Source organism: Cetorhinus maximus, unplaced genomic scaffold (assembly GCF_964194155.1).
Source record: "Cetorhinus maximus unplaced genomic scaffold, sCetMax3.hap1.1 HAP1_SCAFFOLD_490, whole genome shotgun sequence".
Lineage (NCBI taxonomy): Eukaryota > Metazoa > Chordata > Chondrichthyes > Lamniformes > Cetorhinidae > Cetorhinus > Cetorhinus maximus.
The window spans coordinates 43,075-94,561 of record NW_027596432.1 but is presented as its reverse complement, the minus strand read 5'-3'; the positions used below and the strand labels follow the sequence as shown (position 1 = coordinate 94,561).

Below are 51,487 nucleotides of genomic sequence, written 5' to 3'. Positions count from 1 at the left end.
CATAGGTGGGGGTTGAGGAGTAGGGGGTGATGGAGGAGTGGACCAGGGTGTCCCGGAGGGAACGATCCCTACAGAATGCCGCTGGGGGGGGTGAAGGGAAGATGTGTGTGGCGGTGGCATCATGCTGGAGTTGGCAGAAATGGCGGAGGATGATCCTTTGAATGCGGAGGCTGGTGGGGTGATAAGTGAGGATAAGGGGGACCCTATCATGTTTCTGGAAGGGAGGAGAAGGCTTGAGGGCAGATGCGCAGGAGATGGGCCGGACACGGTTGAGGGCCCTGTCAACGACCGGGTGAAAAACCTCGGTTAAGGAAGAAGGAGGACATGTCAGAGGAACTGTTTTTGAAGGTAGCATCATCAGAACAGATGCGACGGAGGCGAAGGAACTGAGAGAATGGGATGGAGTCCTTACAGGAAGCAGGGTGTGAGGAGCTGTAGTCGAGGGAGCTGTGGGAGTCAGTAGGCTTGTAATGGATATTTGTGGACAGTCTATCACCAGAAATTGAGACAGAGAGGTCATGGAAGGGAAGGGAAGTGTCCAACCTCCACCCTCCATCATTTTCACATGGTCCATCCCTGACACTTCCCTTCCCTTCCTTGACCTGTCTGTCTCAATTTCTGGTGCTAGACTGTCCACCAATATCCATTACAAGCCTACCGACTCCCACAGCTACCTTGACTACAGCTCCTCACACCCCGTTTCCTGTAAGGACTCCATCCCATTCTCTCAGTTCCTTCACCTCCGTCGCATCTGTTCTGATGATGCTACCTTCAAAAACAGTTCCTCTGACATGTCCTCCTTCTTCCTTAACCAAGGTTTTCCACCCACGGTCATTGACAGGGCCCTCAACTGTGTCCGGCCCATCTCCCGCGCATCCGCCCTCACGCCTTCTCCTCCCTCCCAGAAACATGATAGGGTTCCCCTTGTCCTCACTTATCACCCCACCAGCCTCCGCATTCAAAGGATCATCCTCCGCCATTTCTGCCAACTCCAGCATGATGCCAACACCAAACACATCTTCCCTTCACCCCCCCCGGCGGCATTCGGTAGGGATCATTCCCTCCGGGTCACCCTGGTCCACTCCTCCATCACCCCCTACTCCTCAACCCCCACCTATGGCACCTTCCCATGCCCACGTAAAAGATGCAACACCTGCCCTTTCACTTCCTCTCTCCTCACCGTCCAAGGGCCCAAACACTCCTTTCAAGTGAAGCAGCATTTCACTTGCATTTCCCCTAACTTAGTCTACTGCATTCGTTGCTCCCAATGCGGTCTCCTCTACATTGGAGAGACCAAACGTAAAGTGGGCGACCGCTTTGCAGAACACCTGCGGTCTGTCCGCAAGAAAGACCCAAACCTCCCTGTCGCTTGCCATTTTAACACTCCACCCTGCTCTCTTGCCCACATGTCTGTCCTTGGCTTGCTGCATTGTTCCAGTCAAGCCCAACGCAAACTGGAGGAACAGCACCTCATCTTCCGACTAGGCACTTTACAGCCTTCTGGACTGAATATTGAATTCAACAACTTTAGATCTTGAACTCCCCCCTCCATCCCCACCCCCTTTCCGTTTCTTCCCCCTCCCTTTTGTTTTTTCCAATAATTTATATAGATTTTTCTTTTCCCACCTATTTCCATTATTTTTAAATCTATACCTTTAATGCCCTGTTAGTCTTTCCACTCCATCCCCACTACAGCTGTACCTTGAGTGTCCTGCCATCCATTCTTAATTAGCACATTCTCTTAGATAATATCAGCACCTTCAACACCTCTTTGTTCCTTTGTCTGTGACATCTTTTGATTATCTGCTCCTATCACTGCTTGCTTGTCCCTAAACCCCGCCACCACAACCCCCCCCACCCCCCCACAACTTCTCTCCCCCCACCTCCCCCACCTTAAACCAGCTTATATTTCACCCCTCTCCTAATATTACTCAGTTCTGTTGCAGGGTCATGAGGACTCGAAACGTAAAATCTTTAGGAAGTGCACATATTCTCTCAGGAAGCTTCCCACATCGTACTTTGCATCCCCCATTCACAGCTGAACAACTCGAAAGCTAAATCAAAACGTGTGTGCTTTTTAAAAAAAATGAAGCAAGAAAATAACTCGAGTCCTGAGTCTCAAATCTTTCTTCAAGGTATCTTTTCAAACAGCTGTAAGTAAAACTCAAGAAGCAAGCGAATTTTCACATTAAAAAAAACATTTTAACTTAAGACTAAAGTTTGAATCTCGTGACTCAAAAAGCAGTCCTCACACATTATAGGGGAGACAGAGGGATTTCTCGACTGTTCACTTACAGAGCAATCAAAGGGACAGAGTTTAGAACTAAAGCCACATCTCTCCTAAGTGCCATTTCTCACTAACCTCCCTAGAGGACCCCTATCTCTCTCTCTCTCTCTCTCTCTCTCTCTCCAGAACAAAATGTTTTAGTGATTTAGATCTGTTCTATTTCATAAGTTCCACCTAAACTACATGCAGGACCTGGACACCGAAGGTTTATCAGCCTTTAGTGCAGTAAACTTGAGTTCTGATCGCAACGTTTTCGTTACCCGTTACCCTGTTCTAACTGGCAAGTTTCAATGTAGCACTTACATAATTATTCCCTTATTTCCTTCCGTCTGTGTTTCCCACCAGTCCTTATGCTTGTCTGCAGTCCATGACGGATCCCAGGCTTCCTTGGTCATTTTACTAATTATCTTTTTATTTCTATTCTCTAAAAGGTCAGTGAGTGACCCTGCGGGTCCCCAGCACTCTGCGGTTTTATCTGCCATGGCTGATGTGTTTGTATTTGGACTATCACTACTCTCTTGCAGGAAGCGGACATCCTATTGCTTTGCCCTATGATCGTTCTGGTTTGCTGTGGAAAACAGGCCTCCCCCTGTTTTACCCAATGGCCATTCATCACCTCGCGCCTTGGTTTAGTCCAGGAACAACTAAGTTTACCCAAGGAGCTGACTCTGATTGACCCCAGGTGTAATTATGTTTACCCAAGGAGCCAACCCTGGTTTACCCCAGGAATACCCATGTGCTGCATGCTGCACCGTCTTTAGTTACTTCACCCACAGACTCCTCTCGTTCAGATTCTCCAATCGGCCCACCAGCTTTCCATATCGAACATTGACCTCCCTATCTAACGGGTGGTAAAATAAACATGCTCGCCCAACCATTGATGTCAACGCTTGACCTGGAGTTAGTGCCCAATGTTACAAGGATCCTGCCGACTATGCCAATTGTTCTGGAGAAAAAGTAGCCAGTCTAGAGTCTGTGAGGTTCAAGTAAGTGAGATGTTTGAGAGGTGGTCCCAAGTCAACCAAGGGAAATGTCGCAAAATTTCACCGGTTACAGCATCTTTTATGATTCTTGCTGCCAGATATTACTACTAGACTTTTTTTTAAACAGTTGCTGATAGCTACAGGATCTTGATAAACAACTACTAATGGCTACAGGATTTTGTTAAACAGCCACCAATGGCTAACCATTCTGATACATTCAATGCCTGGTGGGTTTCTTTGGCCTGACCAGTGAGACAATAGAGAAAGTACAGGTGATTATCTCACCTTTCGGCTTGGAATTCTCTGGCCTGCCTGGGACTGAATTCCCTTTGTTCCCTTCATGTTTGCACAGGCTGTGAACTGTTCCAGTATGTCAAGTATCCCATGCTGCCCCTGCATCTACTCTGAGGTTATTAATGTATATATATTTTAATACCAATCCTAACTGCCCCCACTTCACTTCCTCATGTGTTTATCAAGTTCCTTGAGTGTATTTATACTGGAATCATAGAATGGTCACAGCACAGAAGGAGGCTATTCAGCACATTGCCTCTGTGTCAGTTCTCTGCAACAGGTACTCAGCTAGTCCCGCTCCTCCAACTTTTCCCTGTAGCCCTGTAAAATCTTTTCTCATCAGATAATTATCCAGTTCCCTTTTGAATCTGCCTCCACCACAAGTTCAGGCAGTGCATCCCAGGTCCAAACCAATTGTTACAATAAGGAAGATTTTCCTCATGTCACCTCTGATTCTTTTGTTAATCGTTTTAGGATTCTCGATCTTCTGCCGATGGGATTAGTTGCTCTCCATTTGCGCTACCTAGACCCCTCAAGATTTTGAATACATCTAATAAATCTCCTCTTAATCTTCTCTTCTCCAAGGAGAATAGCCCTAACTTCACCAATCTATCCACTTAACCGAAGCCTCTCATCCTCGGGACCATTATCGTAAATCTTTTCTGCACCCTTTCTAAAACCTTCACATCCTTCCTGTTGAGGCTGAACCAGTGTGCTATGAAGATTCATAACGTACTTGCTTTTGTACTCTGTGCCCCTATTTATAAAAACCAGGATTCAGTATAATTTATTAACTGCTTTCTCAAACTGTCCTGCCATCTTCAATGATTTATGCACATATACACCCAGGTCCCCCTGCATTTCCTTTAGAATTGTACCCTTTATTTTCTGCCACCTCTCCTCATTCTCCTGACCACAATGTATCACTTCACACTGCTCTTCATTAAATTTCATCTGCCACATGTCTGCCCATTCCACCAGCCTGTCTATTTCTTCTTGCAGTCTATCACTATTCTCCTCACAGTGCACAAGACATCCAAGTCTTGCATCATCTTCAAATTTTGAAATTGTGCCCTGTGCACCCAGGTCTAGGTTATTAATATAAATCAATGAAAGCAGTGGCCCCTCTATATACCATCCCCCAGGTAAGTAGGTAAGATTTTCTGTAATTCATGGCCTGAATTTTTCACCCGTTGGTCGCGCGCAGGGGCGGGCGGGAAATGGGCCACCAACCATGATTGGCCCCCAACCGTGATTTCATACTGCCTGGCCAATTAATGGCCAGCCAACGTGAAGCACATGCTGAGAAAGGCTCAGCACTTTCGGTGGGGGCGGGAAGAGGGCGGGCACTAACGTCACTGCGGGCAGGGGCAAGCGCTTCCAGTGAGCTCCCTGAAGGCAGCTTCCCCAGGGAGCTGCAGACCTCCACAGGATAAACAAAATAACAAAAACGCTGCAAAATGTGTCCATGCAGCACAACCAAGCACCTGAAGGCATATCTCATTAAAAAAAAACAATCCCCAGATATCTCATTTTATTTTATTTCCCCATGGAGATTTCATCCCACCCTGGATCGAGGTTTCAGCAAAAATATAAAGGCCGTCTGGCCGCTTGGCCCGTCTGCCAACCATAAAAGTGGGCGAGCCACGAAAAATCACTTTCAAGTGCCTCCTTCATGTTTTTAATAGGCTTGAATTAAATAATTAAAATGTTGCATAATGAAATTCTAGCTATGCTAAAGACTAATGATTCAAAATATCACATGGTTCAAAATAAAATGCTTACTGGCACTAATAACTTTCATTTCGAAAGCACAGTTTACTGATGCTTGGGGACTCAAATGATTAATACATAGGAAAACAGGCAAACGTTCAGCAGGTCAGGCGCCAACTGCGGAGTGTGAAAAAGAGTTAATATTTCAGGCCAATGATCTTTCAACAGATCTCAAATCATAAATCAGCACTGTCTGCAAAGCCTATGGGACTCTGCATTAATGCAGCACCTTTCATGAGCCTCAAGTTCAAGTTACTTATGTCTCCTTCTGGCCCAGTTTGATCCTGTCTGCCACCACTGTCCACCTCCCAACCATGCTGCATTCTCTATTCCAAAGCAAAATGCTGCGGAAACTGGAAACCTGAAATGGAAACAGAACATGCCGCGTTCAGCAGGTCAGACAGCAACTGTGGAGTGTGAAAAAGAGTTAATATTTCAGGCCAGTGATCTTTCAACGGATCTCAAATCATAAATCTGCACTGTCTGAAAACACTGTCTGAAAACCCTGTGACTGAATTTAGGATGGGTGTACTCCTAATTCCAGCTCCCCTCCCTCTTCCCGACTGTAACCCACTGGGAAGCAGGCACCATCCCAGGGATTTCAAGCACTCAGAACTTGCTTGTGAAGGTGGGTCCAGGTTGCCCTTGAAATGAATGCTGAGAATGGTTCTCTGAATTTTTAAAATCTGCAAATAATTGGACATTTAAACAGGGCTGTTGTACGATATTTTGAGGTATACTTGTACTTGAGATTCAGCTGAAATACACCTACTATTAGAGGCAAAGTAGACAGCGGAACAGAAGAAATTAGAAGGGAGAGAGAAAAGGGTCAGAATGAATTAGCGAAGATTGAGGTCCACAGGAAAGAAGTAGCCTCAGAGAGATGTCACCTCCCAGTGGGTAAAAATAATAATTGCTAAGTAGGCATAATAAATGCTACATAAATGGTGCAAATACTCCACATTCTAAAAGAATTTACCTCCCTGGTTTAAAATTAATCTGCTGTTGAAGCCTCAATTTACTGGAGGTTCAAACATTCGTACCGATTGAGGAAGTTCTGACCATGTTTGTGAAAGTGCGCGTATGGGTTGAAACTGTCCAAGAACTGTACAGACGATTTGCTCAACATAGACACTGACACCCGAGGAGGACAATTTCTAAAGATGCCAGCTAATATTTGGAACTGTTTTTTACCTCTCAAACGTTTTGTGCGGCTGCTCCTCCACCAGCAACACCATTCCCCCCACACCCCACCCCTTCAATCGGAGGTTGAGACCACCGGAACGGAGGGAAAGGAAGGTGTTGACATCGATTCCAGTTCCCCATCTGTTGGGCCTTTGACTCGGACTCAGTTTAGTTCTGTAGATGACCTTGCTGAGCTGTGTGGGATGTGCGAGGAGACCCTGAGACACACGGCAGCGGGAAAGACGGGAAAGAACCTGAATGAGTGCAGCTCCCACGACACCCAAGAAGCTGGGCACCATCCAGGACAAAGCAGCCCGCTTGATTGGTACCACATCCACAAGCATTCACTCCCTCCACCACCGATGCACAGTAGCAGCAGTGTGTACCATCTACAGAAACTCACCAAGGCTCCTTAGACAGCACCTTCCACACCCGCAAGCATTACCATCTAGAAGGACAAGGGCAGCAGATACATGGGAACACCACCATATGGAAGTTCCCCTCCAAGGCACTCACTATCCTGACTTGGAAATATATCGTGATTCCTTCACTGTCGCTGGGTCAAAATCCTAGAGCTCCCTTCCTAACAGCAGGGTGGGTGTACCTACACCACATGGACTGCAGCAGTTCAAGAAGGCAGCTCACCACCACCTTCTCAAGGGCAATTAGGGATGGGCAATAAATGCTGGCCTTACCCAGTGATACCCACAGGCTGTAAATGAATAGCAAAAAAGACAGGCTGTGAGGCCAGCTCATGGCTCTGTAATAGGACCAGTCAGTGTGAGATATAACCATCCCAGAAAAAGGGGATTTAGGTTGTGAGAGAACCCTTTGGGTGGGGGTGCAAATTGATGTGTGCGGGGAGATGGGTGGAGAAGATTGGGAGGGGGGACGGGATTGGGACTGCGGGAGAGAGATTCGGACTTTTGGGAGAGATTGGGATTAGGCGTAGGGAGAAATTGGGACTGGGGCTGGGGAGAGATTGGGACTGTGGGTGGGAGAAATTGGGACTGGGGGTGGGGAGAGATGGGGATTGGAGGTGGGGAGAGATTGGGACTGGGGGTGGGGAGAGACTGGGACTGTGGGTGGGAGAGATTGGGACTGGGGGTGGGGAGAGATGGGGACTGGGGGTGGGGAGAGACTGGGACTGGGGCTAGGGAGAGATTGGGACTGGGGGTGGGGAGAGATTGGAACGGGGTGTGGGGAGAGATTGGGACTGGGGGTGGGGAGAGATTGGAACGGGGTGTGGGGAGAGATTGGGACTGGGGCTGGGGAGAGATTGGGACTGTAGGGGAGAGATTGGGACTGGGGGTGGGGAGAGATTGGGATTGTAGGGGAGAGATTGGCACTAGGGGTGGGGAGAGATTGGGACTGGGGGTGGGGAGAGATTGGGAGGGGGTGTGGGGAGAGATTGGGAGGGGGTGTGGGGAGAGATTGGGACTGGGGGTGGGGAGAGATTGGGACTGGGGGTGTGGAGAGATTGGGACTGGGGGTGGGGAGAGATTGGGACTGGGTGTGGGGAGAGATTAGGACTGGGGGTGTGGAGAGATTGGGACGGGGTGTGGGGAGAGATTGGGACTGTAGGGGAGAGATTGGGACTGGGGGTGGGGAGAGATTGGGACGGGGTGTGGGGAGAGATTGGGACTGTAGGGGAGAGATTGGGACTGGGGGTGGGGAGAGATTGGGACTGGGGGTGGGGAGAGATTGGGAGGGGGTGTGGGGAGAGATTGGGACTGGGGGTGGGGAGAGATTGGGACTGGGGGTGTGGAGAGATTGGGACTGGGGGTGTGGAGAGATTGGGACTGGGGGTGTGGAGATATTGGGACTGGGGCTGGGGAGAGATTGGGACTGGGGGTGGGGAGAGATTGGGACTGGGGATGGGGAGAGATGGGGACGGGGTGTGGGGAGAGATTGGGACTGGGGGTGGGGAGAGATTGGGACTGGGGATGGGGAGAGATTGGGACTGGGGGTGGGAGAGATTGGGACTGTAGGGGAGAGATTGGGACTGGGGTGTGGGGATAGATTGGGACTGTAGGGGAGAGATTGGGACTGGGGTGTGGGGAGAGATTGGGACTGGGGGTGGGGAGAGATTAGGACTGGGGGTGGGGAGAGTTTGGGATTGGGGGTGGGGAGAGATTGGGACTGTAGGGGAGAGATTGGGACTGGGGGTGGGGATAGATTGGGACTGTAGGGGAGAGATTGGGACTGGGGGTACTACGGTCCCACAGAATTCAATGGGCCTTTGAAATGCTCGCTGTATTTTACTGCTCCCCCCCGCCCAACACCACTGACCACGATGGGGCTATAAAACTCCTCCCGACGAGGGCTTTTGGAGCGCAGGCTACTGGAGAGAGAAATGCAATTGAGTGAATCTGGAGTGCGGCAGCTCCTTATAGCGACACACACACAGCAGTCGTTTTTTGAATGAAAGTGATTGGGAGAGAGGAACTGACACGTCTGCTCCGGCATGTTAATGGCCACTAACTCTTCAAATAAATTGGCCAGACATTTCCTTCCCTCCACACATCCACACTAACCAATCAGTTCTCAAAACACACAGTCACTCTGTTTCTGCTGATGGATTGTGCCAAGTTTCGGTTACACGGGCAGTTACCTGGTTCCTCTGTCTCATGTCTCATTAATGTCAGAACAGCATTTGCAAAGTTTTAATCCAAAGTTACAATTCCATGAGCTCTACACCACTCTTTCCTAAGCATTTGAAGTGACAGAAAAAGAAATGATTGGATGTTTATAAAACTATATAAATTCACAAAGACCAAGCCATGGCATGGATCGATTGATAAGAATGATGGGAGGTATAAAGGTTGGCAGGCAGAATAAAGCAACATAGTTAGGTTTTGTCCTCGCAACAGCTCCGAGATGGGTTTTAGTGGCCTTTTGTACAAATGTTAGAATGTCTCAATCATTGTACATGGGTCCTCTTAACATTCTTAGTGCAAAGTGGGTGATGTCAATTGACTTCAGTGTAAAGTTAAATCAGAGGCTATAATGGGCAGCTGCTGAGATATCACCCAGCCTCCCTGAGAGTTAAGATTATCCCCAGTGTCTGCCTAGATAACCCTTAGGGGAAAAAAACTCCCCTGCTCTTCTTCAGAATAGTGCTGTGGGATCTTTTACATCTACCTGAGAGGGAGCCTCGGCCTACTATCACATCCTGAAAGATGGCACCTTTGATAGTGCAGCACTCCCTCAGTACTGCATGGGAGTGTCAGTCAGGATTATGTGCTCAGTCCTCTGGAGGCCACAGGCTTAAATTCAAGACCACAACCAGTGTGCTAGCACAGCAGCACTCGACAATGTGTGCTCCCGGTGTCCAGGTCAACATTTATCTCCCAACTAACGCGTAAAACAAATTATCTGCTCATTATCACTGAATTGTTACAGCGTAGAAGGAGGCCATTCAGCCCATTGTGTCTGTACCAGCTCTCCGAATGAGCAATTCCCTTAGCACCATTCTCCCACTTCCCCCCACCTCCCCCCGTAACCCTGCCCATTATCCCTTTTCATATAACAGTCTTTTGAATGCTTCGATTGAACAATTGCTGTTTATGGGATCTTGCTGTGCATAAATTGGCTGCCGCGTTTCCTACATTATAACAGTGACCAAACTTCAAGAGTACCTCACTGGCTGTAAAGCACTGTGAGACCTCCCAAAGTTGTGAAAGGTGCCACATAAACACAAGGGTATTGTTTTTAATATCTTTGATGGCTTAACGTGCTGGTTGATGAGGGATTATTTCCACTGGCTGACTTTCTGGGGTTTTCTCATTGTTTCGAAGCTGCAGCAGTTTATTGATTGAAGCACTATCGATGCTGCCACGTCTCTGCTGTGACCTTCCCTTGGGATAGTTCAAAATTAGCCAGTTTGGTCTCTGTTGACTTCATGTTGAGACGAGGTGCTGTGTTTAACATGAGAGCAGTGTGATTGTGTGGGTTGTTTTCTGAGATGATAATCTAGCAGAGTGAACACCCCCCCTATACCTTGACACGAAGCGCCTGATGTTCACTGTGCTGAAATCAGTTGGAGAAATGGGGTAGTAATCCTGCTTCTAACACTGGGCTAAAGGTCAAATCAGTTCTTTTACTATTCTTTCACTGGGGTGTGGGTGTTCCTGTCAAGCATGTGTTGCCCATCCCAAATTGCCTTCACCCCCAGGCCAGTTCAGCCACATTGTTGGGGTTGGAGTCACATGTAGGCCAGACCAGACCAGGTAAGGGTGGCAGATTCCCTTACCTAAAGGCACATTAGTGAACCAGATGGGGTTTTGTTTATGACAACTGAGACCAACTTTTAAAAAAATATTCTAGATTTATTTAATTTAAATTCCACCAGCTGCTGTGGTGAGATTTGAACCCATATTCCCTCTCCCCACCCCCACCCCCACCCCCACCCACACCCACACCCACCCCCACTTCTCTCCTCCTCCCCTCCCCAGACCTTAGGATTACTAGCGCTGTGACATTACCACTGCACCACCATCTCCCCCACCAATGATCTGGCAGATAGCAAAGTAACATCGCTTCTAAACCATAAACCAAGGCACGTAATCTTTCCTCTGCCACTCCCAACGCCGACTAACAGTGCTTTCCATGACCGGACAGGATCACAGTGCTAGCCTGCTGCACAAAGATCCCCGGGCAGAATGCTGCTTGCTGAAACACAAGCACTAACTTCCAAACTTGCAGCTGTGTTGTACAGCTGAAGGATGATTCAAGCTGCGGTTTCCTTGCTGGGAAGTAGAAATTATTATTCTTGGCTGAGGGACAACTCATTCCTGCAACCCCACATGGGGTGGGGAGGGGGAAAAGTGCAGAAGTGGAAAAAGCCTGTGTTTGTATAGTGCCCTTCATGGCCTCAAGCACTTTACAGCCAATGGAATACTTTGAAATGGAGTCACTGATATAAAGGAGGAAATACAGCAGTGTTATGCGCACAGCAAGCTCCCACAGACAGCAATGTGGCAATGGCCAGGTCATCTGTTTGGGTGATACTGTTTGAGAGGTAAGTACGGGCTGGGACACTGGGGATACTCCTCTTCTTTGAAATAGTGCCTTTTACGTCCACCCAGACTGGCTGATGGGGCCTTGCTTAACGTCTCGTCCAAAAGAGAGCACCTCTGAGTGACAGTGCAGCACTCCCTCAGTGCTGCACTCGATCCTGCAGCAGTGATTCCTGTGCTCAGGTCTCTGGAGTGGAACCTGAACCCACAAACCTCCTGACTCAGAGGGCGAGAGTGTCACCAACTCAACCACGGCTCAACGAGAGGCGAGCAAAGTCTCAGGGGAGAAGAGAGTGCCAAATCGATACTAAACTCCCCGGGGTCTAATGCATCCAGTACAGTTGGTACTGAACGCGGAAGGTAATCCGATAATGAACAATACCTCCGAATGAGAAGGTTGTTCAGCCCCATTACCCCCCATCCACCACCACCCCCCCTGGAATTTACCCAAACCCACTGGGGGTGATTTTAACCGAACCACTCACTGGGAGACTGCCAGGATCATGGGCGGTGCAGGTCTACACCCCCTCTGCTGGAGTCAGTGAGGGCTTAAAGCCAGTGACATTGTGGATTTCTTGCCTGGAGTTAATGTTAAAATTACCCTGAGAGATCAGGGCGGATTAAACGACCTTGGGTTAAGTGGGGTGGTGGCAGAGTGGGAGTGTCAATGAGCTGATAATTCATGAGGCCCAGGTTAATAGGGACATGGGTTCAAATCCCACCACTACAGCAGCTGGGTAGGATTTAAATTCAATTCCTAAAATCTGGAATTATAGAATTAGTCTCAGTAATGGCTATTGTCAATGGCTGCCCAAAAAACCCCCATCTGGTTCACTTATGTCCCTTTAGGGGAAGGAAATCTGCTGTCCTTACCTGGCCTGGCCTACATGTGACTCCAAACCCACAGCATCTGCCTCTCTGAAATGGCCTTGCAAAAGCCTCTCAGTCCAAGGGCAATTAGGGATGGGCAACAAATGCTACCTGTGAAAGGATAACAAGGGTCTGATAGCCAATACCCCTTCTGTCAAATAAAACTCACTCACTTTCAACCTCTCAGCCCTAGAAACCAAGTTGGATCAGATTCTTGGGCAGAAGCCTCTGAGAGATCAGACTGTTACTTTGAGCTTTGGTACCGTCTGCGGTGGGTTAACTGGCAAGAGGCGGTCATGAAAGTGAAAGTAGTTTTTCTCTCTGTTGGAGGGGAGCGGTGGAAATGCTTAGTGCTGTTTCCAAGGCGGGAAAAAGCTCACAAAGAGAATGGCTTACAGCCGGCAGGTCCTGTGCCTGGCGGAGGAGCTGACCTGCTCCATCTGCCTCTCGCTGTTCGTGGAGCCCGTGAGGCTGGAGTGCGAGCACAACTTCTGCCGCCCCTGCATCAGCAAGTGCTGGGAGGCCGTGGGGGGCGACGTGTCCTGTCCCGAGTGCCGCCTGGTCTTCCCCAGCAGGGCGCTGAAGCAGAACCGTGTGCTGGCCAAACTGGTCGACAAGCTGCAGCGGCTGAAGCAGGAGCAGCGGCAACTGGAGCAGGAGCAGCAGCGGGAGCGGGCCAGCAGCCGGCACTGCTCGGAACACCAGGAGGGGCTCAAACTCTTCTGCCAGGAAGACCGGGAGTTGATCTGCCTCATCTGCAGAGATGAGCCCAGGCACTCAGGCCATAGCTTTCTGCCGCTGCGGCAGGCAGCCGCCACACACAAGGTGGGTTTGCCCTACACCCGGAGAGGGGGTCCCCCGCAGAACCGTACATTCGCTGGCAGAAAGGGCGTAGGGCTGGGCGGGGAACGGGGAGAGTCATGTTATCTGAATTCCCGAGGCAGGAATGTCACAGCATTCGGGTGTAACATGGATTGCACATCACTTCTGATCTGTCCGCCCCCTGCTTCAATGGGCTGGGAAATCGTGCAGAATGTGAATTAAAATCTTACAGCGTGTGAATTAAAATCCTGCAGAGTGTGAAATAAAATCCTGCAGAGCTTGAATCAAAATCCTGCAGAGCGTAAATCAAAATCCTGCAGAGCGTGAATCAAAATCCTGCAGCATGTGAATTAAAATCTTACAGCGTGTGAATTAAAATCCTGCAGAGTGTGAATTAAAATCCTGCAGTATGTCAATTAAAATCCTGCAGTGTGAAATAAAATCCTGCTGAGTGTGAATCAAAATCCTGCAGAGCGTGAATCAAAATCCTGCAGCATGTGAATTAAAATCTTACAGCGTGTGAATTAAAATCCTGCAGAGTGTGAAATAAAATCCTGCAGAGCGTGAATCAAAATCCTGCAGAGTGTGAAATAAAATCCTGCAGAGTGTAAATTAAAAACAGTTAAAGGGCCCCTCCCCCATCATCGCTCCCAGGATCAGGAACACTTAAAGGGGCCTCTCCCCCATCATCACTCCCGGCATCAGGAACAGTTAAAGGGGCCTCTCCCCATTCATCACTCCCGGGATCAGCAACAGTTAAAGGGGCCCCTACCCCAACATCACTCTCGGGATCAGCAACAGTTAAAGGGGGCCCTCCCCCACCATCACTCCCAAGGCTAGTAACAGTTAAAGGGGCCCCTCCCTCTCCATTGCACCATGAATCAGGAACAGTTAAAATTTGCCCTCAAGAACAACTGAATAAACGCCCCTTGTCCTCTGGGACTCAACAACTCACCCCAGAAGCATGCCCTGTCTGGCCTGAATTAACGCCCCATTCTGCACCTTCACCTGCTCCCTTGGGCGATGAGTGAAGCCTCCCCGATGAGTGATTGCCCACTAAAAGGTGGGCGGCGATCCTACACTATCGGGCCCCGGCTGTGATCTCCTCCTCCCCTCTCACCCGCTACCCTCACTCTCAAGCCAAAGCAGAGCCCCCGCCGTTCAGGCTGAGCATTGAGAAACGGTGGACTCGGGGACAACGGTCGATGCTGAGCTGGAGGGACACAGGACGCGGGTTGGACAGGGGTGCGAGAGGTCGGAGCACGGGGCCGCACTGCTGAATGAGTGCAGATTAAAACAGTTTGATTCACTCCCGTGACTGGGGTACTGTTGGCAAGCCCTGCATTTATGAGCCAACTCCCGCCCCCCGCCAGTGACTCTGATAAAAGCAAAATGCTGCGGATGCTGGAAATCTGAAATAAAGGCAGAAAATGCTGGAAAAACGCAGCAGGCCGGACAACAGCTGTGGACCCTGGCACTGACTCTGAGGGCAATGCCACCAAGTGGCTGCCCTGCCCCTTCGGGGGCTGTTCGGGGTCAATCCGCATTGTTGCAGGACTGGAGTCCTGGCCGGGTAAGGGCAGTGGCTCCCCTCCTCTCAGAGGCCTGAGGGACCCACGTCAAGTGTTTCAAAATGAAATCGCCACCAGCCGGGTCTCACGGAAAACCCACCTCAAATGAATCTGGGGTCGTGGCTCTCTGGCTATTGGCTGCCTGTCTCTCTCTCTCTCTCTCTCCACCCCCCCAGCCCGTGTTGGGGCGGCCTCCGCACACACTTTGGATTTTGGCCCATTGCAAGCAGTGGATTTTAACTGTACCCTTTCAACTTCCTCCAGCATGAGCTGAGTGAGATTTTGACAGTGGAAGAAGGGGAACAGAGGAAGAGGAGCCTCCTCATCGAGCAGCAACAGGAACAGATTTCCGCCCTGGAGGTACGTTTGACTCCACGGTGCCGCACTCTCGGAGGGAGTGGGGAGCTTGAAACCCTGCGGAGGGTGCATGCGTGCAACGGGCGATACTGGATCAGCCCATTGTGGAACTCTTGCCCTCCTCCCCGCCCAGCACTCTACAGACGGTTAACAATCCAAGCTAGGCCTAATTTAACCTCCTTACTTTACTCGCCATCTCGCTTCTTCTTTAGGAGCTTGGTGGATGCACTAAACTTTGGCCCTTCACCTCAATGTCTCCATTAAAAATAGGTTTGGACTGTTCCCTCTGGGTGGGGAACAGGTCACAGTCAGTGCCTGGGCAGCTCAATTTACACCTGATTTTCCTGTCCATTGATTCCCGTCTTTATTACCATTTCTAGAATAGTCTTGGCACTGATCATCACAACGATAACCCTCATTCATGCCTTTGTGACCTCCAGACTTGATCATTCCAACATACTCCTCACTTGTCTCCCACATTCTACTCTCATGAGGTAAGCGTGAGGTCATCCAAAACTCTGCTCCCTGTGTCTCCCAAGCCCTATTCACCTATCCCCCATTTTGTACTTGCTGACGTAAATTGGCTCCCGGTCAAGGAACATCTTGATTTTAAAGTTCACAACCTTGTTTTCAAGCCCATGGCCTTGCCCCCACCCAACACCCCCCCAACTCTGTAATTCTCCTCCAGCCCTACAACCCTCCAAGATATCTGCACTCCTCTAATTCTGCCCTCTATGTATTACCATCTATAATTGCTCCATCACTAGTGGCTATCCCTCAAGTTGTTTAGGCCCAAAATTCTCAAATTCCCTCCCTACACCTCTCTACCTCGCTTTCCTCCTTTAAGACACTCCTTAAAATCTACCTCTTTGACCAAGCGCTTGGTCATCTGACCTCATATCTCGTTGAGCGGCTCTCTGTCACACTTTGTTTTATCATGGTCCTGTGAAGCACCTCGAGACATTTCATGACACTAAAGGCGCTATCTAAATAAAAGTTATCGTTGATCATTAAAGGAGCAAAGTTCCTATTTCCACAGCTTTTAGCCAAAATTTGGAGACAATGCATTCAGTTTTCCGGTTACAAAATTCAGAAAGAAATTTCATTCTGAATCACATTCCCAATCATTTGTGTATTTCATTCACACAATCACAGGATCGCACAGTGCAGAAGAGGCCCTTCAGCCCATCAAGTCTGCACGGACACGTGAGAAACACCTGAGCTATCTACCTAATCCCATTTGCCAGCACTTGGCCCATAGCCTTGAATGTTATGACGTGCCAAGTACTCATCCAGGTACTTTTTAAAGGATGTGAGGCAACCCGCCTCCACCACCCTCCCAGGCAGTGCATTCCAGACCGTCACCACCCTCTGGGTAAAAAAGTTTTTCCCCACATCCCCGCTAAACCTCCTGCCCCTCACCTTGAACTTGTCCCCTCGTGACTGACCCTTCAACTAAGGAGAACAGCTGCTCCCTATCCACCCTGTCCATGCCCCTCATAATCTTGTACACCTCGATCAGGTCGCCCCCTCACTCTTCTCTGCTCCAACGAAAACAACCCAAGTCTATCCAACCTCTCTTCAGAACTTAAATGTTTCATCCCAGGCAACATTCTGGTGAATCTCCTCTACACCCCCTCCAGTACAATCATATCCTTCCTTTAATGTGGCGACCAGAACTGCACACAGTACTCCAGCTGTGGCCTCACCTGTCCCTGTCTCATTGTTTCAATTTGGTTTGAATCAGAGTTGAACGCACTTTCAGTTAAGTGCTGTAGTTTTGATTGGAGTTAGGACTGATGGAAGAATGACCCTGTTTCTTTTCGAAGGAAACCTCGGGGGCGCTTTTGCATCACGTCTCCTCGGAGTTCGCGAAAATGCACCAATTCCTCACGGACAAAGAGCATCGTTTGAACAAAGAGCTGGAGCAAGAGAAGGCGCAGTGCCTGCGATCAATGGCGGCAAACCTGAGTGCCATCAAGAAGGTCTGGTCAGCCGCAGAACAAGACCTATCCCAGCTCCGAGCAGGAATCGCTGAACAGGATGACTCCGCCTTTCTCAAGGTGATGAGGCAATTGCTGTGCCCGGGGCTCCCAATATTCCATAGCAGCGAGAAGCCACCCCGGAATTTAACAGCCCCTCTGGAATCTTGCCTGACTTTCCTCCCTACTTGCTCATTTCACCCCCAGGGCTGGTGGGCCGGTGTCAATTTTAAGCGACATTTCTTGCTCTTCCTTCTTCATGGGCAGGAGATGGATGGCAATCCTGGAGAGTGGGCACGAGCAGCCAGTTTTAGCTGTTTGCTCCATTTGTTCTGCCTGCCAGAATTATGGTGGGAGATTCTCATCCTTGTTTTCCAATCTGCCTGTGGCCTCACTCCTTGCTATCTCTTCAATCTCCTCCAACCTCACAACCTTCCGCAATTCCTGCATTCATCTAATTCCAGCTTCTTAAGCATTCCTGATTTTCATTGCTCTACCATTGGTGGCCGTGCCTTCAGTTGCCTAGGCTCCAAGCTCTGGAATTCTCCCCTGACACCTCTCCACCTCACTTTCCTCCCTTAAGCGACTCCTTAAAACCTACCTCTATGCCCAAGCTTTTGGTCATCTGACCTAATATCTCCTTTTGTAGCTTGCTGTTCATACTTTGTTTTGTAATGTTCTTCTGAAGCGCCTTGGGGTGTTTCATTACCTTAAAGATGCTATAGAAATAGAAGTTGTTGATCTGGAGAGGTTGTAAGGTTGACCTGCAGCAGAGGAAAGTGCTAAAATGGCTCCATCCAGTGGAGCTCCTGACTAAGACAGCTTTGCCGATGAATAGAGCCTCGTTTGGCAAGTAGGCGTGCAAGTAGGGATGTGAATGCTCTTCAACAAACCGTAATTAGAAAAATGGGTGTCAAGTGGTGCCATTCTAATCGAGAATAGATATTGGTTACTGCCTGCACTGTACACCAAGCTGACTCAACATGTAGGCTCCGTATGAGGGAACACAGGGACTGAACACTGGGTGGGATCGAGGTAGCTACTTCCCATTGAATATCGTTGAGACTGGGTGAGCTGAGAGTTATGATTTCAACATTGGGCTCCGTCAGTAAGGAAAGTTTCTATCTTGTCATTCATGGATATCACATTGGCAGTCATTTTAATGTGGAACAATGGTATAAAATGGGATATATTGAATTAAGCACACATTATATCCTCTGCCCGATCTGCCATCCACTGATCTCAATTAACCAAGGCTCTTTAGACAGCATCTTCCAAACCCACGACCACTATCATCTAGAAGGACAAGGGCAGCAGATAGATGGGAACACCACCACCTGGAAGTTCCCCTCCAAGTCACTCACCATCCTGGCTTGGAAATATATCACCGTTCCTTCACTGTCGCTGGGTCAAAATCCTGGAACTCCCTCCCTAACAGCACTGTGGGTGTATCTACACCACATGTACTGCAGCGATTCAAGAAGGCAGCTCACCACCACCTTCTCAAGGACAACTAGGGATGGGCAATAAATGCTGGCCTAGGCAGTGAATCCCACACCCCGTGAATGAATAAAAAAAATACAAGGGACTATCGGGCATGATGTATAACAGGCAGGGAAGGATGTGTTCAGGAGCTTCACACCACAGCAGCACTGAGCAGAGCTGTTGGTTTCATACACTGCTCTCTCTTAAAGGGTCAGAGGGCAGGGGTGTCCTGCCCTGCCTTTCGGGCAGAGATGATGTTACTGCTCTCTCTGCTCCATTGACTTTTAAAAAATCAGTTTTGTTCCCCACTCCCGGCACTCTTTCACCATCCATCTCTCATCCTCTGCCATTTGACCTACATCCTGTGGCACCGTTGCGAAGAAGAGAATGATCCCCGGTGTCCTGGCTGATAGTTATCCCTCACTCAATTTCACGAAGAAACACCCCCCCCCACCCCCAGATTATCTGGTCATTATCACATTGCTAGTTGTGGGATATTTCTGTGCACAAATTTGATGCCACGTTCCCTACAGCAGTGACTATAAACTAAGCTGCGAAATGCTTTGGACCTGTGAAAGGTGCTGGGTAAATACATGCCTATCCTAGCCTGTATACAGCACCGGGGCAATGCCTAGAACACCAATGCCTGGCCATCATCTCACCGCATGTAAAAGGCAGATTAGAGACATTAAAATGAATGACTTGCTGATTATTAACCGTTGTGTTTTATAATTGTATGCAGGAGCTGAAAGGATTAAAACAGAGGTGAGTGTACATTATAAACCATGATTTGCACATCGACAGTTGGTTTATGTAATTTTAACAGCCTCATGTAATATTTCCAATAAACCTGTGCTTAAACCATTTCCCCAGGCTCCAGGAAAAGGGAAGAAATGAGGTAGGGAGCGTGGTGAGCAGACGCCTGGAGTTGGGAATATTCAGGGGACCCATCCAATATGCAATCTGGAAAGAAATGCTGCAAATCCTTTCTCCTGGTAAGTGGCTTTTCAGTTGATAATAATCCATTCTCCCCGCAAACATGAATTGATCTACTGTAATTGTCTCCCACCTGGTAAACACCAACAGATTTACTGAAATCGTTTCTCTGCCCCCCCCCCCACCCCAATAAACACTGACAAATCATAATCACTATCATGATCCTGTCTCCTGGTGAACACTGATAGATTTACCGTAATCCTCTCTCTCTTGGTAAACACTGATAGATTTACCGTAATCCTCTCTCTCCTGGTAAACACTGATAGATTTACCGTAATCCTCTCTCTCCTGGTAAACACTGATAGATTTACCGTAATCCTCTCTCTCCGGGTAAACACTGATAGATTTACCGTAATCCTCTCTCTCCGGGTAAACACTGATAGATTTACCGTAATCCTCTCCTGGTAAACACTGATAGATTTACCGTAATCCTCTCTCTCTGGGTAAACACTGATAGATTTACCGTAATCCTCTCTCTCCTGGTGAACACTGATAGATTTACCGTAATCCTCTCTCTCCGGGTAAACATTGATAGATTTACCGTAATCCTCTCTCGCCTGGTGAACACTGATAGATTTACCGTAATCCTCTCTCTTCTGGTAAACACTGATAGATTTACGGTAATCCTCTCTCTCCGGGTAAACACTGATAGATTTACTGTAATCCTCTCTCTCCTGGTAAACACTGATAGATTTACCATAATCCTCTCTCTCCTGGTGAACACTGATAGATTTACCGTAATCCTCTCTCTCCTGGTGAACACAGAAAGATTTACCGTAATCCTCTCTCTCCAGGTAAACACTGATAGATTTACCGTAATCCTCTCTCTCCTGGTGAACAATGATAGATTTACTGTAATCCTCTCTCTCTCCTGGTAAACACTGATAGATTTACCGTAATCCTCTCTCCCCTGGTAAACACTGATAGATTTACCGTAATCCTCTCTCTCCTGGTGAACACTGATTGATTTACCGTAATCCTCTCTCTCCTGGTGAACACTGATAGATTTACCATAATCCTCTCTCTCCTGGTGAACACTGATAGATTTACCGTAATCCTCTCTCTTCTGGTAAACACTGATAGATGTACCGTAATCCTCTCTCGCCTGGTGAACACTGATAGATTTACCGTAATCCTCTCTCTCCTGGTAAACACTGATAGATTTACCGTAATCCTCTCTCTCCTGGTAAACACTGATAGATTTACCGTAATCCTCTCTCTCCGGGTAAACACTGATAGATTTACCGTAATCCTCTCTCTCCGGGTAAACACTGATAGATTTACCGTAATCCTCTCCTGCTAAACACTGATAGATTTACCGTAATCCTCTCTCTCTGGGTAAACGCTGATAGATTTACCGTAATCCTCTCTCTCCTGGTGAACACTGATAGATTTACCGTAATCTTCTGTCTCCTGGTAAACACTGATAGATTTACCGTAATCCTCTCTCTCTGGGTAAACATTGATAGATTTACCGTAATCCTCTCTCGCCTGGTGAACACTGATAGATTTACCGTAATCCTCTCTCTTCTGGTAAACACTGATAGGTGTACCGTAATCCTCTCTCGCCTGGTGAACACTGATAGATTTACGGTAATCCTCTCTCTCCGGGTAAACACTGATAGATTTACTGTAATCCTCTCTCTCCTGGTAAACACTGATAGATTTACCATAATCCTCTCTCTCCTGGTGAACACTGATAGATTTACCGTAATCCTCTCTCTCCTGGTGAACACAGAAAGATTTACCGTAATCCTCTCTCTCCAGGTAAACACTGATAGATTTACCGTAATCCTCTCTCTCCTGGTGAACACTGATAGATTTACTGTAATCCTCTCTCTCTCCTGGTAAACACTGATAGATTTACCGTAATCCTCTCTCCCCTGGTAAACACTGATAGATTTACCGTAATCCTCTCTCTCCTGGTGAACACTGATTGATTTACCGTAATCCTCTCTCTCCTGGTGAACACTGATAGATTTACCATAATCCTCTCTCTCCTGGTGAACACTGATAGATTTACCGTAATCCTCTCTCTTCTGGTAAACACTGATAGATGTACCGTAATCCTCTCTCGCCTGGTGAACACTGATAGATTTACCGTAATCCTCTCTCTCCTGGTGAACACTGATAGATTTACCGTAATCCTCTCTCTCCTGGTGAACACTGATAGATTTACCGTAATCCTTTCTCTCCGGGTAAACACTGATAGATTTACCGTAATCCTCTCTCTCCTGGTGAACATAGATGGATTTACCGTAATCCTCTCTCTCCTGCTAAACACTGATAGATTTACCGTAATCCTCTCTCTCCTGGTGAACACTGATAGATTTACTGTAATCCTCTCTCTCCGGGTAAACACTGATAGATTTACCGTAATCCTCTCTCTCCTGCTAAACACTGATAGATTTACTGTTATCCTCCCTCTCCTGGTGAACACGAACAGTGAGGCTGATATTTTCTCATGTACCGCCCGCTGTCGCTGAGAATTCTTAGTTTAGCACATGCTCAGAAAATCCCTCTTCCATTTTCAATGCCACAAGTGACTGGAAACCAAGATGGATGCTCAGTAACTTTCACAGGATCTCATATTTTTATCATAAACACTTATTCGATCATTCTCAAAGATGAAGTCATTTAACGTGCATGAGACCGTCAGCCATGAGCATAAAAGGAAATCTCCTATTCTGATCCTACCGACTCCCAATCCTTGGTATTAATTTCTGTTCCCTCTTCAAGTTCAGGGCAGCCTCTGCTGTATAGCAATGACCAACCTGAGATGGCCTGAAACTCATCTCACACCAAACCTCTGCCTTTCACCTAGATTGATTTGACCTCAGATGCCATCACTGGAAGGTGGGTTTTCTCAGAGGTCTCCCCAGTTTAGCAATAGAGCAACCTTTCTGTAACTGTATGTACAAAGGAAAATATAGCCCCCCCCTCCCCCCCCCCGCCCCATGCCTTTGACTTGCACATGGACTCTCCATGGCCTGTATCATGTATCATCGCCCTGTAGCCTGTGTGGCATTTGCCAATCTCAGCTCTCATCCGTCTTAGGCAGGGGGCAGACAGACAATACATCATGTTCCCTGGTCCTGATCACGCGCCAGTATGGGCACCAGACAGGCTGAAGTGTGATGCCTCCTGCAGTCAAATAATATCTTGCCAACACCTCCTATGCAGATTTATATATGTATATTATAAAATATATATTATAAAATATATGTTCTATATATATAGATATATTTATATATATTTCCCTTGTGGGAAAGGTACTGGATACACTTGGAGCATAAAGAACCAAAACAGGAGAAGGAATAAATACACTCCCATCAGGGGAAGAAAAAATATTGATTAAAAAATTAAAAACGTGCCTATGATAATGTAGGGGTTAAGTCATTTTGTAACAGGAAGCATTTTATCAACAAAACAAAAGGGAAAATGTGTCACAATAAAGAGGTGTTGTTACAACAAGTGAGAACACCTGTCAGGACTTGTCTTTTTTTTCACTCCTCGAATGATTGTAACGTGACCTGATGTCATTTGTAAGGATGAAGGAATTTACTCACTGTCCGTGTTTAACCATTTATCTGCTGATTTCAAAGAATCTAGAATGGCAGGCATTCTTGAGTTTAAAACAAAAAGGGGTTTGTTTTTATTGAGTTAAGAACCCACCAAGGGAACGATATAAATTTTTTTAAAAAGGTAAACCCACATTTCGGCCTTCGCATCGCACACACCAACACACACACCCACAGACAAGCATGAAGAATTACAAGCTATACTGGAGGAGGTTACTTTCTTAGCCAAATTAAAGTTCAATGGAAAAAGGAAAAAAAATTGAGAGTTCACTGTTTATAAGTCCTTTGCTGGTATCTGTGTCTGTGGCAGATTCCTCTCCAACAGTGATCTTGAAACTCTAGGATTTGAAGCCCACATAAACTGTAATTTCTGGAGGCAGTCTTTTTTTTAACCTGATCCATTTTTTCCAGAAGTTGATGATTTTTGTACCTGAGGTTCCTTTCATAACCTCCTTGCTTTTGTACTCAACACCTCTTGTTATGAAACCTGTGATCACGTATGATTTGCACACTCCCAATATGCCCTGCCAGCTTCAAAGATGTGCATGAGGACAGGCTCCTCTGTCTGTGCACACTCTTTGAGAACTGGATTTCAGTATTTTCATGATCCAATGACATTGCATACAATAATATAGGATATACTGCAGAGCAACAGGCCATTCGGCCCAAGCAGTCCGTGCTGTTGTTTATGCTCCACTCGGGCCTCCTCCTAACCTTTCTTATGTAACGCTATCTGTGTGACTGTCTATTCCCTCTCTCCCATGTGCTTATCTAGGCTTCCCCTTAAATGCATTCATATTATTCGTCCCCACAGCTCCCTGTGGTAGCGTGTTCTGCAGCCACATCACTCTCTTGGTAAAGAAGTTTCTCCTGAATTTCCTCTTGGATTTCTTGGTTTATATTGATGGTCTCTAGTTTAGTCCTTCCAGATTGTAATCAGTTCTTCCAGATGTTGCACGCTTATGATCATCTCCCTGCTTGTGTTTAAAAGTGCCGGCCTCACTCACCCTGGATCCCAGAACAGCACAGCCCAGGCTCGTACTGTCCGACGACATGACCGTGGTGCACGTCGGGGACCTGCGGAGAAACCTACCGAATGGCCGGGAGAGGTTCGAGCCCTGCACCTGCGTCCTGAGCAGCCAGGGCTTCGTGTCCGGGAAACATTACTGGGAGGTGGAGGTGGCCAGCAAGACTGACTGGGATTTGGGCTTGGCCCTGGAGACGGCCAACAGGAAGGGGCAGGTCACACTGATGCCCTCGATCGGCTACTGGACCATATGCCACAGGTACGGGCACACCTACGGGGCCCTGACCGTGCCCTCCACCATCCTCAAACTGACTGCCAAGCCCAGGAAGATTGGAGTCTACCTGGACTATGAGGGAGGACAGGTGTCCTTTTACGATGCCGATGGAATGTCCCATCTCTACACTTTCATTGATACCTTCAAGGACAAACTCTTCCCCTTCTTTAACCCGTGGGTGAACAAAAGCAAGAGAAACACCGAGCCTCTTAAGCTGCACCATTTGAAACTCTGATGAGTTAATGGGGCCACATTTTACTGGAGGAATAACACCAGTTCATACCCACACCATTGTTCTTGCACAAATTGCCCAGCAAATTCAGGAGGTTCAGAGTTACAGAGTCAGTTGTGAATCTCCAGAATCTGCTGGTCGATTTATGCTGTTCTGTCATTTTCCTCACCTTACAAGCCTCTCCAATGTTTTTCAGAACTTGCTAGTTATCCACATTAATTCCCCAATAAACTGGCCACGGAAAGTTCGGTATAGGCATTGAATCTAACAATGTGATAATTGTTAATGCCATGTCAACCTGGCTCCCTTCTAAGTCTTATTCCTGCATGTACATCCGAATATCTTATATCTGTACGTCCGAAAACTGAACACATCCAAAAACCGAATGCTTTTTAATCCTGTTAATAAAGCAATGTAATATTATATTCGTAATAAGTGTTAACAGGTAAGAATTAGGGTGTGTGAGGGTTTGCAAATGGAGAAACAACCTAGTATTTGTAGGCTATAGCCAGCCAAGGCTTAGGCTATGGAATGTAAGTAGGCCTAGGCCTACCATATACACGGTAAGTCCGAAAACCCAAAATATCTGAATGCCAAAACGCAATCAACCCCAAGGGTTTCAGATAAAGGATACTCGACCTGTAGTAAATTTCTTCTTGGAGATTTCTAAAATGTAAAACTTATCCTTTTGAAATGTATTTCTGTCACTTTTCCCTCATTCTCAATCTCCAATGGCCAGGATTTTTTGCCCCCCACCCGGCGGGATATTATGGTCCCGCCAAACTGAATGGAGATTTAAATGGCTCACCGCATCCGCCGGGGGTGGGGAAAGACCCCTTGGCAAGTCCGTGAAATCCTGGGCATTGTTTCTTTCACTGTTTCTCTTCCTCTATCTGATTTGACTCGAATTAGCCTGCTTCATTCACCGCCAGGCCTCTGTTACTTTCTCAATCCTTAACTCTCCTGGTTTAAGGCAATAGATGGTTTGTTTGGCCGTTTACTGTGGTCCCTATGCCCTGTTGTCCTTATAACATCACTGCCAGCTCACACTGCCAGCAAGTTAAAGCACAAATTATATTTGACCGGAAGGATGCAGGAAGATGTCTAAGTAATGGCACAGGCCATGAGCTGCCACAACTCCAGTGAGACCTGATCCATTATATCAACCCCTCGGCACTCTATATTTGCACAAAGATCAGCATGCCTTATAGAACCACTTAGGTTGGCTAAAACACAGAATATCACAGAAAAACATTACCATAAACATGTTAAGGTGCAATAATTAAGATTAAACACAAAACGGCTGTGTTTCATTAACCAGTACCAAGTTATTGTTGAGCACACATCTCTGTGACAAAGTGTTCAGTCACTTCTCCTCACACTGTGTTTAAGGCTCAGTGTCAGTTCCTGCTCTGTAAAGTGCCTGGAGATGTTTGTTTCTATATTAAAGGTACGATAGAAATGCCAATGGTGGTCGTCATTTTTGTCCAGTTTTTGCCTTTCCTCCGCTCTAAGGCTTTTCTTGTGATCTATTTCCGTAGATGCAGTCCCCACCCCTCATACCCTCCTCGTGTATCTCTGACAGCCTCCTCCATCTCACAAACAGTGCTGACAATTTCCCATCAGCAAAGGCAACGATTGCAAAAGCAAAGCTTACACCACATCGAGCGGATTGGCTATTTTGGCCAGTTCAAGCAGCTGTTCTCAACTCTGAAACATTCCAGCCCTTAAATCCTTTCAGACAGCCTCCTCCGCCTTTACTCACCTTCCCCCTCAGCCCCTGTGACCTCTGAAATGCTGCTTATTAACATTTACCGGGTGAACCTGGCTGAGCTGAAACTGACCAGAGATGAAGCTGTCCAGTAGCTGCACTGTCCCGCTTGGAAACTGACCAGCATGAAACTGACCAGAGATGAAGCTGTCCAATAGCTGCACTGTCCTGCTTGGAAACTGACCAGCATGAAACTGACCAGAGATGAAGCTGTCCAGTATATGCACTGTCCTGCTTGGAAACTGACCAGCATGAAACTGACCAGAGATGAAGCTGTCCAGTAGCTGCACTGTCCCACTTGGAAACTGACCAGAGATGAAACTGACCAGGAGGGCTGTTTATTTCAGCCGGAACTCCCAAATCTCTTCAGCATGTTACAGTAGTCTCAGGAGTGGGATGTACAGATGCCCGGCTCATACAAGATTTAGCTTTTGAGAGCCGACAAGCTCAGTCAACTGGGCCGGAAGTCTTGAGGAAAGAAAGGACATTTCCAATAAGTGAAGCCAGGTGTACAATGGCATCAGCATTTCACAGGGAACAGTTGATGCATCGGCTGCCAGAGAAAGCAGAACATACCTGGGGGCTGGAATTGGGGGGAGGTGACCATATGAGGAGTATGATGAGGATTACCGATGGCATTGTCAGTAAGCTCTCTGAGGAAGTCCAGAAACAAAGGGACGGGATGAGTTGGTGCAGGGGGCACACGTGTACACATCATCCTGGACTTGGAATATATCGCCGTCCCTTCACTGTCGCTGGGTCAAAATCCTGGAACTCCCTCCCTAACAGCACTGTGGGTGTACCTACACCACATGGACTGCAGCGGTTCAAGAAGGCAGCTCACCACCACCTTCTCAGGGGCAATTAGGGATGGGCAATAAAGACTGGCCCAGCCAGCGAAGCCCACGTTCTGCGAATGAATTTACCAAAAAAACCCTCCTTTCTTTTCTCTTCCCATGCCTTCACGGCATATGAGACAGGAAAGGCACATGGTTCCATTTGTTTCCATAGCTAATTTCTCCTTGAACAGGTCACCAGCCTGTTGTGAGAGGTTACAGCTTGAAGGGCACCACTCCGAATCAAGCCTGGCTGACCAGGAAACTCTCCCGCTCTTACCGCCTGCCACAGGCAGATTGGAAGGGTTTGCATGTTGATAATCAACCCATTTGGCCACATTATGAAGGCAGTTTCTGTGGCCATCAAGTCCTGGAATGAGACTTTAACTTGGAACATTCTGGCTCAGAGGCAGGGACACTACCCCCTGCACCACAAGTTGAATAATTAAAAATAAAGGAATTGGTAGATGATTAACATGACACAAGCGAAAGCAGTCAGGAGAGCACGGTCGGTCACACTGGAAGAAGGAAATGAATGACGGGACATGTTGTACACAAATAAGTGATGGAACAAATACCGGGGGGGCAAGCAGGAAATACCAGACTGTGTGAGGAGTTAGAAGATGCAAAGGGGGCTTTGGAGGACAATAGTTCGGTAACAAGCAATCCTGTCCTCTGAAGCTGCCCATGCTTCATGTTTAGCTAAAATCAGACTGCTTCAGGCACAAGATGGCCAACAGCAGGCAAAACCAGAGAGCCACGCCCCTGCTGGGACAGTGTGGGCAAGGGGGCTAAACCTCCTACTCTGCCTTTCCCACACTAGGCTGGCAACATAGTTGGGAAAGTACTGGTTTGTGTGATCACCCGGGCCAAAGCTGCAAGCCTGCCTAACCCAACTGGAGAGTATAAGGAGATAGTGAACATTCATGCACATTCATGGAGGACCAGCAGAAGCCACCACTACAACCACACATGGGACCCTTGGCATTGCTGAGGTTCCTCTGAAGGAGGAACTGGGAATGGCGATCGTGAACGCCAGCCGCCTCATAGCAAGGTGGAATATGTTTGAAGTCACACAACGTGAACTAGGAGGAAATGGCTTGAAACGGGTCCTCCTGGTCACATGGTCCCTGGGGTGAAAATAAAAAATGGGTCTAAGCATTCTGACTGAGGGGGAGATAGAGCAAGTGGAGACTAACCTAAGGAGGGCATAAGGGGAAGGGAGCATTGAATTCCACCAAGTTCCAGCCAATTTAAAGAAGCCTAAGTGTCTTTATGGATAGGCTGCATGACATCTTCTGGCACACTAGGGATGATAGAGGAGACCTTCGGCTTCAGAATCCTCTTTATGAATGAGTCTGACCATTAGTCTGGAGCGTTCTGGGCACCTATGTCATGGGAAAAACAGGCTGATCCATGCAGACTTTCTGGAATGGTATGGGAGAAAATTCCTGCCAGTATTCCCCAAACACCCATTAAAGGTAAGGTAGTGGCTGTTTGCTATCCAGCCGGGTATCAGAACTATCCAGAACCCCTCTGCAAAGAAAGGATGCTCCTATGCCCTGTTTTCATTGTGACCGCCTGGGCCACTATGCCTGTGACTGTCACAACAGACACATTGTGGAGGCTGGTAGTAACAGTGAGCCTTATTTCTTGTCCTGGATAGACGGGCTCCAACCCTTTGCACATGAGAGGATGGAGGACACAACTGAGGTCATGCACAGCAGTAACGAGGCTTAGACTGTTTCCACAGTGCATTGAGTACCCAGTCAATGTCTCAAGATCCCCAGTGACTCCATGGCACCCCAGGGAGAGGTGGCTCCCCCTCTCCAGTACAATGACAATGGGAAGCAGCAAAAATTAATGTTAAATAACTCTGCTGCCATCATTCATAATCCTCACCCCACCTCCGCAAAAGGCATTTTGTTTCTTATGTATTGGCTTATGGGATGTGGGAACTAAATGGAATATCTCCAAATTTGCAGATGGCACAAAGCTGGGTGGGAGGGTGAGCTGTGGGGAGGATGCAGAGATGCTTTAGTGTGATTTGGACAAGCTGAGTGAGTGGGCAAATGCATGGCAGATGCAATATAATGTGGATAAATGTGAGGTTATCCACTTTGGTAGCAAAAACAGGAACAGGCAGATCATTATCTAAATGGCTATAAATTGAGAGAGGGGAATGTGCAACGAGACCTGGGTGTCCTTGTACACCAGTCGCTGAAGGTAAGCATGCAGGTGCAGCAGGCGGTAAAGAAGGCAAATGGTATGTTGGTCTTCATAATTCTGCTGCCATCACTCACAATCCTCACCACACCTCTGCAAAGGGCATTTTGTTTCTTATATATTGGTTTATGGGCTGTGGATACTAAATGGAATATCTCCAAATCTCAGAGGATTCGAGTACAGGAGCAGGGATGTCTTGCTGCAATTATACAGGGCCTCGGTGAGACCACACCTGGAATATTGTATGCAGTTTTGGTCTCCTTATCTGAGGAAGGATGCTCTTGCAATAGAGGGAGTGCAGCAAAGGTTTACCAGACTGATTCCTGGGATGGTGGGACTGACAAATGAGGAGAGATTGAGTCAGTTAGGATTATATTCGCTGGAGTTCAGAAGAATGAGGGGGGATCTCATAGAAACCTATAAAATTCTAACAGGACTAGACAGGGTAGATGCAGGAAGGATGTTCACGATGGCTGGGGAGTCCAGAACCAGGGTTCACAGTCTGAGGATATGGGGTAGACCATTTAGGACTGAGATGAGGAGAAATTTCTTCACCCAGAGAGTGGTGAGCCTGTGGAATTTGCTACCACAGAAAGTAGTTGAGGCCAAAACATTGTATGTTTTCAAGAAGGAGTTAGATATAGCTCTTAGGGCGAAAGGGATCAAAGGATATGGGAAGAAAGCGGGAGCAGGCTATTGAGTTGGATGATCTGCCATGATCATTTACTGCCCTTGAGAAGGTGGTGGTGAGCTGCCTTCTTCAATCGCTGCAGTCCATGTGGTGTAAGTACACCCACAGTGCTGTTAGGAAGGGAGTTCCAGGATTTTGAACAAGTGACAGTGAAGGAATGGTGGTACTTTTCCAAGTCAGGTTGGTGTGTGGCTTGGAGGGGAACTTGCAGGTGGTGGTGTTCCCATCTATCTGCTGCCCTTGTCCTTCTAGGAGGTACAGCTCGTGGGTTTGGAAGGTGCTGTCGAAGGAGCCCAGGTGAGTTGCAAGCTCAAAGTTTTATTTGGCTTTGACAATTCACAACAAAACAAGGATAATGTTTATTGTGCATTCCCCTACAGCTAGACATGGACAGAGTTCACATCACACTCCTGTCCCCCATTTATATGACTATACATATTGGGCAGGGAACACTGGGTGGTGATAAGCTCCAAACTTTCTAGGCAGCAATTGGTTCTGCCAACAATAATATCCAGTGAAACCTTATAAATGAATCCTACTTTGGTGTCTGGCGCACACTCAATCTTCCTGATTTAAAAAAAACTCACTGCAAGAGTGTATATTGACGTTGAGTGTTGGGAACCTCAGCCATCGATGGATGACAATAACACTCTGAGTGAGAGGAGGACTGAAAGGCTTTGAGTTACATTGCCATGGCAACATGCAAGAAAGACAGGAGAGGCAGTCGGATCAGAATTAACAGGAGAACTCTCCCCGGGAGATATGAGTTATGCGGGGCTTGTGATAGATAACATATACCATGTATTAATTTATGTAGTCACCAATGCACCCACCCACCATCGACCCATGCCACCTTCATTATTGGCACTATCACTCTTCAATATGAAGCCAAACTCTGAAAATGCATCCAGTGGCCTCGCTCTTCCCCACATGGAGCATGTTCCGGCTCACCCATGACGGTGTTAGACAGGCAGTCAGAGGGCACCACAGGGTCAGGGAGCTGAGAGAGCTGGTGGTCAGATCAAGCTGGGTGTCCCCAGCATAGACATGTTAGCTGACCCAGTGTGGGTGATGCCATTGAGGAGTCAGCAAACAGATGACGAAAAAGAGAGAAGGTGGTGGTGAGCTAAGGATAGGAATTTTCACTTAATTTAAGGGTGTAACGTTGGGTCACCAGAATACTGAGGAATAAACTCCACTATCAACGTTCAGCTCAAGCAGTGGCAGATTATAACTGAGCACAAGCATTCTCCCTGTACAAGCCCCAGGCAACCTCCAGCTCTGTCCGACTGTGAATAACAGTTCATTCTGCTCCATTACTGGATAGGTTTAGAGAAGGTTCCTTCTTCCATCAATAGTTTGGAAAAGTCATTCTGACAGAAACACAAAAATCTGACTGGGAAATGTTGCTAACAGCAGATATTCCCCAGCTGGGAAGAGGCAAGGCCAAAGAATCATTGAATGGTTACAGTGCAGGAGGAGGTCATTTGCCCCATCATTTCCATGCCAGCTTTGACAAAGAGCAGCATAATACTTCCAGGAATTGATCTTCTTGAGATTCCTAGCACATGGAATACCGACAATGTGACTCTCAATCCTCAACTGCTCCAGCCTCCTGATTACTCCCTCATCAAACACTCCCAGGACAGGTACAGCACGGGGTTAGATACAGAGTAAAGCTCCCTCTACACTGTCCCCATCAAACACTCCCAGGACAGGTACAGCACAGAGTTAGATACAGAGTAAAGCTCCCTCTACACTGTCCCATCAAACACTCCCAGGACAGGTACAGCACGGGGTCAGACACAGAGTAAAGCTCCCTCTACACTGTCCCCATCAGACACTCCCAGGACAGGTACAGCATGGGGTTAGATACAGAGTAAAGCTCCCTCTACACTGTCCCCATCAAACACTCCCAGGACAGGTACAGCGCGGGGTTAGATACAGAGTAAAGCTCTCTCTACACTGTCCCCATAAAACACTCCCAGGACAGGTACAGCAGAGGGTTAGATACAGAGTAAAGCTCTCTCTACACTGTCCCCATAAAACACTCCCAGGACAGGTACAGCAAGGAGTTAGATACAGAGTAAAGCTCCCTCTACACTGTCCCCATAAAACACTCCCAGGACAGGTAGCACAGGTTAGATATAGAGTAAAGCTCCCTCTACACTGTGCCCATCAGACACTCCCAGGACAGGTAAAGCATGGGCTTGATACAGAGTAAAGCTCCCTCTACAGTGTCCCCATCAAACACTCCCAGGGAAGGTACAGCACGGGCTTAGATACAGAGTAAAGCTCCCTCTACACTGTCCCCATCAAACAATCCCATGGCAGGTACAGCGCTGGGTTAGATTCAATGTAAAGCTCCCTCTACACTATTCCCATCAAACACTCCCAGGACTGGTACAGCACAGGGTTAGATGCAGAGTAAAGCTCCCTCTACAGTGTCCCCTTCAAACACTCCTGGGGAAGGTACAGCACGGGCTTAGATAGAGAGCAAAGCTCCCTCTACACTGTCCCATTAAACACTCTCAGGACAGGTTCAGCACAGGGTTAGATACAGAGTAAATTTCCCTCTACACTGTGCCCATCAAACATTCCCAGGGCAGGTACAGCACTGGGTTAGATACAGAGTAAAGCTCCCTCCACACTGTCCCCATCAAACACTCCCAGAGAAGGTACAGCACGGGCTTAGATACAGAGTAAAGCTCCCTCTACGCTGTCCCCATCAAACAATCCCAGGACATACAACACGGGCTTAGATAGAGAGCCAAGCTCCCTCTACACTGACCCCATTAAACACTCTCAGGACAGGTTCAGCACAGGGTTAGATACAGAGTAAATCTCCCTCTACACTGTGCCCATCAAATACTCCCAGGGCTGTTACAGCACAGGGTTAGATACTGAGTAAAGTTCCCTCTAAACTGTCCCATCAAACACTCCCAGGATAGGTACAGCACGGGTTTAGATACAGAGTAAAGCTCCCTTTACACTGTCCCCATCAAACACACGCAGGGCAAGTACAGCACGGAGTTAGGTAGAGAGTAAAGTTCCCATACACAGTCCCCATCAAACACTCCCAGGACAGGTACAGCACAGGGTTAGATACAGAGTAAAGCTCCCTCCACACCGTCCCCATCAAACATTCCAAGGACAGGTACAGCACGGGTTAGATACAGAGTAAAGCTCCCTCTACACTGTCCCTATAAAACACTCCCAGGACAGGTAGCACAGGTTAGATATAGAGTAAAGTTCCCTCTACACTGTGCCCATCAGACACTCCCAGGACAGGTAAAGCATGGGCTTAGATAAAGAGTAAAGCTCCCTCCACACTGTCCCCATCAAACACTCCCAGGACAGGTACAGCACAGGGTTAGATACAGAGTAAAGCTCCCTCCACTCTGTCCCCATCAAACATTCCAAGGAGAGGTACAGCACAGGTTAGATACAGAGTAAAGCTCCCTCTACATTGTCCCCATAAAACACTCCCAGGACAGGTAGCACAGGTTAGATACAGAGTAAAGCTCCCTCTACACTGTCCCCATTAAACACTCCCAGGACAGGTAGCACAGGTTAGATATAGAGTAAAGCTCCCTCTACACTGTGCCCATCAGACACTCCCAGGACAGGTGAAGCACAGGGTTAGATACAGAGTAAAGCTCCCTCTACAGTGTCCCCATCAAACACTCCCAGGGAAGGTACAGCACAGGCTTAGATACAGAGTAAAGCTCCCTCTACGCTGTCCCCATCAAACAATCCCATGGCAGGTACAGCGCAGGGTTAGATTCAATGTAAAGCTCCCTCTACACTATTCCCATCAAACACTCCCAGGACTGGTACAGCACAGGGTTAGATACAGAGTAAAGCTCCCTCTACAGTGTCCCCTTTAAACACTCCTGGGGATGGTACAGCACGGGCTTAGATAGAGAGCAAAGCTCCCTCTACACTGTCCCATTAAACACTCTCAGGACAGGTTCAGCACAGGGTTAGATACAGAGTAAATCTCCCTCTACACTGTGCCCATCAAAAACTCCCAGGGCAGGTACAGCACTGGGTTAGATACAGAGTAAAGCTCCCACTACACTGTCCCCATCAAACAATCCCAGGACATACAAAATGGGCTTAGATAGAGAGCAAAGCTCCCTCTACACTGTCCCATTAAACACTCTCAGGACAGGTTCAGCACAGGGTTAGATACAGAGTAAATCTCCCTCTACACTGTGCCCATCAAACACTCCCAGGATAGGTACAGCATGGGGTTAGATACAGAGTAAAGCTCACTTTACACTGTCCCCATCAAACACACGCAGGGCAAGTACAGCACGGAGTTAGGTAGAGAGTAAAGTTCCCTCTACACAGTCCCATGAAACACTTCCAGGGCAGGTACAGCATTGGGCTAGATACAGAGTAAAGTTCCCTCGTCACTGTCCCATCAAACACTCCCAGGGCAGGTATAGCACAGGGTTAGATACAGAGTAAAGCTCCATCTACACTGTCCCCATAAAATACTCTCAGGACAGACACAGCATCAGGTTAGATGCAGAGTCAAACTCCCTCTACATTGTCCTATCAAACACTTCCATTGCGGGTGCAACACGGGGTTAGATATAGAGTAAAACTCCCTCTATACTATGCCCATCAAATACTCCCAGGACAGGTACAGCACAGGGTTAGATACAGAGTAAAGCTCCCTCCAAACTGTGGCAATCAAACACTCACAGGACAGGTACAGCATGGGGTTAAATACAGAGTAAAGCTCTCTCTACACTGACCCATCAAACACTCCCAAGGCAGGTACTGTAGGGGGCGGTGATGTGTGTCAGCTTCACCTCTGACTTCTGAGCGGTTCGAGTCGCTCCCACTCCCTGGGTTCTAGACCTTGGACTTATTTGGGGGTTGTGACAAAGTGCAGCAGACAACTGGTTTTGGTGCAAGAAAAGAACCGGATTTATTGAAGTCACAAATGAACTTATAACATTAGGATTACACTGAGATTATACAGATTTACAAAGTACACTTAGTTAAGAATGGGGAACACATGGCATAACGAGGGAAAATCACACTACTAATCCCGTTACCCTTGTCCCACCCCCAAAACCTAACTAAATTGAACTAGGAGAGGTCAGAGATCATGCTCACCAACCAGGGTTCCTTGACAGTTTGAAATCAGTTTTGCAGTTTTGGGGTACGCTCTTTGTGTCCTCTGGGGACAGCTGGTCCTGGTCTGTGGAATCTGCGAAGTTCTTCAGTTGGGTGGAGGGCACGGTTGTGGGTGGTCGATCTTCGTGGAGGGCTGCAGTTGCGGCCTTGTTGTCTTGGGTTGAGCCTGCCACCCTGTTCCCCTCGCCGTGATGTTGCCTGCGGGCCTGCAAACCTCCAGATCTCTTCCCTGCTTCGCTCAGTTCCCTGCTTAAACTCGGCTTCAACCACTCCCAACTGCTCACTGCCATGTGTCAGCTTTCAAAATTGCTCACCCTTCTGTGTCCTTGTCCAAAACTGCTCGCTTCAGATCTCCTGGCCCAGTTATACTGTTTTTTTTTAATTTCTTATCTCAATCCAAATCAAGGTGAGTTCTTTGTTTGATTTGGGTGGGCTTCCCCAGGTGATTGTTGTCCCGTATGATGTTTATCATTGTCTTCCTGCCCCCGTAACTAGTCTTGAACTGAAAGCCATTGTATGTGTGGAGTATTGATGGGTTCGCATAATTGCTTTGATTGTGGTCTTCCTGCCCCCTTAGTTAGTAGCGATTATTAATGCAAGATTTTGATGGGCTTTAGTTTTGTGTTGGTTCTTTTAAAGGGAAGAATGCGTATTCTGTCTCCTCTCATTGTCTGGTTTCAGGTAAAAGTCCAAGAGTCATAACCTTATTGATGATGTGAAAAATGTTGGAATTTTGAGAACCCTTCAGTATAGCACGTGGTTAGATACAGAGTAAAGCTCCCTCTACACTGTCCCATCAAACATTCCCAGGACAGGTACAGCACGGGGTAAGAGACAGAGTAAAGCTCCCTCTACACTGTGCCCATCAAACACTCCCAGGACAGGTACAGCACGGGGTTAGATACAGAGTAAAGCTCCCTCTACACTGTGCCCATCAAACACTCCCAGGACAGGTACAGCACAGGTTAGATACAGAGTAAAGCTCCCCCTACGCTGTGCCCATCAAACACTCCCAGGACAGGTACAGCATGGGTTAGAGACAGAGTAAAGCTCCCTCTACACTGTCCCCATAAAACACTCCCAGGACAGGTAAAGCATGGGGTTAGATAAAGAGTAAAGCTCCCTCTACACTGTCCCCATCAAACACTCCCAGGACAGGTACAGCACGGGGTTAGATACAGAGTAAAGCTCTCTCTACACTGTCCCCATAAAACACTCCCAGGACAGTTACAGCAAGGGGTTAGATACAGAGTAAAGCTCCCTCTACATTGTCCCCATAAAACACTCCCAGGACAGGTAAAGCATGGGGTAAGATAAAGAGTAAAGCTCCCTCTACACTGTCCCCATCAAACACTCCCAGGACAGGTACAGCACGGGGTTAGATACAGAGTAAAGCTCCCTCTACACTGTCCCCATCAGACACTCCCAGGACAGGTACAGCACAGGGTTAGATTTCGAGTAAAGCTCCCTCCACACTGTCCACATCAAACACTCCCAGGACAGGTACAGCACTGCGTGAGATACAGAGTAAAGGTCCCTCCACACTGTCCCCATCAAACACTCCAAGGAGAGGTACAGCACAGGTTAGATACAGAGTAAATCTCCCTCTACACTGTGCCCGTCAAAAACTCCCAGGGCAGGTACAGCACTGGGTTAGATACAGAGTAAAGCTCCCTCTACAGTGTCCCCTTCAAACACTCCTGGGGATGGTACAGCACGGGCTTAGATAGAGAGCAAAGCTCCCTCTACAGTGTCCCCTTCAAACACTCCTGGGGATGGTACAGCACGGGCTTAGATAGAGAGCAAAGCTCCCTCTACACTGTCCCATTAAACACTCTCAGGACAGGTTCAGCACAGGGTTAGATACAGAGTAAATCTCCCTCTACACTGTGCCCATCAATATCTCCCAGGGCGGGTACAGCACTGGGTTAGATACAGAGTAAAGTTCCCTCTACACTGTCGCATCAAAAACTCCCAGGGCAGGTACAGCACTGGGTTAGATACAGAGTAAAGCTCCCTCTACGCTGTCCCCATCAAACAATCCCAGGACATACAATATGGGCTTAGATAGAGAGCAAATCTCCCTCTACACTGACCCATTAAACACTCTCAGGACAGGGTTAGATACAGAGTAAAGCTCCCTCTACACTGTGCTCATCAAACACTCTCAGGACTGGTACAGCACAGGTTTAGATACTGAGTAAAGTTCCCTCTACACTGTCCCATCAAACACTCCCAGGATAGGTACAGCATGGGCTTAGATACAGAGTAAAGCTCACTTTACACTGTCCCCATCAAACACACGCAGGGCAAGTACAGCACGGAGTTAGGTAGAGAGTAAAGTTCCCTCTACACAGTCCCATGAAACACTTCCAGAGCAGGTACAGCATTGGGCTAGATACAGAGTAAAGTTCCTTCATCACTGTCCCATCAAACACTCGCAGGGCAGGTATAGCACAGGGTTAGATACAGAGTAAAGCTCCATCTACACTGTCTCCATAAAACACTCTCAGGACAGGCACAGCATCAGGTTAGATGTAGAGTCAAACTCCCTCTACACTGTCCTATCAAACACTTCCATTGCAGGTGCAACACGGGGTTAGATATAGAGTAACACTCCCTCTATACTGTGCCCATCAAATACTCCCAGGAGAGGTACAGCAAAGGGTTAGATACAGAGTAAAGCTCCCTCTACACTGTCCCATCAAACACTTCCAGGGCTAGTACAACACGGGGTTAGATACAGAGTAAAGCTCCCTCCAAACTTTGCCAATCAAACACTCACAGGACAGGTACAGCATGGGGTTAAATACAGAGTAAAGCTCTCTCTACACTGACCCATCAAACACTCCCAAGGCAGGTACTGTAGGGGGCGGTGATGTGTGTCAGCTTCACCTCTGACTTCTGAGCAGTTCGAGTCGCTCCCACTCCCTGGGTTCTAGCCCTTGGACTGATTTGGGGGTTGTGACAAAGTGCAGCAGACAACTGGTTTTGGTGCAAGAAAAGAACCGGATTTATTGAAGTCACAAATGAACTTATAACATTAGGATTACACTGAGATTATACAGACTTACAAAGTACACTTAGTTAAGAATGGGGAACACATGGCATAACGAGGGAAAATCACGTTACTAATCCCCTTACCCTTGTCCCACCCCCAAAACCTAACTAAATTGAACTAGGAGAGGTCAGAGATCATGCTCACCAACCAGGGTTCCTTGACAGTTTGAAATCAGTTTTGCAGTTTTGGGGTACGCTCTTTGTGTCCTCTGGGGCCAGCTGTCCCCACGTGGTCCTGATCTGTGGAATCTGTGAAGGTTCTTCAGTTGGGTGGAGGGAACGGTTGTGGGTGGTCGATCTTCGTGGAGGGCTGCAGTTGCGGCCTTGTTGTCTTGGGTTGAGCCTGCCACCCTGTTCCCCTCGCCGTGATGTTGCCTGCGGGCCTGCAAACCTCCAGATCTCTTCCCTGCTTCGCTCAGTTCCCTGCTTAAACTGGGCTTCAACCGCTCCCAACTGCTCACTGCCCTGTGTCAGCTTTCAAAACTGCTCACCCTTCTGTGCCCTTGTCCAAAACTGCTCACTTCAGATCTCCTGGCCCAGTTATACTGTTTTTTTTTAATTTCTTATCTCAATCCAAATCAAGGTTAGTTCTTTGTTTGATTTTGGTGGGCTTCCCCAGGTGATTGTTGTCCCACATGATGTTTATCATTGTCTTCCTGCCCCTGTAACTAGTCTTGAACTGAAAGCCATTGTATGTGTGGAGTATTGATGGGTTCGCATAATTGCATTGATTGTGGTCTTCCTGCCCATTTAGTTAGTAGCCATTATTAATGCAAGATTTTGATGGGCTTTAGTTTTGTGTTGGTTCTTTTAAAGGGAAGAATGCGTATTCTGTCTCCTCTCATTGTCTGGTTTCAGGTAAAAGCCCAAGAGTCATAACCTTATTGATGATGTGAAAAATGTGGGAATTTTGAGAACCCTTCAGTACAGCACGTGGTTAGATACAGAGTAAAGCTCCCTCTACACTGTGCCCATCAAACACTCCCAGGGCAGGTACAGCACGGGATTAGATAAAGAGTAAAGCTCCCTCTACACTGTGCCCATCAAACACTCCCAGGACAGGTACAGCACAGGTTAGATACAGAGTAAAGCTCCCTCTACACTGTGCCCATCAAACACTCCCAGGACAGGTACAGCACGGGGTTAGATACAGAGTAAAGCCCCCTCTACACTGTCCCATCAAACACCCCCAGGGCAGGTACAGCATGGGGTTAGATACAGAGTAAAGCTCCCTCTACACTGTGCCCATCAAACACTCCCAGGACAGGTACAGCACAGGTTAGATACAGAGTCAAGCTCCCTCTACGCTGTGCCCATCAAACACTCCCAGGACAGGTACAGCACTGGGTTAGATACAGAGTAAAGCTCCCTCTACACTGCCCATCAAACACTCCCAGGACAGGTACAGCACGGGTTAGAGACAGAGTAAAGCTCCCTCTACACTGTCCCATCAAACACTCCCAGGACAGGTACAGCACAGGTTAGATACAGAGTAAAGCTCCCTCTACACTGTGCCCATCAAACACTCCCAGGGCAGGTACAGCACGGGATTAGATACAGAGCAAAGCTCCCTCTACACTGTCCCCATAAAACACTCCCAGGACAGGTAAAGCATGGGGTTAGATAAAGAGTAAAGCTCCCTCTACACTGTCCCCATCAAACACTCCCAGGACAGGTACAGCACGGGGTTAGATAGAGAGTAAAGCTCCCTCTACACTGTCCCACCAAACACTCCCAGGACAGGTACAGCACTGGGTTAGATACAGAGTAAAGCTCCCTCCACACTGTCCCCATCAAACACTCCCAGGACAGGTACAGCACGGGGTTAGATACAGAGTAAAGCTCCCTCCAAACTGTGCCCATCAAACACTCCCAGGACAGGTACAGCACAGGGTTAGAGACAGAGTAAAGCTCCGTCCAAACTGTGCCCATCAAACACTCCCAGGACAGGTACAGCACGGGTTAGATACAGAGTAAAGCTCCCTCTACACTGTCCCATCAAACACCCCCAGGGAAGGTACAGCACGGGGTTAGATACAGAGTAAAGCTCCCTCTACACTGTGCCCATCAAACACTCCCAGGACAGGTACAGCACGGGGTTAGCTACAGAGTTATGCCCCCTCTACACTGTCCCATCTAACACTCCCAGGACAGGTACAGCACGGGTTAGAGACAGAGTAAAGCTCCCTCTACAATGTCCCATCAAACACTCCCAGGACAGGTACAGCACAGGTTAGATACAGAGTAAAGCTCCCTCTACACTGTGCCCATCAAACACTCCCAGGGCAGGTACAGCACGGGGTTAGATACAGAGTAAAGCTCCCTCTACACTGTCCCCATAAGACACTCCCAGGACAGCTAAAGCATGGGGTTAGATAAAGAGTAAAGCTCCCTCTACACTGTCCCCATCAAACACTCCCAGGACAGGTACAGCACGGGATTAGATACAGAGTAAAGCTCTCTCTACACTGTCCCCATAAAGCACTCCCAGGACAGGTACAGCACGGGGTTAGATATAGAGTAAAGCTCCCTCTACACTCTCCCCATCAGACACTCCCAGGACAGGTACAGCACAGGGTTAGATACAGAGTAAAGCTCCCTCCACACTGTCCCCATCAAACACTCCCAGGACAGGTACAGCACTGGGTTATATACAGAGTAAAGCTCCCTCCACACTGTCCCCATCAAACACTCCCAGGACAGGTACAGCACAGGGTTAGATATAGAGTAAAGCTCCCTCCACACTGTCCCCATCGAACACTCCCAGGACAGGTACAGCACGGGCTTAGATAGAGAGCAAAGCTCCCTCTACACTGTCCCATTAAACACTCTCAGGACAGGTTCAGCACTGGGTTAGATACAGAGTAAAGTTCCCTCTACACTGTCCCATCAAAAACTCCCAGGGCAGGTACAGCACTGGGTTAGATACAGAGTAAAGCTCCCTCTACCGTGTCCCCATCAAACACTCCCAGGGAAGGTACAGCACGGGCTTAGAAACAGAGTAAAGCTCCCTCCATGCTGTCCCCATCAAATAATTCCAGGACATACAATATGGACTTAGATAGAGAGCAAAGCTCCCTCTACACTGACCCATTAAACACTCTCAGGACAGGTTCAGCACAGGGTTAGATACAGAGTAAATCTCCCTCTACACTGTTCCCATCAAACACTCCCAGGACTGGCACAGCACAGGGTTAGATACTGAGTAAAGTTCCCTCTACACTGTCCCATCAAACACTCCCAGGATAGGTACAGCATGGGCTTAGATACAGAGTAAAGCTCCCTTTACACTGTCCCCATCAAACACACGCAGGGCAAGTACAGCACAGAGTTAGGTAGAGAGTAAAGTTCCCTCTACACAGTCCCATGAAACACTTCCAGGGCAGATACAGCATTGGGCTAGATACAGAGTAAAGTTCCCTCGTCACTGTCCCATCAAACACTCCCAGGGCAGGTACAGCACAGGGTTAGATACAGAGTAAAGCTCCATCTACACTGTCCCCATAAAACACTCTCAGGACAGGCACAGCATCAGGTTAGATGTAGAGTCAAACTCCCTCTACACTGTCCTATCAAACACTTCCATTGCAGGTGCAACACGGGGTTAGATATAGAGTAAAACTCCCTCTATACTGTGCCCATCAAATACTCCCAGGACGGGTACAGCACAGGGTTAGATACAGAGTAAAGCTCCCTCCACACTGTCGCCATCAAACACTCCCAGGACAGGTACAGCACAGGGTTAGATACAGAGTAAAGCTCCCTCCACACTGTCCACATCAAACATTCCAAGGAGAGGTACAGCACAGGTTAGATACAGAGTAAAGCTCCCTCTACACTGTCCCCATAAAACACTCCCAGGACAGGTAGCACAGGATAGATATAGAGTAAAGCTCCCTCTACACTGTGCCCATCAGACACTCCCAGGACAGGTAAAGCATGGGGTTAGATACAGAGCAAAGCTCCCTCTACACTGTCCCCATCAAACACTCCCAGGACTGGTACAGCACAGGGTTAGAAGCAGAGTAAAGCTCCCTCTACAGTGTCCCCTTCAAACACTCCTGGGGAAGGTACAGCACGGGCTTAGATAGAGAGCAAAGCTCCCTCTGCACTGTCCCATTAAACACTCTCAGGACAGGTTCAGCACAGGGTTAGATACAGAGTAAATCTCCCTCTACACTGTGCCCATCAAACACTCCCAGGGCAGGTACAGCACTGGGTTAGATACAGAGTAAAGCTCCCTCCACACTGTCCCCATCAAACACTCCCAGGGAAGGTACAGCACGGGCTTAGATACAGAGTAAAGCTCCCTCTACGCTGTCCCCATCAAACAATCCCTGGACATACAACACGGGCTTAGATAGAGAGCAAAGCTCCCTCTACACTGACCAAATAAACACTCTCAGGACAGGTTCAGCACAGGGTTAGATGCAGAGTAAATCTCCCTCTACACTGTGCCCATCAAACACTCCCAGGACTGGTACAGCACAGGGTTAGATACTGAGTCAAGTTCCCTCTACACTGTCCCATCAAACACTCCCAGGATAGGTACAGCACGGGGTTAGATACAGAGTAAAGCTCCCTTTACACTGTCCCCATCAAACACACGCAGGGCAAGTACAGCACGGAGTTAGGTAGAGAGTAAAGTCCCCTCTACACAGTCCCCATCAAATACTCCCAGGACAGGTACAGCACAGGGTTAGATACAGAGTAAAGCTCCCTCTACACTGTCCCAATAAAACACTCCCAGGACAGGTAGCACAGTGTAGATATAGAGTAATGCTCCCTCTACACTGTGCCCATCAGACACTCCCAGGACAGGTAAAGCATGGGCTTAGATACAGAGTAAAGCTCCCTCTACAATGTCCCCATCAAACACTCCCAGAGAAGGTACAGCACGAGCTTAGATACAGAGTAAATCTCCCTCTACACTGTGCCCATCAAAAACTCCCATGGCAGGTACAGCACTGGGTTAGATACAGAGTAATGTTCCCTCTACACTGTCCCATCAAAAACTCCCAGGGCAGGTACAGCACTGGGTTAGATACAGAGTAAAGCTCCCTCTACCGTGTCCCCATCAAACACTCCCAGGGAAGGTACAGCACGGGCTTAGAAACAGAGTAAAGCTCCCTCTACGCTGTCCCCATCAAACAATCCCAGGACATACAATATGGGCTTAGATAGAGAGCAAAGCTCCCTCTACACTGACCCATTAAACACTCTCAGGACAGGTTCAGCACAGGGTTAGATACAGACTAAATCTCCCTCTACACTATGCCCATCAAACACTCCCAGGACTGGTACAGCACAGGGTTAGAAACTGAGTAAAGTTCCCTCTACACTGTCCCATCAAACACTCCCAGGATAGGTACAGCATGGGGTTAGATACAGAGTAAAGCTCCCTTTACACTGTCCCCATCAAACGCACGCAGGGCAAGTACAGCACGGAGTTAGGTAGAGAGTAAAGTTCCCTCTACACAGTCCCATGAAACACTTCCAGGGCAGGTACAGCATTGGGCTAGATACAGAGTAAAGTTCCCTCGTCACTGTCCCATCAAACACTCCCAGGGCAGGTACAGCACAGGGTTAGATACAGAGTAAAGCTCCATCTACACTGTCCCCATAAAACACTCTCAGGACAGGCACAGCATCAGGTTAGATGTAGAGTCAAACTCCCTCTACACTGTCCTATCAAACACTTCAATTGCAGGTGCAACACTGGGTTAGATATAGAGTAAAGTTCCCTCCAAACTGTGCCCATCAAACACTCCCAGGACAGGTACAGCACAGGTTAGATACAGAGTAAAGTTCCCTCCAAACTGTGCCCATCAAATACTCCCAGGGCAGGTACAGCACGGGGTTAGATACAGAGTAAAGCTCCCTCCAAACTGTGCCCATCAAACACTCCCAGGACAGGTACAGCACGGGGTTAGATACAGAGTAAAGCTCCCTCCAAACTGTGCCCATCAAACACTCCCAGGACAGGTACAGCATGGGGTTAGATACAGAGTAAAGCTCCCTCCAAACTGTGCCCATCAAACACTCCCAGGACAGGTACAGCACGGGGTTAGGTACAGAGTAAAGCTCCCTCTCCACTGTGACCATCAAACACTCCCAGGACAGGTACAGCCCAGGGTTAGATACAGAATAAAGCTTCCTCTACACTGTCCTCATCAAATCTCTGAAGAAGAAGCATTGGATTTGCTCTGGAGGTTCTCGAACTGAGAGTCTGGATCTTCCAGAGAAAATAGCAGGAGAATGGAAGAAAATAAATCCTTCAAAACTGAAAATGGATGTTGTCGGCCAGCAGTGAGAAACTGAATGGTCCCTGCCAGTCTTGACTGGTCCATGTCAGTCTCTGCTGATCACTGTCGAACTTTATTATTCTTGGCTATTCTCTGACTGTCGCTATTGGTCTCTGCTGGTCAATGCTGATCTCTGCCAGTCTCTGCTGCTCTCCATGAGTCTCTGATCAGTTCTGCCAGTCTCTACTAGCCTCTGCCAGTCTCTGCCAATTGCTGCCTGTCACATCGCTTGGCCTCTGCCTCCAGAAACCAAACCCAATGATGGTGCCAAGAAGAGTGAGTGAGAGGGCTGCTGCTCCAATCACAATCCTGACCTTCACGCCTCCTTGTGTCACTCTCTCTGCTGACACATAACAGTTTTATGGTATTGATAAGTAATAATTTACTAATGATTCTGTCCTTCATTAAATTGGATATTAGTACCGCACAAACTGTGTTTCTAGCCCATACATGTCTGATATTTGAGAAAGAATGTTTTCAATTTATTTACTTCATTCAGTTAACACCGGAAAATTTGGACTGATACAAAACTATGGGGAGAGAGTGGGGCAGTGGGGTTAGTTTGGGATTGATACAGGATTGTGGGGACAGAGTGGGGCAGTGGGATTAGTTTGGGACTGATACTGGATTGTGGGGACAGAGTGGGCAGTGGGATTAGTTTGGGACTGATACTGGATTGTGGGGACAGAGTGGGGCAGTGGGATTAGTTTGGGACTGATACTGGATTGTGGGGACAGAGTGGGGCAGTGGGATTATTTTGGGATTGATGGAGGATTGTGGGGACAGAGTGGGGCAGTGGGATTAGTTTGGGATTGATAGAGGATTGTGGGGACAGAGTGGGGCAGTGGGATTAGTTTGGGACTGATACAGGATTGTGGGGACAGAGTGGGGCAGTGGGATTATTTTGGGATTGATACAGGATTGTGAGGATAGAGTGGGGCAGTGGGATTAGTTTGGGACTGATACAGGATTGTGAGGACAGAGTGGGGCAGTGGGATTAGTTTGGGACTGATACAGGATTGTGGGGACAGAGTGGGGCAGTGGGATTAGTTTGGGATTGATACAGGATTGTGGGGATAGAGTGGGGCAATGGGATTAGTTTGGGTATGATACAGGATTGTGGGGATAGAGTGGGGCAGTGGGATTAGTTTGGGATTGATACAGGATTGTGGGGATAGAGTGGGGCAGTGGGATTAGTTTGGGATTGATACAGGATTGTGGGGATAGAGTGGGGCAGTGGGATTAGTTTGGGTATGATACAGGATTGTGGGGATAGAGTGGGGCAGTGGGATTAGTTTGGGATTGATACAGGATTGTGAGGATAGAGTGGGGCAGTGGGATTAGTTTGGGATTGATACAGGACTGTGGGGACAGACTCATTGTGTCATAGAGGTTTACAGCACAGAAAAAGGCCCTTCGGCCCATCAAGTCTGCGCTGGTCAAACAAGTACTGAACTACTCTAATCCCATTTTCCAGCAGTAGGCCCTTAGCCTTGTATGCCATGGCCACCTGGGCGCTTCCAACCAGAAGCGAGAGCCCCTCAGGGCTCGCCTCCCCGCCTCACCGGGTAAGTGAAAAAACGGAAAGTTCCTTTAGGCTTAGACTATCTATTAGACTCCTCCTTCCAGTCCCGCTCAAAGGACCCAGCATTGGTAAAATACAAACCCAAACTGGTTGTAGGTTGCGATGCAATATTGTAATAGGATGTTGCAAAAAGGGGCCAAACCCTCACTTCATTCGTCAGTCTTCCACGGGGGTTAGGCACCAACCCATCGCAAAAAATTTTCCTTTGAGTTATAATTCCAGTTTTTTTTTAAAAGAGAGATAAGAGCCCCAGCGGGTATGCCCATTGGGACCTTGCCTTTTCTCAATTATAGAAAGTCAGAGCACAAGGCCCTCAGTGAAACCGGGAATATTCCCTGTTTCACTGGCATAGTTTGGTTTTTCAGCAGCCTAGAAGTCCGTGAATTTTATTCTTAGATACAAAAGAGCTACATCAGGAGATCTGTTTATATGGGGTGAAAGGCATCCACGGCATATTTGTCTTTGCATCAGCCATTCCGTGAGGGTAGGACAATCCTTCCATTTTAGTTTTTGACTGCACACCTTTGCTTATTTCTAGACTGGGCCTCTGAAATAGAAACATTTTCCCATATTCTTGGTTCTTAATTCATGGTTTCCCTTTTCGGAAATCCCAGCCCACGGTTCAGAGCAATCTGTAACCTGAATGCCCATCCTTAAGTAGAGAGAAGGGGGGAGGGTTTTCTAAAAGTTACAGAATTTGACTTTTAATGGTTCTCCAGGGTGACTCATCACAAAAGCAGAACTGAAGCAGGGTAATCAGCCTGAAACATTAACTCTGTCCCTCCTTCCGCAGACACTGCCTGACCTGCCAAGAATCTCCAGCGTTTTACGTTTTGACTCAATGCAACCTATGACTTTTCCAACAAGTGGCGACTCATTAAAAAATAGGCAAGTTCCAACCTTTAAAGGTATGGTGAAATGATCTCAAATTTTACAACACGACTGAGTTCCATTTACTTTACAGCTCTTCCCACCAATATTTCATTAAACTGAAACATCCTGATTAAGAACTCCTTAATTCACTGTGTGACATATTTGAAATAAGGGAAATGAGCGGGGCAGTGGAATTATTTTGAGACTGATACAGGATTGTGGGGACAGAGTAGGGCAGTGGGATTAGTTTGGGACTGATAGAGGATTGTGGGGACGGAGTAGGGCAGTGGGATTAGTTTGGGATTGATACAGGATTGTGGGGAGAGAGTGCGGCAGTGGGATTAGTTTGGGATTGATACAGGATTGTGATGACAGAGTGGGGCAGTGGGATTAGTTTGGGACTGATACAGGATTGTGGGGACAGAGTGGGGCAGTGGGCTTAGTTTGGGATTGATGGAGGATTGTGGGGACAGATTGGGGCAGTGGGATTAGTTTGGGACTGATAGAGGATTGTGGGGACAGAGTGGGACAGTGGGATTAGTTTGGGATTGATACAGGATTGTGGGGACAGATTGGGGCAGTGGGATTAGTTTGGGATTGATACAGGATTGTGGGGACAGATTGGGGCAGTGGGATTAGTTTGGGACTGATAGAGGATTGTGGGGACAGAGTGGGGCAGTGGGATTAGTTTGGGATTGATACAGGATTGTGGGGACAGAGTGGGGCAGTGGGATTAGTTTGGGACTGATAGAGGATTGTGGGGACAGAGTGGGGCAGTGGGATTAGTTTGGGATTGATACAGGATTGTGAAACTTGAAAAAACTTTGCAAACAAATTTTTGACACAATTTCTCACAGTGACCCTTTCCTGCAGGGATCCTCCTTACCCTGAATCACTGACACACCCAGGGCAATGAAAATGGCCCAGGCCCACGGGACTCTTGACACTACCTTGTGACACTGCGGGGCTCTCTCTAATACTGTCCACAAATATAAGTTCTTAAATTGCTTACCAGAGGAGACTGAGGACACACAGCAAACGTTCAGTAAAGTAACAAGCAGCATGTTGTTAAGACTCACAGGACACTGATTAACCAAAGGAGAAGCTGCTGTAACAGTAATGTAATCTCTTGTGCTTTTGAACACCAAGCTGGAGTGAAGCTACTTATTGGTCCTCGTGCAGCAGATCTGATAACCAGGTCCAGTGAGGCTGAAAGGATTGTTCTGGTCACTGACTACCTGGGGGTGGAGTCTGCAGTCTGCCTTTTATAACAGAGGCTCATGCGGAGGCCCAGTCCCTTACTGACACTCAGCTATTGCACCTATTTACATCGCTGATATTTCAATGGTATGTTTTGGTTTCCTGCTTTATTCTCCCATTCTCTTCTCAGTGCATTGACAATGGCAATGCCTCCACAAAGAGAAAAATATTTGCATGTATACAAATGCATTCAAAACTGCAGGACCAATATCCAATTAAGTGTTTTTTGAAGTCTGGTCGCTTGCAGGAAACACTGCAGCCATTTTGTGCACAGTAAGCTCCCACAGGCATCTCCCGCTCTCTCGAACCAGGAACCAAGCTAGTGGGCTTTTGCTCTGCTGTCTCCAGTTTAAATATCCTTCCTTATATAGGGAGGGCAGAACTGCACACAGCACCGCAAGCGTAATCTCACCAAAGTCTTGTTCAATCGCAGCAAGGCTTCCTTATTATTCTTGGAGGTCAGTGCTCCCCAAATCTTTCCCCAGTGCGACCCCATTTTAATGCCCCAGGCTTTGCGTGGCCCCAGAGTGAAAACCTGGGGGTGTGCGAGTTGTTGAGCGGGGTTGGGGTCCGGTGGCCTTCAGCTAACTGTGGTGGGGGAGGTTGAGCATGGCTGGAAGAGTTTAAACCGCGGAGTTTTCTTTCTAATAAAATTGGCCCTTGCACAGCCTTCCTTTGCAGCAGGAATCAGGCCTCAAAGATCCGTCCGCCGATTTTAAAAAAAACCACGCGGATTTAAAGGGCTTCGCAGCGGTCAGCACTCAGTCCGCGCTCCACAGCAGCCATTGCTGCCTCGGCGCTCACAACCCCAAAATCTCACCCTGCAACCCCGCTGGGGGGGTCGTGATCCACAGTTCAGGAAGCCCTGTTGTACTCCAGTCCCCTAGCAATAAAGGCCAACATGCCATTTGCCTTCCTAATTGTATTACTGTACCTGCCTGCTAACTTTCCATGTCCCTTAAACAAGTGCAGCCAAGTCCCTCTGATGACCAACATTCACAAGGTGCGCGCCATTTAAAAAAGTAGTCTGCTTTTCTATTATTACTACCAAAGTGAATAACCTCACACTTCCCCAGATTATATTCCAGCTGCCACTTTGTTGCCCACTCGCTTAACCTGCCCATATCTCTTTGCAGCCTCTTTGTGTCCTCCTCGCAGCTCACGTTCCCAGCTAGTTTTGTATCATCAGCAAATTTAGCTAGATTAATCTCTTTGTCTTTTTGTCTATATTTATTAATGAAGATTGTAAATAGCCAAGGCCTGAGTACTTGTGGGCCTTCCACTTGTCACAGCCTGCCAACTTGAAAATGCCTTGTTTATCCCTACTCCTCACTCCCTGTCTGTTACACAATCCTCCACCCATGCTAATATATCGCCCCCAACTCCATGAGCCCTTACCTTGCTTATTGACATTTCAATGGCACCTTATTGAATGCCTTTTGGAAATCCAGGTATACTACATCTACTGGTTCCCCTTTATCTACCCTATTAGTTACATACTCAAAAAACTCTAATAAATCTCTCACAACTAAGAATGTTTGGGTTGATATCAAAAAGTGATCAACACATACTCAGGTTTAATCAAGTGTGTTTGTGTGTGTGTGTGTGTGTGTGTGTCTCAATGTCACTGGGTCCCATAATGTAATGCAGGCTGCTCTTGCAGACCATTTCCCCTTCCCCCCAAAATGTCTGTGTTGTTGATCCCATAGAATAATCCAGGGGTCCCCTTCCAGCCTGAACCTCCCTTCCTGGGCACTGTGTGACTCTTGATTACTGATCCCATTACGTAACCCAGGGGTCTCCTTGCAGCCTCTTCCTTTGACCTGTGCGTTTCAGTGCTGCTGGTACCATTGGATAACCCAAGGATGCCCTCGCAGTCTGCCTTCCCCTCCACTGCTCTTATATGTGCCTCAGGATCCCAGGGCACATCCCACATTGCCCAATGACTACATACAAAGAACTGAAGTTAAACTGAAGCTTCTCCACAGTTTTGACAGATGCAAAACTAGAATTGGGGCTAAAATATTACTTTTTCTCTGCTCTGATGGCCTGGGCTTTCTATCGGAGGGCTTCAACTAATTTAGCGGGGGTGTGGGGGTAGGGGGAGGATGGGGAGTGGCAGCAGGATGAAGCACTGGGGAGAAGAATCAAGATGCACAGAGGACAGGGAGAGACAAACAGCATGAGAGTAAGGAACAGATTCGAAATAGGAGGGATTAGACATGGTTGGTGGGGTTGGGAGGAACAGGGTGAGAAAGTCCATGGGTTTGGAGGACATGTGTGTAAATGTATTCAGTATTGCAAATAGGGTTGGTGAGCTGGAGGTACACAGCACCATCCGGGATTGTGATCTGATGGCAATAACAGAGACCTGGCTCAAACAGGTCCATCACTCAAACATGTCGCACCACATTCACTGACACACTTCCCCCACTCCCGCAGGACAAGGTGACCCACACTAGGTGGCAGCAACAGCTAGGCAGCAGGGCCAGGGTGGGCGAGCATGGCTACCTGTGTTCATATGCAGGAAGGTGCGGGTCCTGAGGAAGTGAGGGTGAAGCGAGGGGTCAATGAGGTCACAGTTCAGTCAGTGAGACATCAGAGGTCGGCGAAGTGTCCGGGCTGGCACTACACCCCTCCACTGAGAGTGAATGATCAGGGCTCAGAGCTGGACAGTGGTTCAACCAAGGACAGGGAGGCTGTGAAATGGATGCAAGTATTGAGGGAAAACCAAGAGAGAGTGGGGAACATGAAAAGATGCCAGTTGGAAAAGCGAATATAAAGTTAAGGAAGCTGGTGACGCTCGAGGTATCACATTAACAGCCTCTGAAATTGCCCGAGACATTACATTAGCTCACAGGCTTAGGGTGGTGTCCAGCGAAGCAGCTGGATGCAAGAAAAAAATTTGCAGTTACATAGCACCTTTCACCACTCTGTGGCTGAATTTCGGATGAATTCCAGCTCCCCCTCTTCCCAGCTG

General features: G+C 47.9%; 1 protein-coding gene across 1 annotated transcript; it reads left to right on the top strand.

Annotated features, from left to right (window-relative positions):
- The first annotated feature begins 12,745 nt into the window (after positions 1-12,745).
- On the top strand, positions 12,746-26,200 carry LOC144673848 (zinc-binding protein A33-like). Its single transcript, XM_078535489.1, has 6 exons — positions 12,746-13,238; positions 15,071-15,166; positions 16,993-17,226; positions 19,373-19,395; positions 19,504-19,625; positions 24,199-26,200. Exons 1-6 carry the CDS (start codon positions 12,801-12,803, stop codon positions 24,741-24,743), a joined length of 1,458 nt encoding a protein of 485 aa, XP_078391615.1. The 5' UTR covers positions 12,746-12,800; the 3' UTR covers positions 24,744-26,200.
- The last annotated feature ends 25,287 nt before the right edge of the window (positions 26,201-51,487 follow it).

Bases quoted from the DNA above. Each gene is read 5' to 3' on its own strand.
- LOC144673848 (XM_078535489.1), top strand. From the start codon at position 12,801: ATGGCTTACAGCCGGCAGGTCCTGTGCCTGGCGGAGGAGCTGACCTGC. The intron at 19,396-19,503 runs GTGAGTGTACAT...CCATTTCCCCAG, and splicing joins CTGAAAGGATTAAAACAGAG to GCTCCAGGAAAAGGGAAGAA. The intron at 19,626-24,198 runs GTAAGTGGCTTT...TGTGTTTAAAAG, and splicing joins GCTGCAAATCCTTTCTCCTG to TGCCGGCCTCACTCACCCTG.